Source organism: Strigops habroptila, chromosome 5, assembly GCF_004027225.2.
Source record: "Strigops habroptila isolate Jane chromosome 5, bStrHab1.2.pri, whole genome shotgun sequence".
Taxonomy (NCBI): domain Eukaryota; kingdom Metazoa; phylum Chordata; class Aves; order Psittaciformes; family Psittacidae; genus Strigops; species Strigops habroptila.
The window spans coordinates 13,863,180-13,921,332 of NC_044281.2; the positions used below are offsets into that span (position 1 = coordinate 13,863,180).

At 40.7% G+C, this 58,153-nt stretch overlaps 1 protein-coding gene across 1 annotated transcript; it reads left to right on the top strand.

Moving 5' to 3' along the window:
• Positions 1-7,660: 7,660 nt before the first annotated feature.
• INO80D (INO80 complex subunit D) lies at positions 7,661-52,485 on the top strand. The gene is made up of 13 exons (XM_030485466.1): positions 7,661-8,296; positions 9,672-9,741; positions 17,557-17,652; positions 17,760-18,006; positions 23,419-24,167; positions 27,295-27,403; positions 32,817-33,041; positions 35,083-35,192; positions 36,737-36,870; positions 38,318-38,535; positions 38,847-39,004; positions 39,973-41,165; positions 41,915-52,485. Exons 4-12 carry the CDS (start codon positions 17,789-17,791, stop codon positions 41,139-41,141), a joined length of 3,090 nt encoding a protein of 1,029 aa, XP_030341326.1. The 5' UTR covers positions 7,661-8,296; positions 9,672-9,741; positions 17,557-17,652; positions 17,760-17,788; the 3' UTR covers positions 41,142-41,165; positions 41,915-52,485.
• Positions 52,486-58,153: the final 5,668 nt, after the last annotated feature.

The window sequence follows — 58,153 nt, forward strand, 5'->3', positions numbered from 1 at the left end:
GATAAGTAGTACATGTGATGCTGTCTGTCCTGCTTCTACCCTTTTACCTACCTAGTTACTGAGTATAGAGCTTTCTTTTCAGCTGAACTGGGTAATAACAAGGCTGCCTACAAATTTGACTGTTGGAAACTAGATAGTAATGAGAAATCTCAAATAGCGTCCTTATCAACTGAGTTTACTGTGTAGACCTTTCCTTATCTCTTCTGTTTGCTCTGGTGGCTGGACAGTCAGTGTACATGTGGACTTTTGTCCAGCTACCAATAAAAGGATAGTAGGGGTCTGCAAAGGAAGTGAGATGGATAAAGTATTGGAGCAAAGTATTGGAGCAAAAGTTACAGAAACAGGGTTATTCATGCAACTTAGTTCCGTTTATTAAAAAGTTTACAGTTAGTGCTAGTACTTGCTGATTCTGAAGCTGCAACCTCAGATTAAAGCAGAGTATTATGAGAAGGTGGCAATAAAGCCGGGATGATGTGAGATGAATATGCTCAAGACATTCTTGACTGTTAAAGTAAGGGCTTATTAGCATTGCCTGAAGGGTCAGTTCTGCTGATGCAGCTAACCTCGCGATGCAGTGTTGGTGAGTGCATTTATCCAGACTGTTGGGGGTGGGCAGGAAGTTTACCTCACTTTATTTTAAAGCTAAACCCAGATCTGAAGGAGATCCAATTCCCCAAATGCAGTCCTAGTACCACCTGGTGGCCAACTGGCAGAATGTCTCTGGCTGCATCGCCCGTTATGGTTCAGTAACCTTCATCTCTGCTTCCTGTACACTTCTGCTTGCACAGACAGCATGACAAAGAACTGGTATATGTCCGGGAGAGAGATGGGTAGCTTTAGTCATTAAGTATCCTCTCAACAAAGCACTCTGTAAACATTGCTCTTTATATACAAGCAATTAACCCCAAACATGGTTTAGATTAAATGTTGCCTTTATGTAGCCTTGTCTTCTGCAGAAGGCTGTGCGAGTGGAAAAGGAAAAGGGTATGTTGATTCAAGGTAAAACCATACTATGCACTTAAATTTCCAAGCAAGTTTAGGGCAGGTTAACACCAGTAGTCAGATTAAAGAGAAACAAACTTTGTCAAAATATTGCAGGCAGGTTTAAGCATCTCAGTCTAAAGATATGATTTTAAAACAAAAATTTAAAACCCCTGTTCAACAGCCACCTTTCTGGAAGCACCAGCATCCCATGGGTACATCCCTGCAGTCCCAGAGGGAGGCTGCTTTAAATCCTGGCTGATTCAGTGAGCTGCTTCAATAAAAAGAAATAAAAAGAAGATGTGGTCCTAAATGGAAGTCAAGTCAAACTGGAGTATGTTCTCAGCAAGACTCAAGACAGCCAACAAAACTAGGCCATTCATTAAAAGTTATAACTGACATTTTTTTAAATGTATTTTGAAGCATAGCTCAAGGCAGAAAAGGAAGTGTCTGCAGGATTTCCCCAGGAAGTAGAAGATTTGGGATCAATGCCTCTTCTGAGGCTGTTAAAATCTTGCAAGACAGTGTCTGCTCTCTTCTTGGTTGGGGCATTGTTGTGTATTACTGTTGAAGCCTATAGAAAAGCAGCTCAGATTCACAGAGCTAAAGAAAAAGTAGAGTGGCAGCCTGGCATCAGCCTTAATCCAAAGAGAAAAGGTAATAAAACCTCATCTCCATCCCTGTCCCCACGAAACGCTCCAAACAATGGCTAAGCCAAAACATCCTCTCCCAAAACAAGACCGTCTCTTAATAATGATTTGTTGTGTTGTCCTTAGAATAATGCAATTAGATGAAGTCACCTCCATTAATGAAGGATTGAAAGACTGACTCTTTCAAGGCACTGACACGACATGAACAGAGAAAGTGCTAACAAGCAAACTGATAGAACAGGACCTGATTGTGACTACAATCATGGGAAAAAAATCAGCAATAAGTAAGCGTGGTATTATGGAGAGCAGCTAAAAGTTAATGATTTCACTGACAACTGAAGCAAGCTTTGTATCAGGAGTACAAGAACACGTTCTATGGGGTAAGTTCTCCCCGAGTTACCCAAAAAGTTGCCTTGCTTAAGAAGCAGTTTTTAAATTCCCATTAAAAAAAAACCCTAATATATGAACATGTATTATCATATAATTATTAATTATCGAATGGGCTCAGGTACCTTTGGCACTGAAGTTTAGAAAGTCACATGGAAAACTCTGTTAAACAAACACTGAATCCTTCACTGGGAGGGGAGGTCATACAAGTCAGAGTCCTGTCTGTTGTGTCTTCCTCCAAAAGCCACTTTACAATAACACATATTAGCTGACTGAATGATGTCAGCAATGTGTCCCAAAGTACCTGGGTATCCTCAGCAATCCACAGCTGAGCATCACAGAGAAATGGCACAGAGTTGTAAGCAATGTACACAAACCCCTGCAATTCAAACTCCATCATCAGCAAAGCCTGCTATACTAAACACTGTTAATGTTTCCCACCGGCTACAGGCAAGCATCAGTTCACAGTGTCTAATGCTGAAAAGCCTACTGAGATTTAGAGGCCTCTCTGTGTAGCAAGACATACTATTTAGTAGAGGCATCTCCTCCCCCTGGTGCTAATACTGAATTTTGAATATACTTAACTAATATTTCAAAGAAATAATTTTATTCCTTCTTGTCACCTTCTGTACACCTGTGACTATGTTTGAAATGGATCAGAGAGAAGAACCATGCATCAAAAAGAAATATACTAAAAGCAAAAAGCTTCATGTGTAACAAATAACGTCCAAAATCCCCTGGAATCTCATGACCCTCGACACTAATTAAGCCTTATGCTTTGATGTTAACTCAACACCAACCATTTTTGAAAAAGCCCTGTCCTGCATGCTTTTCATGTCTGAATTATCCATCACAGGATATTCCACACCTTCCTTGAAAGCATCTTATACTGGCTACTCTCAGAAGACTAAGGGATCGTTGATTTAGTCCACAGTGGGAATTCTCATCTTTCCAATTTGCAGTGATGACCAAGACCCACTATAACCTGAATGTAAATGAGTAACTGAACTAATAGCAGAAAGAAGGACTGGTGATGAAGTGTGCAGCTTCTTAACTGCTGCAATTACAGCTAATGAAATACCAATAGACAGAAGCAGATAGATAGTAAAACTACAGTAACATATTTGAATTAACAGCGGGTTTTCCAGTAAAATGGGACTGTATTAGAGTATTCTGCTGGGACAGTTTATTCCATTCGACTTCTAATTAAAGAAGTCTTCATCTACAGATGCCTTTCACATACCCTGGACAACCTTCCCACAAATAACAGTCTTACTATTTTGCTGAGCTTTAGGAAGACAATACCATTTATTTAATGTAGAGTAAAATACACATTGATGATTAACAGATTAGTAAGTCTTAGTTAATTACTATTTTCAGTACAGTTCCCTATCAGTTAATGACATTATCGTGCAATAGCTAGCATACGTCTGCTCCCAATTGGTTATTCAACTATTTAGTATATTTAGAACTATTTAGTTCTGCACTACACTCCTACTGAAATCCACAGCTGGTTATCAAATACATAGATTGAGATGTGCTAGAGACAACCACTGCAATAAAATGATCATATTAAAGAACTGTTGAAAAGTAAGAATAAGCATTTTTCAGTAATACTACTATGCTGGGCTTTACTGGTTAGCTTGACTCCAGAAATTACCACAACCAAACCAACCAATACCACATAAAAGCTGCTGCTCAAGACGCTGCTTAGAAGAACGTATCTATAATCTTGCTTTTTATTTGTCACCCTTTCAGTGTTTAAATACGACAAGATCTTCTATACAAATGTGTCTCTATGTATCAAAGTCTCTAATGAACATCTACACAGAGTTGGTTCCTCCCTTTCACAATATTCATCTGCATTTTAAATAAATTGCTGATCCCTTTCACAAGCATTTGAAGGCATTGGAACTGTTCCTCAGAATGTACGTGTCTTTCGAGGAATAATACCAAGATGCTGACGTTATAACACTATTTGCTGAAAACCCCAGACTCTTCATCACATGCAGAGTCTTAAGTCATGCTCCAGAAATTCCTGAGGTCTACACTTAGGGTGCATATGACCTTGGGAGAGAGTCAAGGTTCATTTCTTGATGCAGCTTCCTCCAGTAACTGGTATACAACCTAAAGCATCTCTTCCATTATTTTTATTAGACTCACGAAGCTTATTCATTATGTCACTGCCCTCTGTCTCACTATTAATACCGGTGAGACACACCAGCAAAGTATGCCTCATTGGCCAGAAACTAGTGATTTAGGGAACATCAATATTCTTTGACTACTCTGTGCTCGTGTGCAATATGTTTACTGGCTGGAGCAGTTGGTCCAGGGATGTGGCCGCTTTAAAGTCAAGGTAAACAGACAGAATTTCCAGAATACAATTCTCTGTGTTGTACAGGGAATGGTTCTTGCTTTGGTATTACATGCCATCCTTGTACAACAGGGGTCTCAGAGCCCAATTCGTTCTCCAGCGTTATTTCAGAGCACTGCTCTACTCTATCAAAATGATGCATCTCCCTATTTAAGAGTCTTGTCAATAAAGGTAAACAAACCTTTTCTTAAATCTTCTTTTAATTCTGCATTAATAAAACCAGCAGACTATGCTCCTGTAGGGTGTTACAGTGTAACATTTTATTGCCAGCAAAACAATTAAAGTAATATTTGCATTTTTTAGTGAATTACTGAAAAGCAAATCCTTTTAATCCTCAGGTAAATAAACAAAGTTTTGTTAAATAAACTCATCCATCTGTAACATACAGATTTTAATTTCTCTGTTGAATGATTACACAATAGTCCATGTAACTCAGATATAGTAATTTTTTTCTCTTTACTTTGTCCTCCTTAAAAAGTTGGGTTTTTTTAAAGACACTAAAAAATACCCCATTTCAGCTTTTCTATTCTATTTTCTATTCCAAAGTAGATTCAAAATGTTTCTCCTTTCCCTTAGCATTAAGCTTCTGGCTTTGCAATTAACATACATCAAATAGATCTCAGGATGTCACCAAAATGTGTAATGCTACTATGATGCATGTTTAAATTTAGGCATGCAAAGTAATCCGATTAAAGTCAGCATCTGCAAAGTCAAACACATAAGCCAGAGACAGGGTTTAATATTGTTTCTGTGTTCAGGTTCTCAAGTGCTTTCATTGCCATTTCTCTTAACGTGTTGGATCATCTACATCCCATTATGAAAAAAAAATAGAAATACTAAGATGCCCCTCAGTGCTGTACAGATATTCTCAAGAGTACCACAGAAAGATTCAGTATAGGCTCGTTGTTCATGGTATGCCTCTTTTCCCAAAACACTAAAAATACTGCAATAAAGAGAACTTGAATTATTGCCGAATTATACTGAGCTACAGTTAAAAGAAGCAATCCTGTTGTTTAGTGTAATGCCAGATACAAGAAATCACATAGCGTGGAAACTTGAACTTGGTGCTCTAGCAAAACCCTACCAACTTTGTAATAGTTTTACACAAGTATTGAGTGACTCTTCAAACACTTCTGAATTATTAATCAGGCCTGCAAGCAATTGCAAAACTGGGATCTGAGAATTTGGTCCTTTGTTAGAATAAACCAAAATGAAATATTAGTTTATGCTGCATTTGTTGAATTTCTAAATCAATTGAAATAATTTGAGTATTTCAAAAGTGTGTTTTTTAATCATCCCATATAAGACCAACATTTGTAATCCCTGTCATTCCTGTAATGAATTTTAGATATAGAATATAAAAGTATTTTTTGTTTAAATATCTTACAAAAAGAATCATTATACTTCATGCTCCAAAGCACACTGTAATGACTGGTAGGATTATGAAGTACCCTAATTATCACATTAGTTCTATACAAAACACAAAATCTTTTAAAATACAATCTAGAAACGACATATTTGATTATTTTTTGGTTTTCTAATGTCAGAGCGGAATAATGCATTTAATGGATTAATAATCTGATACAGAAAAACACCTGCTATGCAAGAATTTCACGGAATGCAGCACTCCAGAACATTAAAATGGGGTAGGTAGACTGACGATAATTTTAAAAAATTCCTGTTGAACAAAAACTCTGAAGAAAACACAATTATTTTAAAGAGTTTCCAGACTTGGAATACTTGGAAGTAAAGTGGTGAGGTTCTGCACATCTAGTTGTGTACCTACTGAACAGTTAAGTCAGGATGTTTGAGGGGAGGTATCCGTAGAAATCTGTTTAATTGTTGAAAGTCTTGGCCAAAGTTTAATGTGTAATTTATATATATTTTACTGATGGTGATCTTGCAATCTCACCCCTGCCCGTGGCAGGGGGGTTAGAAAGAGATGATCTTTAAGATCCCTTCCAATCCAAACCATTCTATGGTTCTACACAGTTTCACACAAAGACCAGCTGACTGGAATTCAAGTATAGTTAAAGCTCATTTATCTAAATGAAACCCCCACTATAAACACACAAACTACATCCACCATACCAGCTAGGCAAACCCAGAAAGAACGTTTTGAAAAGGAAATGTATCTAAATTCAGGGGGTTTATTTTTTGTTTAAAGATTACAGTAACTGAGCTAAACCAACATATTTCAGATTTGGCAGAAGAGGGGGAGAGGTTGATAACACACAGTAGTAATTCAATACCTTCATTCCTTCCACCTTAGCCTGACTGCAGTTCAATTAGTCTGTACAACCTGAACAATCTTTACAATGGAAAAAACTTAAAATACTTTCTTTTTTTAACGTGTATCTTATTTGTTCTCTAATTATTTCCTTTTCCTTCAGGACAAATAATCTTTGCAGTTCACCTCTGAGCAGGGCTGTGCATAATCTTATTGCAAGAAACATTATCACAGGGCTGCTGAATACAGTGATCAATGTCTTCACCTATAGATACACCACAGCATCTCACACTGTTGAGACAGCATTTCTTATACTCTTTACAGTCTAATAAAAACATCCACAACAAAGAAAAACACGACTATTTTATATTACAAGATATTGGAGTATAAATTTAGAGCATTTCTCAAATCTGTAAAGAAGTCAGGAATAATATTATTCATAAATACCAGGAACAAAGCGCCCAAATCAAAACAGTAACTTAAAAAGAACCAAAACTGATTTCAGAAGGCTGCAAAGCGCTTTGAAAGCATTAAAACCAAAACTCAACCAAATTTCTTGCTATGAGCTTTATTTTTTCACATTCCATCCTGAAGGACAGACAATGCTACATTTATTAGCAGGTTAGCAGAATTTCTCATCTAACATATCAAAGGTTCCACTCACATTAAATCCCCCATAGCTTCTCCACATGGCCTGTTCTAGGAATAACCCCCGCCCCCCAAAACCCACAAGTCAACAGAAACACCCAAACAACATTCCCCCCCCCCCCAAAAAAAACCCCAAAGTAAACCCCTGCTAGTTTTTTCCTACCAGTACATTCAGTTTCATTTACAATGCCTTAAGAGAAAGACATAATAGTACAGTTATGCGAAATTATCCCACGTCAATCTCAGCTGTTCTACTGAAAAGCCACCAAAAAAGTTACACTTTTACAATTACACATTAATTTTAAATCACACAACAAAGTTATCAACTTTCTGCATTACAGAAAAAAATACGAATTTTTAATTTTTAAAGAACAAAGTTACTAAAAATATATTTTTTACCGTACCTCCTTTAATTTTTTTGTTTTCCCCAGAAAGCTGATCTTAACAGGTTACAAAGAAAATTACTTCTTCAGCCACATACCTTTGTATTTATTTTTATTTAAAATAAAAAGCCACATAAATGATAAAAAAAAATTGGTTTTGGCCATTTGGCTCCCTCCCGCAAATTGACACTTTATAAAAACCTTCCGTACTTTTTTTCCCCCTCCCTCTCTCCCTCTTTACTACCTCCAAGATGGTAGGAAAGTTGTTGTTTTGGAGGGCAGAGGAGCCGCTCTCTGATGTTATGTCCTCTCAGTGCCTGTAGTGGTGCTGTAGGAGGCTGCTGGCTCTCTTCTTGAGCAGCCCCAGCAGCCCTGCCTTCTTTGCTGGAGAATATATTCAGGGATTCCCCTTAATAATCACCTACCCTCTGAGCACTTTGTAGTTTTAAAATAATAAAGAGCCCCCAAAGCTTCCTCCCCACAAAAAGCAGGATCTTCTCAGAGCCAGGGGGGCAGCAGCTCCTCAGCACAGAGCCCGAGCCCATTCCCAGTCCCTCTGCTGGGGAGGAAACTCTGATCTGTCAGCCCAACAGAGGGAAAGGGGGGAGAGGAGAGAGAGGAGAAAAAAAAAGCAGCTGGAAAGGTAAGCCAGGCCCGGCCTGCATCCCCGGGCTCGCGTAGCGCGGCAGGCGGTGCGAAGGGTGCAGGGCGGGCGGGGAGGCGGGCTACGCGAGGCCGGGGATCGGCCGGGGCGGTGTAGGCCGCAGCGGGGGGTGAGGGGAGCCGGGGGGAGTTTTGAGGCTTTCGGCCGCCGAGAGGAGTGCCGAATGGGGGTGAGACCGTCGCCGGAGCCCAGCGGGAGGGTCGGGGTGCGGCGGGGTGGCGCCTTTGCCCGGGAGGTGAAGGGCTGCGGGGGAGAACGGAGGCGGGGGGGCGCTAGGCCTCAGCGCAGCGCGGCGCGGCCCGGCAGCTCCGCTCCCCGCCCTGCCGGGCCCCCCGCGCCGGGCCCCGGGCCCAAAGCTGGCCGAGCCCTGCCGCCGCCGGAGCTCGGCGACTGGGGGGAGGCGGCGGGGGCGCTTCGGCCGGGGCCGCTTCCCCCCCCACCCCTCCGGCGCGGGGCGGCGGGGCGAGGGGCGCCGCGGGACGGGGGACGGGGGACGGGGCGGGGGGGGGCTGGGGGCGGCATTAATTTGCCGAAACGACTTTTAATGAGCGGCGGTGGCCGGAGGGGGGTGGGGGGGTGCACCCCTTCCCCCAGCCCGGCCCGGGGCCGCCGCGGCGGAGGCGGTGCCGGTCCCGCGGGGCGTGCGGGGCCGCGCCGGCCGCGGCCTGGAAAGTTTCGCGGCGTTTTTAGGGTGCTTCCCCCCGCCGCCGCCGGCCGCCCCGCGGCCGTGGGGACGGAGCCGGCGGAGCGGGGGCGCCCCGGGACGCGGCCGCGGCTGCCCCTCCAACCCCCCCGCCCGTCCCGTCCCGTCCGTGTCCGTCCCCCCCCATCCCTCCCCGTCGGTGAACCCCCTCGCCCAGGCCGGTGCCGGCCTGATTCACCTCACAACTTTTTGGGGAGGGGGTGGGGAGGTGGTTTTGGGGGTGTGGGGAGGCCGTCAGAGCGCCCCCCCCGCCCCGTAAGCTGCCGGCACATGGGGGCCCCGGACCAGCCCCCGTTAGCGAGGGGCTGCCTCGGCCTCGCCTTTGCGACCCGCCACGTGCGGGGCTGGCAGCCCCCTCGGCGCGGCCGGGGTCCCTGAGCCACCCGCGCCGCCCCGGGACCGGTTGGCATCAGCAGGACAGGGCCAACAGCCCGCTGGCCCCACAGCCACGGGAAGAGATCACCTCAGCGGCCCCTACACAGCAAAGGCTGTGTCTGGACTTGGGCCCTGGCCCCCTGTCATGCCCCCCGCTGGGGGACCCTAGCTGTGCCCGCAGGCCCGGGTCCCACTGGGGTGGGGGGGTCCCTGTGAGGTGCCACTGCCCCGCCAGGACTGAAAATGAAAGGATCCTGGTTTTTTGTTTATTTTCAGGGAAAAGAACGTCTGGTAGTTGTGAAGTGAGTCCACTGGAAAGCCCACCAACGCGCTTCACCCCGCACAGGTGAAATAGCTCCGGTTTATAGTGTGGGAGGTGTCTGCTTTTGGTCAAATGCTCTTTACTATGTCTTTTGGCTCAAAATGCTAATGGCTTTGTACAGGTAGCCTCTAGGGAGTTTTGGAAATTACAGTAACGCTTACCTTAAATCCTTGAATTATATCATCTGATTAAAATATGTAGATCTATAGTTTCTTCTAACTTTGTTACTTAACAACATACAGTAAAGGTTTATTTTAAGGCTGTTCTCAATCCTTGAGGACTGGTAGACTTAAAAGGAAGATTGGCAAATTTAGGGCAACGCATCAGTCCCCTGTAGTTGAGTGCCCTCCCCTATGGACACCCCTGTACTGGCAGTGTTTCACACTAGGGCTGTCCGTACCCAGCAGGTACCACTGCAGATGGCTGAAGCAGAGCACCTGTGTTCTGTGTTGTCACTTAACAACCTGGTAACATTTCCACAGCCATCTTCAGCCTTTTATGTGATTTGTTTGTGATATATACATATATCAGACAAGTTTTATTAATTGTAAATTATCTACAGCAAGCAACCCAAAATTTACTTGGTGGGAGTTATTTTGATGTTTCAATATTGTTACGATGAGTGAATTAATCTGTACGTAGGGCCTGGTCCCACAGAGTTGTGTGTACTGTGTTCTCGCAGGGTGGTAAATCCTCAGGAGGCACAAATTTATTGTAATACCATATTGAAACTTTGATAGCTTATAACTCTAAAAGGCTGCTTGGTGAGGAGCTCTGCTCCTTTATTTATTGAGTATTCCTACTGAAGCAAGAATGATATTCCTGTATTGTGTGAAAATGAACTTGTTTGTCTTCGCAATATTTGGTCTAAAAATAAGACTAAGGCATTTTATTTAACCTCATATGTAAGTGCAGATTGTCTGTTATTTGAATAAATAAAAGACTTGGACTTACAGCCTTTTTTTTGTTCAAGTACAGATGTAAAGTATGCTGTGGTATGTTTAGTCTCTGCTTTCTCTCAGGATCATGGTTTTGATACTTTGAGATAACGTTTTAAAGTGCATTTCTGCAATGTTGCAATGGCCTAAATGTTCTGTTTGTTGCTGTACCTGATTGAAGGCCACCTTTCTGCAGCCCCTCTCACCCTGGCAAAACCTGGGCCTGTTTATAGCCACACTGAAATAAGTGTGCTTCTGTGCAAGCACGAGAATCTGCCTGTGAGGATGTGATTGCAGGACCGGGGCCTGAGACCTTCTGCTCACATAGAGAAATCCTTGTTCGAAAGACTTCAAAGATATAGAGCCCGTCTTGAACCTTAGGTCAGGAATAGCCATGTATAGGAAATTATTTTATTGAAATCTATAGAAATTTGCTCTTAGCGACAGTTATGAATCTTCTTACTTAACATCTTTTCTCTTTAGAAATCCTTTGAATTTTCTAGAATTCCTAGAGTCTTAAATGGTGAATGGTTTTTTAGGCTTTGGGCTGTCGTTGTCATATTTTCTATAAGGTACCGTTCATCAGATGAGTGAATCAGCTGAAATTAAAATTCCTGCTTAAGTTTTGTGTAGGAAAACAAAGAAGAATCTGTTCATTTTTGGAACAAAAAGAGTTATTTTTCCCTCCTCTTGGTTATGTTTTCTAATGTTGATTGAAACTTGTTACAAGTCTGTAAGTTTTCTAGCCGTTACTGTTATTAGGATTAATACTTAAATTTAATTCTGTATTTATTGCATTGTATTCTGAAGTGTAATCTATGTTAGCAGTATTGCCTAAAATACACTGCTGCTTTTCTGTTAATATATCTGACATCCTTAAGCAATATAAACTGTGCCTTTTTGCACAGTTGAGGTAGTAAGTTTTCTAAAAAGGCAGAATGAGGACAACGTTGCTGCTTCTATCTTCCTAGGTAGATTTTAACATGTGAAAAGAAGTAGTCCAAAACATGATTCCAGGTAGTAACTAAGAATGTCTAGTAAGATCTTAACATGTTACAGTGCCCTGATATGTCAGGGCGCTTGCATGTGTGTGTGGTATCTTGACTTGTGTGAGGCTCTTCAGAGGTCTTCTTCAGTAACGATTGTGCTCTAGTTAATAAAAGTGTTCCCTACAGGAACTCTTGTAGTTGACTTCGGTTGCTTCCCAGTGTTTTCTGTCTCAATTTGGATGCTTTTACTAACAAAAAGACTCTCATTTCCAGAATTGTAGCAGGCTTGCTTTGGTAGCTTGGCATAGTAGAGAATTGACCTGTTAAATGACTTTGGCTTAAGCCAAAGTTATGGTTAGATCATAGAACAGGGACAAAAGTTACAACTTTGTGGTGTTGATGCCAACCACAATTCAATGTGGTACAGCTTCTCTTGATAGAACAGAGCACTTCACAGAGAGGTACTAGTCGCCTAAAGTCTCTTAGTATGAAATAGAAAAAAGGAATGTTTTTTCTCTCTCTCTCATAATACAGTTTTTACTAATACTGACAGAAAGGTTTTACTGTAAAGTAGCTTTAAATGCTTGTCTTTTTGCAATGATTTTTATGGTCTCTGTTCATCTCTGATGAGTGGATGAAATTCCATGTTGCCCAAACATCTTAAAATCTGTGTATTTACTGTTAATTTCAGCCAAAGGGTCAGAAAATTACAATGCAGGGAATTGTTCTTTCTTGGTCAAGTTGAGGAATTGACAAAACTGCTACTTATACTGTTCATGTTTGTGGAAAAGCTGAGGTTCTTGGAGATCCATGTTCCACTTCTGGCCCCAAGCTGATGGTTTTGGAAGCATATGTAGGTGATTGTACCTTGTCTGTGAGATGTCATGAAGACACCGCGCAATTTAACATGAAATTTGTGCTAGTATTAGCAAATGCAAAACAACACAGTAAGACTTCTGTAATCGTGGCTTTTGTTTGGATGCAATATGTGAAGCTCAGAGCTCAGTCCTCTTAATTATACATCTTTTAACCACCAACATATAATTGCCTTGCAATTTACAATGCATTTGGGGATTCCATTGCCTAAAAGGGTCTTGCGTACATTGAATGTCAAGTTCTGAGCATACATTTAAGAATGTATCCAACCCACGATTTAAAATGTTCTAATATTCTCAGCACAGTGTTTCCTCAAAATTACAGATTGAGTTTTGGGGCTGTAATACTTTGGGCTTTCTAATAGTGGCTAAGCCATTAACTTCTCTGTAGAGTACAGATAATGTCAGGTACCAGATTTCTGTATGACGTAATGCTGATACTCAGTATAGTTTAGCAAAGTTTGCCCCCCAGAGTTTGCTGCTGTGCTATTTTCCAGCCTCTCTGAAGGACTGTTTAACTGTTTTGGGAGAGGGTATGTGGAGTGCAGAGCTACAGCTTTGTTGTCTTGGAGCTGATGTGCGCTGCAAGGGAACTGATTATGCCTGCTTGCCAGTACTAAAAGCAGTTGGGAGCTGGCTTCTTCCTATGCCTGACAGCAGGTACAGACGGTAACGCAGGTGTGTACCTGTGTGTATTTAAGTCTTCCATTTCTCTTTTTACAGTCACTTTGCAAACCACCTTCTGTTGTCTTACGGACCACCACTGGCTGCGCTCAGCAAGACAAGTAGCTCTGCTCTAAGTGATGGTGTCACAGAGTGTGGCTTTGCTCTGTGTCCTGTCTGTCCTTGCTGTAAAGTCTTGCTGGGATGCTAAGTTTGTTGCTCTTCGCATGTCCAGATAGGACTTTCGCCGGAGAGATAAGATTTTCTTCCAGTCAGCTGCTTGGGAATAAATAATGGGAGAAGGGGAGAAATGAATGTGTTATAAAATTACAAATGTTAGTGGTAACCTCATAAGAACATAAGAAATACACTGCTGGGTCAGATCGGGTTGATCCAGCCTAGTGTTCTGTCTTGAGTAGTTGTAGTAAGTGATGCTATTTAGGAAGAGCATGAAGGCCCAGCCACTTTGTTTTCTTCTCCACCATCCATATTTGTTAAATTAGGCTAGCAGGTACATCACTTATGTTCCCATTGTCTATGAATTTTTCTACTGTCTTTTTGAACCTGTTGATACTTCTATAGCCTCTTGTGGCAGCAGGGCCTAGCAGTTCACTACCCGTAAGTGGTAAAAATGAAGTACTACTTTAATGTTTTGAGTCAATCTCTTTACTAGCTTTATGAAGTACCCGTAGTTCTAATATTGTGTGATATGGTATGCAGTTGTTCTATATTGACATTATCCCCTACCAGGATTTTTTAAACCTCAGTCATGTCTTACATGATTTGGCAATGGCACACATACATTTTTTGTTTCTCCTCTGTCCTTTGCCCTGTTGCTTCTGACCAGCTCAGAATCTTTTATTCAGAATCAGTTCTTTAAGGAAAACCGAGGTTCCTCAAGAAGCAGCCTTTGGTTTCTCATTCATGGGTTGTGGCTAAAGCTAGTTTGAGCACATGCAGGCATAAGTTATGTTTCTGTGCAGGCGTAAGTTATGTTTCTGTTGAACCTTTCTACAGCTTCAATGTAGAGTATAAATACAAAACCCAAAACAGCTTCCGGAAAGTTTTGTACCCTGATACTTTTGCAGTGAAGTACAGCTGCTTAAGCATTTGATTTTTCCAGGGGAAGTCCATGTTTCCGTCATCTCTTACTGAATCCTGTGGGACAAAAATAGTTTCTCCCCCACCCACTGTTTAGCTAAGTGTAGTTTCAGTTCTCTTCAGTTAAGCGACATGTGTCTATTCCATGCTTGTGCTACTTTTTTATGTAGCAGCAAAAAGCTCAGTTAAGAACTCCTATGTATTTTGTTCAAAATAAAATATGCCAGGAGATTAAATCAGAATCAGTAGAATTAAAAAATCTTTTTTATTTATATATAAAAATACATATATATAGCATATGCTATGGAATTAATAAATAAATAAAGCTATTCTTTTAGATTATGTACAACCTCAGTCTTTGATCCTGGCAGTGTATCCACATAGCACCGCTGTCTTTTGGGAAGTCTATGTAGGGATCTACCAATAAAGATATAATTGCAAGTTTGGGAGAGTTGCTGTAGGCTTTTTTAATATAACATTGGCTGCTAGGTGTATTAGCTTTCCTTTGTTTATTGCACTAATTGATTCCTATCAGGATTTTTAACATGGTTATATTTGCATGAGCTTCTCTTAGTGTATATATAGACCCAAAAATTGATGTTCAAGCTCATTGATTTCCCTGAGGATTATTGCCAGTATTTTTGCTTAAATGTTTCATATGGCATTGTACTTGCGCCCTGTATCTTTCAGACAAACAAGAACTAAAATACTATGCCTGCCTTGACACAGTCAAGTTAAATGCAAAAGTAAGACTTAATTATGAGTTAAATCCAAAAGTAAGACTGGGGGCACAAGAATAAATCCAGGATTATAGTGGCTGGGAAGCGTGGAGCAGTTTCTTTGCAGAAGCTTAACAGAGGCACATCAGGAATACGTTTCTTGCTGGTTGCTTTGGAATGTTCTGAGGTACTCTTTTTCTTTGGTCTGCTGCTTGATAACCTTCAGAAAAGAGACGTTGCTGGGTTGTGCAGAAGAGGAGAAGGTCATTGATCTGTCAAAAACTCTGCAAAGCATGGTAGTAGCTTAAAAGAAGGTGGTAAATAAAACAGAAATAGCAGCATGTGAGTCACTCCAACTGCAAGATGCACTTGTTCTGTCAAATTTTTCATCCTGTCCAGTATGCCACCAAATACAAGCTTCAGTTGTGTGTATGGGGTACAATTAAGACTAAGACAACCTTTTTGCTGCCATAGTAATGGAGGAGGCTGTGTCTCAAACATAGGGACCCAAACCCAGATCACAGCTCCTGTACTGAGCACATCACGATGGGATTTACGTTTTTCTTTCATGTTGTTGCTGAAGTGTATGTCAGTATCTGCCTTAACAAAGGTGTCTGAAAGGATTGTTTGGTTCCTAGCATGCCAAAGAAGAGAGTGTTCCCTCTTTCCATTCTGTCCATATGAAGAGCATGACCAACAGTGGACTTTATTGTTCTTAAGACTGATGTGTTGTGCTGGGTCATACTCCAGTGATTGATTTCAAATATATATAGTATGTGCTCCATACTTTCATGTACTTATAATGCTTGCACGCATTGAGGGAAGTTGGGGAAGGTGATTGGAACTGGATTGGATGTCCGTGCTTGTGTTGTGGCTATCCAGTGTAAACAAAGCGGGAGGCCTCTACCCCTGGGCGTGTGTGCTTGCATGTGTGCATGGAAAGGGAACTTTGTATATAGAGGAAACACGAAATGATCCTTATTATTGTCAAATGATTAATCAGGTCACTTGCAGTAGTTACGTTTTGTAGTGTGTCTCCATTCTGTGTGCTGTGCATGCTGCACATGTGCATATACAACTGTTTCAGTAATTTTAAGTGTGTTTTTAAATTTTTAGTAGTCTTCCGTTCTTCTGCTCCTACAGCTAGATACATGCTAATGAAAGGCCTGGTTTATACAGTTCACTGTTAAGAGGTGTGATAGGGTGTTTTGTTTTGCCCTGGTGACTTAAAGTAGCTTTTGTAGATCCTCCACTGCCATAGTACTTTTCATTTTCTCACGGTACATTTATACAGTGGAAAGTGAAGCCTTATACCTTCACAAGAGGAAACTGCATCTTTCCCGAAAAGTCTGTGTAGGTTCCCTCCTTGCACTCATGTCCTTGACATTTCAGGCCTTGGGAATAAGTACGTTGGTTAAGGTGGTAATCTGTACATTTGTCACATGCCTCTGATTTATAATGTATTTCCTGATTATCACTTCTATGTACGTTCATTTGCTTGGTATATGCCACGTGAAACTGAACTGAGTGATGAATATACCGTGTTTAAAAGAGTTTATTCCAGTGAATATACCATGTTTAAAAGAGTTTATTCCAGTGCTTTCAGGATGGCCTTTCTGAATAAGAGCTGCCTTTTGAAGGCTAAGCTGAGTGTAGCTGAGTAACTGCAGAATATGTGTACTGTTACTTTTATTTGAAGCTACTTTGGGTTTGTTTGTTTTCTTTGTTTGGCTTTTTGTTTGTTTGCTTGTTTGTTTGTTTTTTTTAAAGATGATTGCCAAAGACTCCATAGCATTGGGAAATGAAAAGTGCCTTATGATTGCATGGGTTTGCACCGTAGGAGTCTATTTTAGAGTGGGGAAAAAACCCCAGCCTCTTCCTTAAATATTTCAGCTTTCCTGGCATTGATGGGAGTACTTCCTCTGACATTATTAATGCTCACATTTACCTAAAATTAGTACAAAGAGGTAGGAGAAACTCTGAAGAGCCATGATGACCTCAGGAAAGACTGTGTATTGATGCTTGCAGAAGCTGTGGGCAACCGCAAAATCTGAAGACTGTTTATCAGTAATGGTCTTCATGGTAAAGAAAGCTTTAAAAAAAAAAAAAGCTTTCTTGCACTGCGTGATGAAATTAAAATTTCACAGAGTAGGGATAGTCACCAGCCTTTTTGTAAGCAGATACTTAAAGTAAAACCTCTGCATTGAAATGGGTTAATTATCATTCAACTTGACTCCTGAAAGCAAGTGATCTAATCTGACGCTTAACCTTTTTCAACTTGTAGCTTCCAGTCACTTTCTCGTAGATGAGTAGAGTTTTGTTTAACAGTTTTAAGTGCAGTGAAAGGAGCATTATCCCCCCCCGCCAATAATTTCATTTCATAGTTTCCAAAGATCTGTGACTACTGATTGAAAACTGTTGTGCTAGCGGATTTGGCTTATTGGGTGGTAGCTGAACCACAGGTTTAGTGACTGCACCTGGCCACTTAGTTATTAAGCAGTAATAATATCTATTTTATTCTGTCTGACTTTGACCTTTTTGGTATTTTCCTTAGACAATCTGCTTCATCTTGATTCATCATCATTCCAGGATAGAGGTGTCCTTGGGGCTCTCTCTTAACACTGATATGGTACAGAAGATTTAAAATCAGGTATTGGTTTGGGTCCCTCTTTCCCACCAAAATGAAACACACAATCTAGAAATGAATGCCTTTTTTTTTTCCTTATGTGATTTGTCTTAATATTTTGGTTCTTTCAGCTGATGTTCACAAGGAATAGAGTCACGTGATGTATGAAGGCAAACACATACACTTCTCTGAGGTTGACAATAAGCCCTTGTGCTCATATAGCCCCAAACTGTGCAAGCAGAGGCGACTTAACGGCTACGCCTTCTGTATCAGACACGTTCTGGAGGACAAGACTGCCCCCTTCAAGCAATGTGAATATGTGGCCAAGTATAACAGCCAACGCTGCACCAACCCCATCCCCAAATCTGAGGACCGTAGGTGAGTTGTGGTTACCGGTTATGAAGTGGTAAGTGGCTGAGAGATACATAGGCGTGAGCTTTCTTTTAAGATGCTGCCTGGTTTCAGAGTGAGGGAGGAACTGGCCTGGGTGGATTGAATTCCAGGATGGATGTTCCTTTGAGGGTTTTGTTTTAACACTAGTAAACTGTATTTTATTTTCTGTGGAAGCCAAGTACTCAGGAGACAGTAACGTGCTCCCAGGGAAGTTTATGGGAGTTTTTTGCTTTTCTCAAATTCACTGTAAACTGTGGATCAAACCTGCTATGCACTACCTGCTGTTCTAATTAATTTGCTCTGTCACTCACAGTATATGCTCTTAGAAAGGCCTGCTTGTTTGGCCAGCTGTGCCAAACGCACACTTCCATCTGCTTTTTCATGACAAACAGTTGAAAATGCATACCTTCTGGGCTTAGGGAGCAGTGACACATGGGGGCAAATTCAGAATTACAACTCGGTGTTTGTGATTAGGTATTGATATGTAGTGTTGTATTACTGGAATAAAATAAATATTTCTTGCTAACAGATGAACCAGCTGGGAAGGTGCTGTCCACTCTCATTTCTTCTTTGCTTCCCCCCTTCCTCTTCCCCTCTCTTTCCAAATACAGATGGCCAAGGTGCCCAGGTATTAAATGCCTTGCAAGAGATAGTACTTGCAGTTGTTGGAGAGCAGGGAATTCAAACCAAAGGTACTGAATTGCAGCCCATACTGTAACCACAAGAGCATTCTTCCTTGCTTTTTAAGATTTCATGAACACCAGTGTCATTGGTGTTGCTTGGGTTGAAATAGTAGAATTTGTCTTGTCTTGGCTGCCAGGTATATATGACCTCAATTTTTCAGAGTCATTGTTGCAGTCTTTGGCAGTAACACAGTATTTAATTAATATGTATGGTAACTATCTGAGGCTTGTTCTGTTAGAAACGATTTTTTAACCTAAAATATAAACAAAATACACCAAAAAAGAGTCAAGCACTATTCACTGACCTTTCACATTATGAGCTGCTATTCACTAACCTTTTGCATTATTAGCAGTGTTCCCACTGTGCCCTACATATAACTTCCTTCTCAGCTCACAGCTCCCTCTCTTGTCTGAAACAACAGTTGGACTGTGCTCTAAATTAACTTGCACTTCACCTGCCATTTCAGTTGAGGAGACTGATGAAGTGAGAAAAAAACATGAATGTTTGTCAAAAGCTGTAGGGCAAATGCTCAAATGGCACAAGATGAATAACTTTAAGCTGTAATTTGACAGTCGGTGACTGTTTCTTTGCTGTTGTACAATTGAGGCTCTTTGGAAATAAGCTTGCAGAAATGATCATGGAAATGTTAGCACAAATGGTATGCTGTAATTTCAGATGCAGGAGCTGACTGAAGCAGAGTTGCTGTTTACCAAGGGTCACACTTAAAAACAATAGAAATAATACTACTTAATGACACTTTTTTACGTCTCATATGTTGCCATGGAATTTGAGATTTTTCTTTACACCTTGAATTGAGTTCACACTTTGTTCTTTTTGATTTTTCTCAAGTTAAAGTGAAGTGTGGTCATGACATCTGGTGTATGTTATATTAGAATAATTCAATTGCATGTCGAGTGTCATATTACAGTACTTGAAGAGGACAGCAGGTGTCTGAAGGAGAAAATAAACTTTTAATTTCAAATGAGAGGATGTGATAGTTTGAAAGAATATTTTAGACAACTGCTTCTTAGGGCAGAGCTTCATTTTAACAATAAAATTTAATGAATGCTGGTGATAAGACTGTGCCTGCTCTAAATTTCTTTTTTTTTTGGCAGGCAAACCTGTATCTGTTTCTTAGGTGACTTTTTTCACGCTCCATTTGATATAAAGATCTTTGCTATGTCTGAGGTCTTCACTCGTAGCTTTTAATTTCTGTGTACAAAATTGCTGTCAGATGGTCATTTTGTCACAGTTTTAGACATGTAACTGTACATGATCAGAAGCAGGCTGTATGATGCTCTGACAGCTATCTTTTTGTATACTTTTAAAGATTATAAAAAGAAGAGTCTTAACAGGACACATGCATTATATGCCAAAAGCTTCTGTCCACAGATAATTAAAAAAAATTATCACTTGACCCCAGACAAATGAGACACTACCAGCCACAAAGATGTTTAATATGCTCCCATATTATTAGATTTCTTATTAACCATTAACATTCTGCAAATTAAATCTATTAATAGTGCATGACTTCGCTGCCTTATTTGAAGTCTAGTTTCTCTATTCACTCTCTTGCTTTTTTTAAACAATCTGTATGGGATGATACAGACATGGGTTCTGATCTGTATGCCCTCTGAATATGTTTCTTAATTCTTTCTTATCCAAATATATGCATAGATACTGAAGTTCAGCTTTACTTTTAAGTATAGGGTTATTACAATTTAGCTGGGTTAAATGCCATTTTATCTTTAATTCTCCTCTTTCAAGAGAATCTTTAAAATATTTTGTTAGTATGCAAGATGCTCTCCAGTTTATTTGGATCTTCCTTTAAATAAGGGGCAGAACTTGATACTAGTCTGGGATGTACTAGGAAGCAGAATGGAGTTGCGTGTGGAAAGCCATGCCCTGTGATGTACTGGGAAGCAGAATGGAGTTGTGTGTGGAAAGCCATGCCCTGGGATGTACTGGGGAGCAGAATGCAGTTGTACGTGGGAAACTGTCCAGCTGAAGCTTTCAGAGCCTGTTACCTTTTGTGTGCCTCATGTTATGATAGTTTTAATGGATATCGACCCACTGCTCTTACCATATATGCTGACTGCATTCAACCTCACCTGCACAGAATAAGTGCCTCTGTCACTGAGTAAGGAAGGGGTGGGAAAAACTATTAGATTTTCAATGTAATACTGTTAGTTGAGAATAACTCACAGGCAGGTCATAGAAGTGACAAATTGAGCCACTAAGACAGCCACATCAGAATTGGCTCTCAGAGGGCCAGCTCGACCATAGCAGGTTTCACACTCAGAGCTGCGTGAAAGGGCCTGTGCTAGTTACAGGTGCTATTCCAGTCTTCCCAGTAATCTGTCTTCCATGGCTGTGGTTTAAACCCAGCCAAAACACAGCGTCGTACCAGCTACATGGAAGAAAATTAACTCTATCCCAGCTGAAACCAGGAAAACTGCTAACGCCTTTTCTGGCATTACATCTGATCCAAAGAGTTTATTGCCTTAGGTCAGCTGGCTATAGACTGGTTCCAGCAGAGTCAGTTAATGTCTGCAGCACTGTGTAAAGTCGAAGCCTGTTTGGGCCAGGGCCAACTAAAAAGCCATCCTAGAACTTGAAGGATGGGGATGTGGCTGTGTGTGCCTGCCTGGCCTTGCATGGGACTAGCTAGAGCCTGACAAGGCCAGGGTTGGGTAGGTGCTAATAAATTATGTCTAGCCAAAACTGCCTGTGCATAGTCTTCTCTGACCAGAGAAAGACCTAAGCGGTCTTCCCAGTTTCTTCTTGCTTCTTTTACTCCAAGGTGTATCAGCCTCGGTTATGCTGAAAGGCAGGGAGATGATAGAGCCTAAAGCACAGAGCCAAGTCAATGTGTACTGGAGTCTGCAAGGTGCTTGTAATCTATATTTTCATTATGTTGTAGCCTGGCATCTATGAGTTTGTGTCCAGAGGTGTATCGTGTAAGATACAGTTGATGCAGTGATGCAGTATGGTCAGTTGTAAGAGCCAAAGCTTTATTCCGTGCCATATAAAAATGATTCTCTTGCAGTTAAATGAACAAGCAAAACCCTTACTATCCTAAAACTCAGAGAATGTTATCAAGCTTCTTACCTGTTTATTCACCTTTGCTATTATTTGCTTTCTCTTTGTTTTTCACAATGAAAACACACTAACTAGTTTTACCTTCTCACATTGGCACAAGCACGAGGTGGCAATATTTAAGTTCTGAACAATAGAAGGGAAGCATTCACATGGAGCAAGCCTCTTTTTGTTGGAATTGGAGAGGAAAAAAATTTCCTTGTGTTTGTTTTGTCTGTTTATTGTTTTTTCTTCTGTCATACTAAAAGTGCAGTTGCAACTGATCTCAGTAGTGTTCAAACAAAATACTGTAAAAGTGCTTAATTTTAATTATGGGAATAGTGCTGTTGACTTTAAGGAAAGCTTTGTTGAACCCTCATCATATAATTTTATTTTTAGAAGTGTTTATCTCACTATGAATTTACAGTATTCCAGTGTGTTCTAATAAGCACTCCACACATCACTGGCTTTCAGCTCGCCTCATCTAGATTTATTTATACTTAAAACTTAATTATTTAGACAATAATAAGTAGCTGTACTTTTCAGCCTTTTCTGATTTATGAGTCCGTATGGGTGTGGATCCCTTGAGAAGCTACATATATGGAGATTGTTAAGGAGCATATATGAATTTGCTTTTTCGTTTTTTACCTTTTATGGACCCTTTAGAAGCAATTCCCACATTGTTTCTTTAGGGGTGGTTCAACAAATTGGAAGTCACTAAACTGAAGTGTTAAACCTTGTGAGGGGGTTGGTTTGGGCTTTTCTGCCATTTGTTCTCCATGAAGACCAGGAATAATTTCATTTTAACCTATTTGTTCAAAAAAACCCCCATTACTTTTCTTGGATTTATACTGACTGGATTTTAAAGAATACCTTCCTGGGTATTTCCTTACCTTGTCCATAAATACATTGATGTAGATATCACTCTTTCCCCATATCTTTGTTTTCATCTATAAGCTGCATGTTACAGATGGGATCCTGCAAGGGCAGGAGTCTGATTGCTGGTGGCATTCTACAGAGGCAGGAGGGCCTGCCTGTGCGAAACAGGAAAAGGATCAGATCATGGTTTCTACATTTCTATTAACTGCTTGTTTTAATCAAACAAAGATTAATAAGAAACTGCTCCCTACTACAGTGGAATTCGTAATAATAATAATGTGTTTATTGATGAAAATATTAGCTACTTCCAGTGAAAGTACAGCCAAATGGAAGGAAGTAGTCTTCAATGTACTTTTTCTGGGGAGCTTTTCAAATGATCGGAGTTAATGGCTTGAGTTCTTGCTGGTTTATGTGTCAGACAGTCCATTTGTTTTGTTCACTTTGTTTTGTATTTATCCTATTAGAGAGTAAATATTTTGAATGGTTGTGTGGGAATTTCCTATAAGTAAGGAATGAAGACTTTTGTATCTTAAGATTACAAATTGTCACTTGTATAAGTTCTTGGGTTTTGTTACAGGTTGGGAACACCACAGTTATCTTTTGTATTAGAAGCAGTTATGTACACTTCTTATAAAACCTCTTGTGTTTCGATCTATATTTACATGAAATGGGGTGTTTCTGTTTAGTGATGTCTGTTTTCTTCAGATTTTACTTACAGAAGTTGAGTTAATCACTGATTGCTTTTACTTTTCAAAGGTACTGCAACAGCCACCTGCAGGTACTTGGCTTTATACCGAAAAAGGAGAGGAAGAAAAAGAATGATCCCATAGAGGACGTAAAGGTCAGGCATCAGATGGATGCTATGGCCTTCAGTCTGACAGTGCCCACCCTGGCCTTGAAGATGCCCAATGGACTGGATGGGATGTCCCTCTCCCCTCCAGGGGCTAGGCTTCCTCTCCACTACCTGGAGGCAGAATTAGAAGACCCCTTTGCTTTCAATGAGGAGGATGATGACCTAAAGAAAGGGGCAACGGTGAGGAAAAAGTTGCAGAGCAAGTTGGCTCAAAACCGGCAGCGCCAGAGAGAGACAGAGATTTTAAAAGTTCGCCAAGAGCACTTTAGCCCCCTTCCTGCACCTTTGCAGCAGCAGCCTCTGCAGCAGCAGCACTCCCATCTGCCACCTTCATCAGCTTCGTTAAAGCCGACAGGGCTACCGCAGGGCGTAGTCTGCAAGTCACCTCAACCTCCGAACACCAGCCTACCAATGCAGGGAGTGGCACCCACCACACACACTATAGCACAAGCCCGGCAGTTGTCCAACAAGAGACCTCTGCCTCTCCTGCCACCCGCTAGGGCTCCTGTCACGGACCCTCCAAGGACTGATCGGGTCCTCATGAAAGCCACAGCCTTCTCTCCGCACTCGTCCTGCATGAGCCGGCTACAGAGACTGGTGAAACTGTGCACTCGAAAACAGCAGCTGGACACTGATCTGTTTCCACATTTAGGTGGGTAGAGAATAGATGCACTGCTGCTTCATTTTTTTAACTTGAAACCAAAAGACAAAAGGGAGAGGTCTTCCTAGGTCTGTCCTGCGTTTGTGCGTTGCCCTGACAAATAACCCTGACTAGGTAATCTCTCGAAGTTTTCTTTAGCCCTAAAGTGCTCAGGGAATGCCTGGAGCCATCCAATATGGTTTACGGCATTTTGGTTGTTTCGTAATGTTCTGTTAACCATTTGGGAAATCAAACTGAAGTGTAGAATACATTGTTTGGATGATACAGACGTATAGAAGGTTTGCAACTCAAGTAGCAAAGCTGGTGCCAGCTGTACCTACACAAGTGAGCAAGGTTAGATTGAGTATTAGCTGTGTGACAAGTGCACATTACAAAATGAGTGAAAGTAAAAGTTTGGAGATTTGTCCATCGTTCTCTGCAGATCCAAATTTCCAGTTGACTGGGAAAATTGGAGCACAAGAGAATTTTTCTTGACTGGGCCTATTGGTGTACAGCATATGGGTGAACAAAAGCAAAGGGCTTTTGTACTGCAGGAGGGCAGCACCGTTACAGAATATAATTGGAGAGGTGGAGTCTTGTCCACATTCCAGAGCAGGAATAGTTTCCTTCTTATTGTTTAGAAATCATTACAACCATTTGCTGCTTGAGAAAATGTAAGTTAATATAACCAACTTGCTACTAGGGTAGTAGTGCTCTCTAAAGCTTTAAAAAGGCAGCTGATCTTGTGGCTTATTTGTCTGATTATGAATACAGACCTAGGTAGACCTAGCCAAACTTGTTTTCTCCCTCACCCTCCAAAGTCACCTTACTTTTCTGCTTAGTTTTAGATTGTACTTTTCCAACAAGTAAAATACTGATAGTGATAAGACGAACAGGAATCAGTGGGTGATCTTAAAGCAGGAATGCCATTTATGATGGGCTTTTCTTTAAAAAAAAAAAAACAAAACTTCAAATAAATCTGGACATTCTTCATACAACATCTTATTTAATTGCAAACATCTGTAATTTTTGCTATTTCAATTAACCTTTTTTAATTTGCTGTTAAGATCTGTCCTTTGGCACTCATGGGATAGCTTGGCTATTTGTTCAGAAGATAATTAGCATCCCATAGCATGTCTCCAAAGGAGGTTGTTCTTCAGAAAACTGCTTTGATAGTCCTATATATGATGCAGGTCTTTTGGGGAATGGCAACTCCGGAGGCACTTCTGAGTGTCACAGACCCCACTAGCTTAGAAAGTGACCCATGTTTTGAGAGACTGTAGAAACATCACTGTCTGTGTTTAATGTTTTACATTCTCAAGTGGTGAAGAGAATACATTTTCCTGAAAAAGAAGCATAGTACAAAAACTGATTAGACCTATAAACACATGCATCTGCATAACTGTATGTTTGCGCAATTAGAACATTTTATATTTGGCAAAGTAACAGAATTCACATATTAATTATGTGAGAGTGGAAAATACATTTCTTATTTATTCATGATATGCCTTAATATTAAGAACTTGGTTGTGCTGGTTCAGAGAATTTCAGGATTTCTTTTTTATGACAGAGTAGCACTAGAGATGACTGCACAGAATCTTTAAAAAGATGCAGGCAATTTTCTGTGTACCTACGTCAGAGCCAAGTAGTTGGATATTAACGTAGCTGCAGTCTTCAGTGTGAGTATAGCTGAATCTGGATTAGATTTTATTCCTTCATTTCTGCAGTGCCCATTAGAAACAAAACAGTGAAACCTCTGATTTTATTTTTGAACTTTGGGTAAATAATTGTGGACGTCTTTATCCAGTTATTAAGTTGTTTTATTCATTCCTTTATGGAAGGGGTAGGAGTTAAAAGAAACGGTTAAGTTGAAGGTATAATTCTGGCATTTTATTAAATGTCTTAATATATCTTAATTTAGTTCAAATTAGTATCTTGAAAATAGGAATGAAGAATAAAATTTTCAGGATGCTGAAGTTCCTGAAAAATACGGTTTGTGATACTGCTGGTTTATGTTAAAGTGTTGCTTCTAAATGATAAAGGTTCTCCTGATGATGAGTGGTATTCCAAGTGTGTGTGTCTAACTCTGAAAGTAGGTGACCAAGTACTGATGCATTTCCCAAATTCAAAGCATCTGGCTTCAGAATCATCTCAGATAGAGTTGTTTAGTTTATTTTTAGCAAAAATAAAGTGCTCCTTAACTCGATCCCAACTGCTGCTCCATTTTCAAGGAGCACCCAAAAAAGTCAAAACGTAATAATGCTGGTTTGTAAATGCAGTTATGAGATTTCGTCCCACCCGCTGCAAGGAATTGGCAAGAATTCCGCTGGTTGTGGGGGAGAGAGTAGGAAAAACTGCAAAAGATGAAGCTCCAGATAAACTGTTCCGCCTGAGAACTTGCTGGACTCTGTTTCTGGCTGTCCTGTTCAGTTCTGTTTAGCTTGACTAACTGAGGCTGCTGGTGCATACAATAAGTTGATCCTACTGCATCATCATTAAGCAAAAGCATGCTGCTTAGCAAAAGTGCAAGAGCATTTGCATCTCTCCCTTTAGCTCTCTTTTCATGCTAATGTATGCATTTGGCAGACAATTACAGAGGCTGAGCAGAGGAACATTCTGTGTAGCTTCGTGTCTATCTCTGTCCATGCTGTTCTGTTTTGCAGTTTTCCTATTCTCCCTCTATTCTGGCACAGAGCAGGGGTCAGAATATGAGCAGAAATGAAAGTGGCCTATTTAGATCATATAGTATTAAAAATTACCAAGCAGTCAGTTCTTCATGACAGGAACTTCTCTGTTATCTCGTTTCTAAAGATCCCATGTGCTTGGTATGAAAGCTGGAATATTTTTCTGTAGTTGAGGAAGCTGGTGATTTTGCTTCCACTGCTTATGGATAAAGAAGCCAATAAGGATTTTAAAAGGAAACTTCAAATTTGACAAAAATCAGTGCATGCTATTTGCACACTGTAGTGAGCTGTTACTGTAACTTTTCCCGTGTAATTGAGAATATTATATGACTTAATCAAACATAATTGTGCTTGTGACTATAGTACACATTCATCGTTTGTACCGTAGTTTGCTCAGAGACTTTTATGAGGTGGATGCACTTTTCATCCAGCTTTCATGTTCTCAATTCTCTTAGGGCTGGATTGGTCTGAAGACAGTGGAGAAGAGTTGGAGGATTCAGAGCAAACCTCCCCTTACCAGGTTGCATGGTCTATCCGAGAAACCCTCGGCTATGATAGACATGGGTGAGTACCAGTAATTCTTTAGTGTTCATGTTGGTACTGGTGGAATAAATCATGTAAATGTGAGCTTCACTTCAAGTGGAGTTAGTGGAACTTAAGCACTTATTCAAGTGCTTTGCTGAAACAAAGGATTGTTTGAACTCATTTGTTTGTAAGAGCTATGAAACAGCTTGTCACCTTCTGTCCCAGTTTCCACCTAACTTTAGAGACCTTTGTGCAGTCTGCTATCAGAAGGATGCATCAGGAAATAATTCAAGCTTATTTGCCTAAATTTAATTCAGTTTGGTTGGATTTATTCATTAACATGTGTGCCTTGCTGAGTAGAGGTAATTCCTGAATTAGAACCAAATGAAAGTAGTTGCTATTGGTTTCTTGTCTTTCCTACTCTGTGTGAATAACTTTGTTAGTAAACTTACTACATTTTACTCATTAATCTGTACAGTAATTGTGCAGGATGATGTTTTAATGTGTTTTTTTAAAGGGCAAGGCACTTTTCATAATTAAAGTGTTGAATAAACCTCTGTCAAATAGTTGGGAGCATTGAGAGGAAGTGATGTGATTGAAGGGATAAGCAGAGCTGGTGCAGAAAGACTTGTAGTGTTCTCCATATGCTGCTACGTCATAAATCTAAACTTATAGCAGAATATGATAACATATGTTTATTAATGTAAACATTTTAAGGTGCAAAGTTAACGCAAAGCATCCCAAGCATAGTATTTTAGCAGAACTGAAGCATGTTGATAAAAAAGGAAATTGGGGTCACAAAAAAATTTGATTATGCTTTTTGTAACATGATTCTCTTTCAGTATGAAACTGGACTTTTTAAGACTACAACTCGCTCCCCTTTATTTAATTTTTAAATATCACAGTTAGAGTAATGATGTTAATGAAATGTTATTTTGTTGTTACATGGAAATACTGAAACTTACCAGCACTTCTTACTATCTCTAAAGACTGTCCACAACGTGAACAACTTAGCTCTATCTCTCTCGTGAGGACAGACCCCAGGATGCTAGGTACAGAGAGCCTTCAGTGAATCAAAGCTGTATAGACTTCCCTTTTTTAAAGAGAAAGGGTTTTTTTCCTGTTATGAATGGCCATTGTTTTTTAGGGCATCAGCAGTCAGAGAGACAGCGAGCTTTCACAAACATTAATTTTAACTTAAAAGGCAACTTTTAAATGAACTGTTTTGGGAAAACATGAACAGACTTTCAGACTTTTAAATCATACATAATTTTCAAAGCAGATATATCTGTTAAATAACTTCACTTGCACTCATCTCTCTTTGACATTTGATCTGGTTTTCCCATAGATCCCTTTTTTTTTTTTTTTTGTAAATTTATAAAGGTCATCTCTATGTGTTCTGTCTTCTATTTGTCTTAACTTCCTTCAGATTCTTCCTACTCTTTTCACATACTGAGAGAAAATAATAGGTTGCCTTGACGTTTTCTGTTCCATTCTAGCATTTTATGCACCTCAGTTAAACACTCTAACACTGTCTTAACTAATCATGATGGATAATTTTTTGTTTGGTACTAGCTGGTTTTGTACTTCCCATTAGCCTGCCAGTGTTAGCTCTTTAACTACTTTCCTAATTTTGTTTATAGATAAACATTGATGCATTCACTTGATGTCAGCCGCCTTAAACTTTAATTCCTATTCTGCAAGCTTCTGTAGCAGCATCTATTACCTTTAGTGTTTCACTTTGACATTTTTGCAGTGTGGTCTGGCTGCTGCCAAAAATGAATTAGTTCAGGCTATTTCTTGGGTGATTTGATTTGTCAAAATGACTCTGTCTTGCTAATCTGGCATGGTGGCTCCTAATTTGGTAAGCCAATGACTTGTTATGACTCTGAATTTTGGAGGCTAATTTTACCAGAAAACCAATGGAGATTGTTTCCCAAAACCTTTAGATTCTGAAATCACATATTTAACTTAAGGGAGTTTACTTTCTGTTTTTCAGAGTAAAATGAAAGCTATTTTTTCCTCTCTTCATTTGTGTTTGAGCTCCTGGTCCCTGTGCGAGAGAGAGAGAATTCTCCTGCAGCTAACTCCATTCTGTCCTTTTCCATTTGACTTCATGGAACACAGTAGGAGTGATGCTTCTCAGAACAGATTAGTAAAAGAAAGCCAAAAATCAATTTCTTTGTTACTGGACAGCTTGTTCTCAGCATTTCTGGTTGCGTAATTGTTGGGGGGAATCTTCCAACTTTCTGTTGAACTTCTTGTGTGATACTCTAGCTGCTCTTAAGCTCTTAAAAATTCACCAGATTGCTTTAAAATTAATGTCTTAACAGTAATACATTTTTGAGTTCACCTGCATTCTGGCCTTTTAATCTGTAAAATTCATGTTGTTGCAATCATCTGTGTAAACACAGGGCAAACGTTTGCTTTTATTATTCTGTCCTTTAATTTTGAAAAATTGGGGTTCCTGTGTCACAGGATTCCAGGATGCAGTGCTTCAAGGCAAGCACAAGTGTTTTGAGTTCAAATAGTAGCACAGGAGTTGGCACTGAACACGGTGCAGGCAGGAATTCCTTGCAGGAGCTGTGATTTGGAGGGAAAGCAGGGGCTGTTCCCAGCCACAGATTAGTGAAGCTTCCCCCCAGATGATTCGGTTACTGGGTCTTGTAGCTTAGAAAGTGCTGGAAAACAGATGACTTTAAAACAAAGTAGTTTTTCACTTCTGACACTGAAATACAGATAAAGTGAGCATTTCAAGTAGCGAGTTTGAAAAGGGAGTGTGAGGATTGGAGTCCTGCCTCATACTAGCTCACTCAAAGGAGCAAATACCACCACTGTATTGTCAAAGTTTGATTTAGTAGCTGTCTGTAACTAGGAGAACTAAAAGGAGGAAGGGAAGGTTCTTCAAATCCCTCCTTACAGAGGGTTTTGAAGTACAGTTGTTGAGGTGTCTCAGAGTAGAGAGTGTGTTCTCCTGGTTCCCTGGTGGTGCCTGGCTGTTCCCTGCTACCCTTTTGCTCTTCTTTTCTGCTGCTTCATGCTGCCTTAATTTTCTTCATGAACACGCAGCGATAATTCCCCCGATGTTTACATATGACAATCTTAAAGGGAAGGGTTGGGAGGGAGCATTTTGGATTATCAAATGGTTTGCGTGCACTTTCAGAAATCTTTTAAAAATGAAATGCCACACATTAAGTTGAACTTCTGAAGTTTTGTCTGCAGCTTAAGAGAATAAACTGAATAGAAGTTGGTAAACTTGTTTATGAAAAGACAGCAATAAAAGTACCTTTCGGTTTCAGTACTTGCCTAATGAAGAAAAAAAAAAGGCAGTATTATTGTGATATTTTTAGGTTTCTTTGAACATATAAATATGTTTTGGTTAATCTTGCTGGCCTGGAAACAGAATTCTGAATAAGCTTTTAGAAACTGCCTCAAAATAAGCCTTTGCCCATTGCAGGCATGATTTCTTTCTATGTCTTGTATATACGTCTTCATCTGCTTTCTTAAAAATGATCTGGTAAACTGCAGTTCAAAATATTTTAACGTACAATGACTTTTTTCTGTCTGTTTCAACGGGAGGGAAGTAAAAAGCCTCAAATATATGGACACTTGCATTAAAAAAACATCTTTCCACCCAAAAGAAACACTAAGGAATATTCCTGTCTTTTAAAAAAGCTAATTTGAAACCGTATTTAAAATTAAATCAGTATGTCTGCAACTTTGTTTAAAAATCTTGGCCCAGAATCTGAGACCTTAAACCTACCTATATCTGATTGATCCCATCCATGTGTTCCTGTTTTCTATTAATATATTAGAATAATCTTTTCAATAGCACACCATTAGATTTTTCTCTAAACAGGTGGTTTTTCCCAGTGGGCATTCTTGCTATCGCAGATCTTTCCATTGACAATGTTAAACTATTTTAAACATTACGTATGTTAAATATTTTTTACAAGTTGTATTTGTTGCTAGGCATGTAACTGCAGAGGTTAATTACTTGTAATTTATGCTTTTATGAAATAATCTGTATTCTGTTTTAACAAACAAAATATGTAGTATGGTTGACTTTAGATAACATTTTATAAAAATGTATTTGTGTCAAGGCAGTGTTTGCTCCTATAGAGTCTTTGTGGGCAGCCTTAGTGGAGATGGATGCAGTCTCTTATATTTGGCCTGCATGTAAATAGAATAAGAGTTTCCAGAAAGGAAAGTAGGTCTTAGTCATACTGCCTTTCAGGGACAGCTATGCTGCCTCCATTTGTGGATCTTGCTTTATTTAGTAAATATCATGGCTGGTATTTTGCATCTCTTCTATCGTCAGCTGGTTGAGGTCCACTTTGCTGTGCACAGGTTTGGATGTCAGCTCATGCAGTCTCACTGGCCAAGCTCTGCAGTCTGAACCATGGGAGCTTTTAATCTGCTTCATTTGTTTGGACTCGGTTTTTTCTCCCTGCCATTCCTTTGTTTCACAGATAGGGAAGTTAGCAGAACGTTTCTCTGATCTGTAAGGAAAAACTTAAGGAAAAACTGAACAAAGTCTGCTTTGCTTAGATTCACTACATGGTCTTTGTTGCTCTATGAGCAAAATAGATCATTCTACAAACTAGTGCTTGTTGTGGAGGACTTCTGGGTATCTTCATGGGCCTTGTTGTTTTAACAAGTCCCAGTGATGATTTTATTGTTTCATGATTTTTACTTCATCTGCGTTGACATGGTTTGGTGGTCTGGTTGATATGTACCTGGACGTCAGAAAGCCAAGATAAATGGGAAAAGGCTTTCTTAAGCAAGGAAAGAATTGGATTGGTCCATCTGATTGTTGCTTAGCCATGCTCTGATTTTTTCCCTCAGTACCTTTGGGGTTATATGCGAGTTTCTTCTCCATGGCTGTATTGTAACTCAGCTGTAACTCTGCAGCAAGGGGAAAGCAGTATCAACTGCTAGGTGTGTTAAGTGTGTCTATTGGTTTAGAAAGGAATACACTACCTGGAGGAGTAAAAGGTTTGGTACTTGTTAATATTTGACCATGTTTTCCAGCATGACCTTTCTTCAATAAATTTCCACTACACAGTTCCCCACCCTTGTCCTCTCCATTAATTGCACTTTGATTTAAGAGTTTGTCTCATTTGCTGAGACATTTACAGTAAATAAAGGTTAACAGTATAGATTTTTTTTTGAACAGCAGGCTCCAGACATTTAAATGTGTCAGACTTCATGATGAATTGATGTAATCTCTAATAATGACATACTAAGAAGGGCAAGTACCTTTAGAATTCAAAAGGAATCCTGCTGTTACCATTTCTCAAGCATCCCTGCCTGATTGCAGCCTTTGGGTGTTTGTGGGGCTAGAAGATGGATGCCAACTTAACAATTCTATTAAAATGACAAATTAGTTTCCTTGGAAAAAAATTAAAAAGTACTTAAAGCCTATTTGTTTTTGTTTTCCCTTCTTTAGGTGCAGTGATGACAATGCAGATGACAGGAGTTCCAGGGTGACCAGACTTTGCACTTACTTTCAGCAGAAATACAAGCACCTCTGCCGCCTGGAGCGGGCAGAATCTCGTCAGAAGAAATGCCGGCACACACTCCGGAAAGCCTTGCTGCAGGCGGCCAGCAGAGAGCCGGAGCGTACTGGGCAACTGATACAAGAACTCCGAAGAGCTACGTGTGCTCATACCAGGTTAGACCTTCCCCTGTGACCGCAGTAACCTGGGGTCTGGTCAGGGTGGAGATGGGCAGAACATCCGGCAGCTGAAATGCTGAACTCTGAAACTGGTAGGCATGCGTAAGGCAGAAAAACCATGTAAATGTCTATCGCTGGAGTAAAATAAACATGGCATACAGTGTTTTCCATGAAGAGAGGCGTTCTTCAGCATTGTGTTTTAATATGTGGATTGTTTGTTCAGCAGTGTCAGGGTCCAAGTGGTTCAGTGTCACAAAAGAAATTAGTGACCTGCTAAAATTTATTCTTACGAATTAATCTGTGTATTTCAGCTGCCTTCAAATACGTGGTACTTCACTAATAAGCCCAGTTCTTTAGAGGGTGTGCAGTCTGGTTTGCAGTTCACTGCTTCAATTCAGATTTTGTTTTTCAGACAGCTTTTTCTGAAAAGTCTGTACCTCCTCTTAATTATCTTCCCAGCAAATCAAACTTAGGTTCATGCTTTTTGTTAGATTTAACTCAATCTAACATTAAATGAAACCTGGCAACAGAATAAATATCTTCTAACAACTCTGAAGGTTACCTTCTGTGGGAATTCTTTCTAAATAATGTCAACATCCCTCCAGCTCTCAGCATACTGAGAGTTGGTTGATTCATATTTGTGCAGAAACAGAGTAAGTCTGAACCCTGGCGTTATGTCTGGGGTATCAGTAGCATACTTTTGCTGTTGCGGTTTTGCTTTACAGGATGTGTGACTGTAGGGGTAGAAGAGCCTAACATGAGAGGCAGGCTGGAATAGGGTACTGAGAGTATATTCTGGTTATGGGATGCTTTTGTTCCTGGACAGCGGGCTGTAGTTCATGAAAGTTGGAGGGTTTATTGTTGGGGAGGCGGGATGATGTTGAAGAGTTGCTCAGAGGTGTAATATAGAGGTATATTGCTAGTTTACAAAGTTGTGTAAATGCCTTCAAACTTAAACTACAGCAAAACCTTGCCAGAACTGGCAAGCTCTTGCTGTTTGGTTTGGGTTTTTTGTGTGGGTTTTTTTTTTCCCCATTATTTTGCCTTTTGTTACACAAAAAGATGACGTTGTTTTGGTAGACTGACAAAGCCAGGTATGCCTGTCATCACTGCTCTGGTTATTCTGAGTAACCACAGTCTTTTCAGTTATGAAATTTTTCACAGGAGTAAAATTGCTAACTAAAACTTTGCTCAGTCAAAGTGCAGTTGATGACAGAAATGGCTGAAGGAAAACAGTCAGCTACAGACAGCTTTTTGTCAACCTAGAAAACAACGTGTACAGAGGTGAAAGTCAGCCCTGGAATCGCCAGCTTTATCTACATGAAGGTGACAAATGCCTTGAGAGCAGGCCAACACCAAGCAAGCTGTGTAACGCTTACAGTACTCATCCACACTGCTGTCTGGTCGCCTGCTTGCAGCTCAGGCTCAAAGCATTGAGGCTGTGCTGAGGAAGCACTCAGCTCTGGGCACCTGCTGGTGGATTGGGCTGTAGCACGTTGTTGAAGGAGAGCTTTTACCCATGTTGAGCACGCTCAGGCTCTACCGCTCCAGAGATCAGTCTAAGTTTGTCTGAGCACATGCTTGCATGTAAGCTCTGGGGATGCTCGGCATGTTTTGATTTATGAACAGGCTTGGAAGTACACTTGACTGCCCATCTAGGCATACCCAATACATGGTATTCTAGAGATTGACCTCATTTTAAGGGTCACCTGTGTTGACACTCACCTTTTGCTGTCCTTGGCTCTGCTGCAGGGTGTTGTACTATTTACATGGTAGTAGCACACAGCACTTCTCATTACAATTAAGGCCCTGTGAAATAAATAATAATCCTGTTACTGCAGTCACGCCTTCACCTGTCATTGACATCTGTCCCTGTGTAGAATCTGGTAATAGTGTGCACCCATCTGAATCATGACACACACACGTGTGTTACAATTTTTCATCCTTCTGTGCCACATTCAGTGCAATAGTTTTGCTAAGTAACCACCCAAGGCTGGGGTTTTGTCTCTAAACTCTTCTATATTTTTTTTCTTTCCAGCACAAGCCAAGTGAGGCAGAGAGATGCAGAACCAACAACCTGTAGTGGAACTTCGAAGGGAGAACAGTGCACTAACAAGGCCCTTCCATTTACCAGGCATTGTTTTCAGCGTATCCTCTTAACTCAATTTGGGAGTTGCATTCAGGCATGGGAGCTGTTCTGATTTAGGGTTTTCTGTTTGTTAGGTTTTTGCATTGCCAAACATGTTTTCACAAAGAAATACTTGTTTGTTAGTGTCTCGTCAGCTACTTCACTTTTAATTTGTCTCCTGATTTGGGTTTGTAGACAGTGGAGATAAGTAGTTTGCCAATGGCACCTATTATAGTCACATCATTTTACCTTTGTAACCTGTTTTTAGTGGGTGCACATTAGATGTGAGGCTTGATTCTGAAGACTATAAGCAGGCAGGCTTCTGACCTGGAATACTTAAGAGTTCTGCAGACTGTCTTTTTTGGTTTTAGCTGAAGAATTGTGCTTTTGTTGGAGTGACTTCTTTTGTTGGAGCTTTTAAGTGACTAGTGCTGATCTGTTCCAGTAGCTATCAGACTGCAGCACCTTTTCAACCTTTTTGATTTGCAGATGCCTTGTTTTTCTTGGTTGATTTTTGCAAGCCCCTTAGAAGTAGGCTGCAGGGCAGCTCAAAACCTCCCTATGAGAGAGCACCATGGTGTGCAGCTGTTTGGGATTTGCCTCCTGATTCTGATTTTTTTGGTTTGGTTTTTTGTGTTTGTTTAAGTGGCCTTGCTTGTTCGTGTGCATAAAGCAGAGAAGTCAGGACTAGTGATTTTGCATTTGTGCCGATATTTTTCCCATCTGCACTTTCTTCTCAATGGAAACTGTTTCTCCTAAAACAAACAGGCTCTTATTTCTGACCCATCAGTACAAGTCTGACATCTGGGCTGTTTTGCAGGGTTTTCATTTTCTTTGTCCTTTCTTTTGCATTTTAACATTTTATGAACATACAAAGTGACGTTGAGGTGTGAGAAATGTTCAAGATGGAAGGAGTGCTGCTAATGTTGTTTGAAAAAGCACAATGAAATATCTGTTTGATTTGCTGTAAGCCTGGAAACATTTTCACTCCTGCAAGGGATTGTTCTGAAGGAAATCTCAGCAAGCTTACATTTGGATTTACTTGACCTTTCTGTCTGATTGCACACATCTTTTTTTCAGAGAAGCAGGAAGGATCTTGAAACTTCTTTGTCTGTGCTCTAAAGAGAAATGCCAAAAATGTACCTTAAAAGATTGAATTAAGAAATACTCTTTCTTTAATGTTTCAGTATGGATTGTCATTAGTCTGTAAGGAAATAGTCCTGTTGACTACATTGTTCCAACTGCTTCTATTGATGTATTGATTAAGACTCCAGGAAAAGCCTTCTTTTTGCTAAGAACTCATTAGTGAAATGACTGCTTCTGTAAAACTATCTCAATATATAATAAAATCATTAGAGATTCTGCATTTATGCAGTTTCTCACTTTAAAAGTTGGGTTTGAGCTTTACCTAGCTTTGAACTTGCATAACAAAGTTAAGGTACTCATTAAAAATTGCATGTATGGACAGGTAGAGTTGAAGGCTCTGATCTTTATCAGATTGATAAATCAAAGGGCATTCCTCCATCGTTGCCTTCTGTGTTATTCCTGATTCAGAAATGTACAGATATCTTATTGAACCGTTCTCAGCAGCTCTTCTCAAGTTGCACAGCCAAGTTTGCAGATGGTCAACAGTGCTCTGTGCCAGTTTTTGACATTACACATCAGACACCTCTGTGCGAAGAACATGCCAAAAAAATGGTAAGTACAAAGCCAAAACTGTAATTTATATGTTTGTATATTGGGATGATCAGGAGTTTTAACCCCAGTCTGTGAACTCTTGCTTGACAACTAGCAAGTTTATCAACTTACAAGCTTGTTTCCTTTTATTTCTCCTAAGAGGGTAAAACATGCCAAACATTTCCTATTTAGTATAAAGTATGTTGTGAAAATCTTTCACATACTTTTGAGGATATAATAAAGCGTGCGTGAGAATATCCTTCACTGGAAGAAATCTTATTCCTCTCTTGAATTGAGAAATAGAAAATCATTGAGAGAGATCCTGTGGTCATTTTATTTGGTCTCACTCCTGACCACTGGATCTGAATATAGTATGAGTGTGGTATGGATAAGAACACTGCATCTCAAGCAGTCTCAGTAATGGGGCGCAAAATATTTTCTAGAGGAAGTGTAGACAGCAATTGCAAGCATACACATAAAGTTTGGCTACTTTATTTACCTATTGGTGACTATTAGAATTTATCTTTAACCTCCTTCAGGGATCTGTGGATCCCAGAGGAAAAGCAGTGGCCTACAAGAAGTTGAGAGAATGTGTAAATTAAGGTGATGTTCTCTGGACTCATTTTATGCCTCCCATTTTCCAGAACAAAACTTCTAGAATAACTCACAAACCCACTTCTGTGTAGCCCCTCCTGCAAGGCATTAGGCATAAAACTGTCCTTTTTTTTTTTTTTGTTCTGTTGTTGGGTTGTTATGGGGTTTTTGTTACTGTTTTTGTCCAGCCTCTCCAATACTTGTGAATTATGGAGTTTTCTGGATTAAAATGTGAGAGTCTGTGCTACACAGATTTATATAGGATTTTACCCCTCTCTGAGCCAATCTTCAGCGTGTCTTTCAAAGTTTACGTCTCTAGCATATACAGTCCTCTGCCATTACCAGTGTGATGGCGACTGAAGACTGTAGATAGTTTGATTTGTTTTTTCATTGGTTAATGATTGCTGTTCAAAAACAATGAAGCCTTAGTTGTTTACCCACATCCTTACCCTAGTCCTACAGTATTAATTCTGTTTGCTCAGTGCTGTCCCTCTTTATGGCAGTGGGCAATTGAGGATGCTGGCTTTAGCTGCTGCACACTCTCCCCATTATTGCCACCTCACAAGGGTGTTCTGTCTTCAGAACTTACAGGAATGCTGCCAAAGGTTACAGTTTTGCACTGATTTAGTTAGGGTTTGCTATGGTTATTTTTAAAGTGACGCTGCATGATCTCCTATTTAGCATAACCTCATAATTTGATCTATGATTTTTGCCATTGGGATCGATGAGAAAGGAAACAGCTTAATTTTTGTAACCATGCCTGGGTGTAAGCTAGCATTACACGTGAATGTCTGTGGAATGAGCAGGGGGAAAAAGCAAGGAAAGTAATACATGTTCTGGATATGCTCCCATTGTTACTGTTTTATTCCCAAAGGACAATTTCTTGAGAGGGGACAGCTCCCGTAAAGTTCAGCACCAGCAGCAGAGGAAACCCAGGAAAAAAACGAAGCCACCTGCACTTACCAAAAAACACAAGAAGAAGAGAAGGCGAGGCCCACGCCGGCCCCAGAAACCCATTCCTCCTGCAGTGCCCCAAGGGAACCTCACCATGCCTGCCAGTGTCTCACTGCCAGTAGAGATGCCACACATACGGTCAGTGGTAGCCCTGCCCCAGTTTCCCACTGCTAGCTTCAATGTTGTCAATGTTTCAGATTTAAGCAGTTGTTTGGTTTGTTGGATAAAATGTCTTGCTCTTGATGCTGCTTTCTATGTATTTAATCAATAGCCTGAGAAGCTTCCTAAAGAAACCTTCTAAAAGCATTTCTTTCCTAGAAAAAGGGGAAAACAAAACAAAACAAAAAGGTGTGAGGAAGCAGCCGTTATAGATGGATATGCATTCCTAGTAGTTGTTGTTTGGAGGAATCAGAATCGAACAATGGGGACTAACGTTACTTTCTGTCTAGGAGCCCCTCAACACCAGAGCTGAGTGCCGATGAGCTGCCTGATGACATCGCCAATGAAATCACAGACATTCCACATGACTTGGAATTGAATCAGGAGGACTTCTCTGATGTCCTGCCACGGCTGCCTGATGACTTGCAAGATTTTGATTTCTTTGAAGGTACTGTTTTATTTTGTTTTATGCTAACATGAACACAGTCAGTGAACAGAAGAAGGGAGTGTTTCTAAAATGCATTTTGAGGGGTTGCTTGCTTTCCTACAGAGGTTATAAATTCTAGACAAGGAAGTGTGCATTTGCTTTATTGTTTGTTTGTGAGCTCTGAAGTAAAGCCAACATTAAGAAGGCTGGTGTGTGCAGTTCTTGCTTGCTCTTAGAACTACTGCTCTGAAAATCCTAATTGGTTTAGGATTTTAATAATTCATTTTACATTTTTGCTGCCTGTCAGTGTTGCAGTTTAATCAAGAGTATTCTCCGTAATGGCATCTTTCTGCCATCGAGTGGGGCTGGAATCACAGTCAATGTTGGCCTTTGATAAAGGGAGAAGAGAGTGAGAATAAAATCTTTAAATACATTTTTTGAAAGTAGCTTTTGATCAGAACTGTACTTGAATTTATGTATTCTAAAGCTTAGTATCTATCACATACAACAAAGAAATTAGAACAACCCAGTGTTAGGGTATGTGATTTCTTTGGTCATTTTCTGATATGAGGTGACATCAGACTGTGTTTGAGTTGAAATTAACCTAAATTATACTGACTGTGTGACTTTCAGGTCCAGTCTGTAATGTGGTAAGTAGACTATTTGTGTTATTGCAGCATTGAAGAAAATCTTATTCAAGTGCTTTCACATTAGGTCTAGTATGTTTGGGAGGCATCTTGTATTGTATTGAAAGAGGAAGGTGGAGAGAGGGAGTTCCGTTGAAAAGGAAGGTGTAATTTCTCATTTTTTACTTTGCTTATCTAGTTGACACTAGTGAATGAAATTTCCTGTGTACCACAAGCCACTCTGGAAGGTTATCATACTCTGCTGCTCTGTACTGAACTGTCTGTACATCTGCAGCCTCAGAGTGCCAGTGCTGGGCTCACCTGAGAGGAGCGTGCTAACTTCTGGTGTCCCTGTTTCTGCAGGTAAAAACGGAGATCTCCTTCCAACCACAGAAGAGGCAGAGGAACTGGAACGGGCCCTACAGGCTGTAACTTCTCTTGAGTGCCTGAGTACCATTGGAGTACTTACACAGACAGATGGTGTGCCAGTTCAGGAGCTGTCAGATAGAGGGATAGGGGTGTTCTCTACAGGTGCTGGAGCTCCAGGAATGCAGTCCTTGAGTCGAGAGGTTAACACGGATCTGGGGGAGCTGTTGAATGGGCGTATAGTACATGATAATTTCTCTGGTCTGGAGCTGGATGAGAACTTGCTCCGTTCTGCTACCTTGTCCAACCCACCTACGCCCCTGGCAGGGCAGATCCAGGGGCAATTCTCAGCCCCAGCCAACGTTGGCCTTACTTCTGCCACTCTGATAAGCCAGAGTGGCCTTGGGGAGAGAGCCTTCCCAGGACAGTTTCATGGACTTCATGATGGCAGCCATGCCTCCCAGAGGCCCCACCCTGCCCAGCTGCTGAGCAAGGCAGATGACCTGATCACCTCACGACAGCAATACAGCAGTGACCATTCACACTCCTCACCCCATGGAAGCCATTATGATAGTGAGCATGTGCCGTCTCCCTACAGTGACCATATCACATCCCCTCACACCACATCCTTTTCTGGTGATAACCTGGCAGCTACCTTCTCAGCAGAGATGCCCATGATGGCACAGCACTTGCTCCCAACTCAGCTGGATGTGCCACTTAGTGGGGTGGTCAACCCCAGAACTCACTGGGGAAATCTTCCTGTCAATCTTGGGGACCCCTCTCCGTTTAGCAACCTTCTTGGTGCAGATGGACACCTCCTGTCCACCTCCCTGTCCACACCACCTACCACCTCGCACTCAGAGACCACACAGCCTGCCTTCGCCACTGTGACCCCCAACAGCTCCAGTGTGCTTCCGGGGTTACCGCAGACCAGTTTTAGTGGCATGGGTCCTGCCTCCGCTGAACTCATGGCCTCCACCTCCCCTAAACAACAGCTCCCTCAGTTCAGCGCAGCCTTTGGGCACCAGCTGAGCTCCCACAGTGGCATCCCCAAGGACCTGCAGCCCAGCCACAGCTCCATAGCTCCTCCCACGGGCTTCGCAGTGACCGGTGCCACCGCTACCAGTACCAATAACGCATCTGCGCCCTTCACCACCTCCAACTGAGCTTGTCTGCCTGGCTCTGTGCAGGTAGATGGGGGACCTGTGTTTTCTATATTTCCTTTTTTTTCCTTTTTTTTTTTTTTTTCTGTCCTCCCTTCCTTTTTGTTTTTTAAGAGGGGGTTGAGAAGAAAACCCCTGCTTCAGTACTGACCAGGGTTAGCCCTCTGTGAACCTTGCTGTAGCGTTCACATGTGCTTGTTATGCACCGGTGCTCATTTATTGCAGGCAGGTTCACCGTTCCCAAAAATTCCTTAAGGATACAGCACAGTTACTGGATGCAATTGATCTTAGCAGTAAGACCTAGAAATGGAAAGATACCTCAGATTACCGATGCATGTTACTGTTCCCTAGGGTTTGGATCAGTGCTTGCCATCCCTTTAGCATCTGGTAGAAAGTTTTCCAGTGGGCAGAAGTTTCTTTTATTTTTTTGGTTTTAATTTACCCTTTTCCAAAGGTAGCATCTGGCATGGAAAACTTGGCTGCACGCATTGATTTGAGAATGCTGCACTGAAGTCCTAAATCAAGGTCATGGTTCAAGATGAGTTTGGCAGTTTCTTAAAATAGTCTCTTGACCTCCTCTGTGTGCGTGTGTGTGTTTGGGGTGCAGGGAGCAGCAGTTCCTATTCTTCCTTTGGTGAAGAAGTGGGAGTTGTCCCCTTCCGGAACTGGTCACTGTTCTTGCATGCTGATTTTTGTTGGTTTGGGGGGGGGAGGGGGGGTGTTTTGTTTTTTGTTTTGTTTTGTTTTATTGTGATTATTTTTAATTCATTGAGCAGCAAGAGGAGCAGTTGACTGGTTGCCCAGAAATCTGAAGGCTGTTACAAAGTTAGCCCAGGGGAAAAAAAGAAACTAAACCAGAAGGATTGAAACAGATCATGAGTGAAGATTAGTGAAGATTCCTGTGCAGAAATTCCCACCTTTGCTGAATTACTGTGGCCTTGTAGCATTGATAATTTGCCTTCTCAAGTGTGGCTTTGTCCAAGAACTCCTTGCCTGACAGGCTGACAGGTATTTCCCAGCTGAAACTGGAAGAATTTGGTTGGTGTTCTGCCCATCCACACAAGTCTAGGTCAGACGCTTGGTAAGTTTCAGATGGATGCATTTCTGAAGTTATATCTAGCTACTGAAACTTTGTTGGATAGTTTTCCTCCCACTGGGAGCCATATAATTTTTCCAATGCTTGTAGGATTTGATGCTCTGTATGGGAAGCTGAATGTATGTAAGGAACTAGCAAGTACCTATCAGCGGTCATGGCTAACCAAAAGAGAAATCACTAAAGCAAAATAGAGAGATAAGAACCCCTTCTGTCTGCAGCACAGTTTTGCCTTTACTGCCCACCTGCTAAAGGTAGTATTCAGACTCTTTGGTAGTAGCTTCAGTTCTTAAAAAAAGCAGTCCAGTAGCTTTTAGATTTTTATTTTATTTTATGTTTTTTAATCCAAGAGATAACAGCAGCAGAAATTTGTAGGTGTGTTTAATTGCATCTCTTTATTCGGGAAGGGGAACTTGCTTGTGACTTTATAGGGCTCAAACTTGCTACTGTACTCTGACTTTGACTGTAAAAGTAGCTCCTACTTAATATAACAAGTCTCTACTCTTCTTTGTTTGTTTCTGAGATGCAGATGAGAGAGAATGGAAAATCCCACATTTCAGTCTTTTACTGACAGATTTCATTCTACCTTACAGTAGAACATCCTACCTGCATGTATTCTAAGTCTAATTCAGGAAATTAAGAGATACCAAGCACATGTAACAGAGAGGCCTAATAAATCATTTGAGCAAGGGATCATCGAACGACGTTTAGTTGCTATAGAAATTCATTTTGTTAGCAGTCAGGCCCACACCAGAATCTCTAACCCAAACCTCTCCTTCCATCTTGCTAAGGAACAGAATTTAAATGGGATAGGTCTTGTGTCTTCTTACTATCATAGCAATCATTCTGTCCCTCTTTTCTTGAAAGATTTGTCCTACTTAAATACAAAGGAGTATGGATGATGCATATGTTCTTTCTGAAATTGCAAGTGTTATGTGGGTGGAGGAAACAAAAATGATTTTCATGCTTCTGTTGTTATGAAGTCCTTATTTCATACTTGGTAAAATAGATCTTAATAATATAAGCTGAATATTTTTAAGTGGTGATTTAAATATGTTTGTAACATTTAAATGTTTTTAAATCATGTAAAAAGTTGAATTGAAGCCTATGAAATCCTGCTTGTGATTGTCCTGCTGATTGAGGAATGCCCAGTGGTATTGTGAAATGAGGCAAATCTGACAAGGCATTTATTTATTTTTGTATTATGTTCCCCATACTTTGTTGAGGAGACAATTGTTTGATTTGCAAATGAATTTTGTTGTGTCCGTATACCTTCTTACATGTGTTTTGATGACTGGCTGAAAAAGAGTGGAGAATTAGTATACCAAATGGTTAATTCTTTAATCTGCCTCTGTATTCATGTCATTTTAGAGGATGTTAATTTCTGTAAATTGGTTTCAGGACTTTGGTCTTGAAATCATTCTTGTGCCCACCAAACTTTAATGAAGCTGCAGCTAGTGCAGAGTATATTTACCCCACATCACATTTCTCTTTCTTAGCAAATGCAGGGGGTGAGGGGAAGGGAAGAGAGGAACAGAGTCTAGTTCTGCTTGGTCGCATTGGTATAAGTTATGGAGGAGCTCTTTGGTCTAAGGTCATCGTGAGGTTGTACTGGTCTAACTGGGAACAGAACCCAGCTCCTAATCTGAGCATTGGTTTAGACAGCGAATTTCAAAATCTGCAAAAGCTCTGCAGGTCTGTAATTCCCATTTGAAATCAATAGCTGTTACGTACCTGCATTCCTTTAAGGCAGCCTAGGATATCAACTCTCTTCACCCACTTAGACTTCAATTTTTGTATAATCTTGATGACTCTTCCCTGAAAAGTGACTACGTAACATTTTTCAATGAGCAAACTAAGTTTGCAATAAAGCTGCACTTTTAAAAATAGACTTTGGGTTGTATACATTTGAAATAGGAATCCCTCTCTCCTGTCTGACACAGAGTTCTGAAATGGGCCACCACTCTTGCCTTTTCCTGGTTCACCTCCTGTTTTTTCACTGCCGCTGATTTCATGGTTACAGCCTTTTAAGCAGTTACGGGTCTTGATCTTAGCTTTACATGGTGGATCATTCCAGGTGGGCTTCTGCACCCACACAACCTGTTGATTTCAGTGAATCAGTGTCTTATTGTTGGATGTGAGAGATCCAGTCTAAAAGGTAATGTGCAGCCAGAGATGTTTCACGCCTCTTCCTCTAGGAAATACTGCAGCTCTGGTTAAGGTGGTCCTTGAGGCCGTTATTTATGTGGTTCCTGAGTAGAATCCATGCTCTCTCGCAAAGGTTTCTGAGTATCATCTCATATAGCAATTAGCACTCTAATCACCCTTTCACCAAAGAGCCAGTGTAGCAATTTCAGTCCATTGATTTGAAATGGTCAATGCCTGTCGTGCCCTTTATGTGTTAACAAATGGAATAAAGGTAGTTTAACCTAAAAGTTAATTTCTTGACATAAAATTTGAGTTTTAAAGAACTGGAGAAAGAAAAAAAGATAGATTTATAATAAAACACCAGTAACATCATTTTTTGTAATAATAGCACCTCAATTAGTCTTTGTACAAAAGTGCTTAACACAGGATGAACTTTGACAATGTATAGGAACAGCCTCATGCTCTTCTGGTGTTTAAGGCATTGTGTAAGAGACACTTTCATGTTTCCTTTCACTTAGGAAGACTGTATGCCAAGTTTGAGGGGAGCCGTATGCGCTTAGGTACCTCAAAGTTGATTTGTTCTTTAGCCTCGTAGTTACTATGATACAAGAAGATGTATGTCTGATGCAAGAAGATGGAAAAGATGCATCATTTTGTCTCTTCCTGCCTTCTAGTTCCTCCAGGCTTTTGCTTAATTCCCTTCTTGTTAGTAGCATTCTTCTCTCTATGGTTGGCATAAAGCTTTAAATTGATAATGCTGAGAGGTAGCATAGTTAGGTCTATAGGTAGCAGGTCTGCCTCTGGCACTGTGGAGAAGATGGCAACAGCTAGATTGCCCATTTCATTCAGCAGGTTAGTGAAATGAGGATTTGCAGTTCTCATTCAGAAGGCATTGGAAGACCCCGAGAAGCTTATCGCCAGCTAGGCAAAGTGCAGAGATGGTATTGGAAGTACAAATGTAAGGGAAAAAATACCAGAGGAGAGTCATCCATAATAGCAAAGAGAAGCCAAGCGAAGAAAAGCCATAGGCTTTTTTTGGTTTTGTCCTCCTAGCAGGAGATGGGTATTGAATAATTGGGAAGTTTTGTTGTGAGTTGTTAGGCACAGTGTGATGCTACTGGCTTCAGGGGCATGGCCAGGGCAAAGGGCCTAGGACTGAACCCGCAAACCAGTTGCCAAATTCAGTTTGAAGGTTTATTTTGCCGTGTACAGTACAGCAAAGTACAGTTTGGGATTGAATCTGCTTGCCAGGAAAGAAGTCTCGTGAAGGAGTGTAATCAACAGTGGACAGATGTCTTTACTGAGAACATGGCCCTGATGGTTACGTACATGTGGTTTTGGTCAGCTTCTGAACTCTAGCTCCTCCGTGAGCTGCTGCAGCATCATGGCTGCTGTGTTTCCCTGTAGGCATCAGCAGGGCTCCAGGGGTGTTTCTCGCTGTGCTGCAGCAAACTGGTGAGTTCTCCAACAGGATGAGCCTTGGGGCAGGGAGGAGAGAAGAATTCTTAGAGCCAGCTATCTGCAGTTGAATCTTTCAGGACTTGTAGGTCATATGTTTGGTGGCAGGAGGTGTTTTCAGCAGACAAACAGTAGAAAGTGTACGTGCACTGATCTACAGTGAGGCGCTGGTGTGGGTGTCTGGGCAGCTTCCCTGGTAGGATGTTTAGTTTTGGTTTTGTATTTTTACCATTTCCTGTGAAGGCTTCTTAGTGCAGGCCTGTTGCAAGGTCCAGTGGTGGTGGCAATATTAACTGAAGGAATAGTCTTGGGCTAATGTGCTGGCCAGATCTTTAGGTCTTTCTGATCTTTTGGGCAACATTTAGTGATGGGGTGTTGTGGGATTCTTGTACTTCCTTTGTTTCGTTTCCCTCTACATTCTTCATCATTCTTTTATTCTCCCATTCTGAGATAGTTCTCCAATCTAAGTAATGCCGACTGGTACGTCTTCTGTGGTCCTGAGCAAATCTGGCTGTAAAATGAAAAGGAGAGATTCATAACATACATTTCAGATGCTAGAAAGACAGTGCAATGGATCAAAGTATTTCTCAAATCAATGAGTAAGATGATGCTTCACAGCACACTAATATGTCATGCACTAGATGCTGTGGGTACAACATTGTTTATGGGAGTGCACATGCTAGCAGTGAACGTGCAAGTATTTTTAGCAAGAGTTTACCTTCTCACAAGTTCCTCTTCTTTTGAGAAGTGCATCGGTAGAAAGTCAAGAGGAAAAATGTAAATTATTCTTCTTAATACGCACAAGCCCAAATAAAAGTAAGGAGAGTTGGTGGAAAAATCTACATTTCTGTTTATTAAACTTAGACTTTAGGAGGAGAGGCCTGCTCATGAGAGACCTTTAGCTCTATCAGGTGAAGTTTTGCTTTTGTCTTTAAAACTAAACTAGACAAAAACACTGTTGTTGGGAAAGAAGAGTTTGGTGGAGGAGAAGGAGTTACGAAAGACATGTCTTTTAACAGTTTTGTTACTCATGTTTTCAGCCCTTTTTTAAAAAAGGAAAAAAAAAACCCACATTAGTGACTGTTCTGGGAGCTTTTCCCTTGCTGTTCTGCTACTTCTCATGGTTGTTGGGTTCTTTGCTTTCTCCTGTTGTGTTTTGCTTTTGCATACTCATTCTCTGGCTACTATGGAATAAGGTAACATACTGGAAGCATGAAAGGAGAAAGTGTGCTTGGCTGTAGATCGATAGCAAGAGTTGGAGAAGGCTTTCTTTTTCTGTCTCCTTGAAGTAAGTGTAGGCATCTTTCAGTCTACTCTGGCTCATAGAATTCGGTTTGGAAGTGAACAGGAGGAAACTTGGGCTTTTGACCTTAAAACTGTACTTACTTGATGTAGAAAAATGCATTCTTCCTACTCCTTCTCCCTGCTAGTCCCCCAAACACACACACAGTGAGATGCCCAGAGTACCCGTGTATCGACCACATACGTGTGTTGACCTTGGTCGAGTAATGCTAATGTTTTACCTGCTTTCTGTCGCCGTCAGCCGGTGCCCACAGAGGTGAACTCTGGATAGGTAACTCTCCCAGATATCCTCTGGAAAACTTTAACTTTGGTGCAGATTGCTCTGATGTAGCTAACTGCGATGGCATTGGCTTCTGCCTTGGAGTGGACTGATTTACCCTGAAATGACTCTCTAACCTGCGTCTTAAACAGTGTGGTTGGTTCCCGTGCAAATAGATTCATTCTGAAGTGATGGACAGTTCGATTCTCATGCAAAATAGCTACATCCTACCAGAAGGGGTTGAACCAGTTTATCTGAACAGTGATGACCTTCACTGTACAGTTTTGGGTATGTCTCAGGGATTCCTTGTAGAAATAAGGGCAGTTAACAAAAAACAAAACAAAACAGAAAAAAAAAAAAAAAAAGGAAAAAGAAAAAAAAAGTAAATAGTTTTAAAAGTAAATAATAATTTAAGGTAGAGCGTCACCTAAGTGAGAGCGCAAGAAGGAGAAATCTTTGTTCAGTTTCATAGTCCACAGTGTCTGGCTTAGGGACTCTTTCTCTTCTCGGGGCTCTCATCTCAAGTTCAACATACAGAATCGTTTTCATCACGCTCAGCTTTAAACTTTTTATTTAAAGATACCCTTCCCCAATGAGCTTTCAGAATACTTATTGTAGATTTTAAGAGAAATGGTATATTAATTTATGCTATTAACATCACCTCATAAATTATAAGTTTTATACTAAAGCTGTATTGAGTGTAATGAATTATGTTGCATATGTGTTTTTAATAGCTATAAAATTATATACAAGCTTTTTTGGAAAAACAAACTAGTGAAGCACCTTTTTACACTGGATCTTTGCCGTGTCAAGGTGTACAGCTATTCTTTGCTACCTTGCAGATATCTATATCTATATATAGATATATATATAAATGAAATAAAATGGTATCCTGTATCAACAAGCATAGAACTCTTTTTAACCCTTATATTACTGTTCCTATAACTCTTTTTAAATTTTAAGTGTTACATTCTGCAATAATTTATCTGTGGTTTGTACCTATGATTAGAAATTTAGTTACAGGGTAAATAGATCAAATTAAAAAAATCCAACTACTGTAGCTGGAAGTTGTGAACCAAGTTTGTAAGACCTTTTCTTTCTTTCTTTCTTTTTTTTTTTTAATGTATTTATTTCCAGTTAGCTCTGTGAGTTGGAATTTGAAAAGTCAGAACATTAGGAATCTACAGTGTCTTATTCAGGAATTTTTCCCCTCCTTTCCTCACAAAGGAATTCCCACTGTGACTTATAAATAGAATTAGACTGCTTGTGTGCATGTATGTATTATATATACACACAAAAAATATGCATTGGGGGGGGATGTATGTGCGATACGAATGTGTATATTGTATGTAGGTCATAGTTTTGTAAAGAGAAAAGTAGTCAAGAGGTGATGGAATGTATTGTAGAAATGTGATTATTTAGTAGGGGGTTGTTATGTCCTCACTGTTGTATAAATAACTGAAACTCTCTACTACATAATCTTCTGTTATAAGGCTAACTCTGATATCATGTCAATTTTACTGTTTTTTAAATGAGTTGCATTGAGCCCTATTTAAAATGCCATGAAAATACCAAGCTCCCAAAGACAGCCTTGAAATAAAACTAATGGGGGAGGAGGAGAGATGGGAGAAATGAGTGATGTTTGTCAGGAGAAATTGAAATGGGAAGGTTTGCATTCGGTGGATGGGGAGGCATGGGAATTGCTGTATCTTTGCAAATTAATACCCAAATCTCCTGTGGTCTGACTTGGAAAATGTTGTCAATCGGTGTGCTTGTGTTTTCAAATTAGGTTGTAAGGGGCACTGTTTGTGTTCTGTAAAAGGATCTCGTCTTCAAAGTAGATTATTTTCTTTCGCGAGGGTTTTTGTGGATATTAATTTTGTCCCAAAATTGCTGTTGTGGCATTGCAGAACAAAATACTTTCAATCCAGCGAGTTTCACTTGTGCTGTGAAATTCTGAATTTAATTATGGCCATTTAACTTTTCCCTCCTCTCCCTCCCCCCTGTAATTGGAGAAGGAAGATTTCTTTATGGAGAGTTCTCACTTGCAATTGTGAGAAGTCAGAAACATTCTTACAGATTGGCTTATTCTTCATACTGTTCTATTTAGGCTGGAGAAAGCAACCTAATTGTTATTTATTCATACAGTATCACTTTTAATGATGATGATCCTGGTGACTTTAGAAATCTGTTTAGAAAAACAGAGCTTCCAGTATTGCACAGACACTTGAATTTTTTGAAGGCATTTTTTAAGCAGTTGCAAATCAAATCATAATTTTCAATTTTTATTTTTTTTTTTTTAATATCCCCCTCCCTATCAGTATGTTGACACCCCCTCAGGCATCCCTCCCCCTTTCCTCTTCCCCACAATTTGTTTCTGGCACATACACATACAAGTGAAAGGGCAGGGAGGTGGAAGTTGTCAGAGGCCTTTCCTTCTGCTTATTTGGTGGTAATGGGCGTTACGAGCATAAATCTTTATGCCTTTATGGAGAAGAATATACCCATTTTTGTGTATACCTGTACAGAGAGATCTATCTGTATATGAGATGTTGGTAGCACTTTGCTGAATGTGGACTTGCCCTCATGATGTACAATAAATACGTATGAATGCAATCAATCTAAATCTATATATACGTGCATACAGATGTATAGATGGGGTATATGCTGTATCACACACACGTGCATTAGTTGTAACATGAGTGAGTGTGTGAGCTAAAGAGAGAGACTGTCCACGTAACATGTGTAACAGGTAAGCACTTGTGCCAAACAAGATTGTTTTAATTCTTCTGAGGGATTTGGATGACATCAGTGACTGATCTGAGCTTGGTTACCATTGATTTGTGTTACCTCAGCCCTCACAGTGGAGTTGCCTTGGTACGTTTCTGCTTTCATTTATTCTATATTAGTACTCAACTGAGGCCTCTTGCAATGCTGACCTCTTCTGCTTCTCTGCTCCATTGCCTCCATTCCAGCTCCTCCTTGTCCCTGCATCCCTACTGTTTCCCTTGCAAGCAGCAATCAGGTTTAATGGCCCAATCCAGCTCTGCTTATGCATTAGGAAAATTCTCTTGGTGACTGTAGTGGAAGCTGAATTGGGCCCTAAGCACTTGCTTGAACTTATGCAGAATTTTCCAGCTATTCAGTTGTGCTTGAGTATGACTGTGATTTGCGAATGAACACAAACTTTTCTTAGAACCTGATGCAAAGCTTCCTAGCATACTAAAAGGTTAACCTGGCATTGTATTTTAGAGGTAAATGCTCAAAATTAGAACAATGCACCCACCAAAAATTATCTTCAATTTTCAGCTCCAGGGAGAAAAAGAGAGTTTGGATTGTGTTTCCCATAGTGCAGGCAGTAAGCACAAGGCAGCGCTGTGCTCTGTTCTGAGCAGTGGGGTTGTCATCAAGCATATCAAGAGAAACACAGCTTGTTATATTTTACCATTGAACAGATTTTGAAATGAGTTGCAGAGTTGACCATTAACGTGCTAGCACTTTGCATCCAATTGTGTATTGAATGATCTTGCTTATGTAAGTGCATTGTGGTTTTAAGTATTTTATTTTCTGTTTCCTGGCTAAGTGGAGCTTCTATATCCTTTTAGCAGAAAGCAGCTGTCAGAACCTGCTCAGTCACATTTAAGCACTGTTGAAACTCCTGGCTAACTTAGGCTTCAGTTTCAATGGAGAATGCTGCTCCAGTTCTGTCATCGAGTCGTACTGCATTCCACGTTTTCCGTATGGATATGGCACGATTTTTTCTTGGCCACAATTCAGCCATGGAGTTTTGTCTTCTTTGCATTTCTATTAGAAAAAGGTAATTGATGTGCTGTTCCACCTGAGCTTTCATGCAATCATACGCGACGATTTCTATAATACATATGTTGGGGCGTGTGTATGGGTATGTCTGTACTGTGTGCGTATAATACGTATTTATACACACACGTATATTACGCTATTTCAGTTTATGTATGTGGAGAACGTACCTGTTGGTTCTCTCCTGATATATACTCATGCATACGTATATTAAATATGTATATAGAGTGTAGATGTCCTGCATATACATGTGTATATGTTATGAACCTCGGTTGGCAATTTTTTTCCCCACTCTTTGCAAATTGCTCTCCCTTAACGACATATTCTCACTGAAGCTGCATTATATAGAAGAAATGGAGAAATGTGTTATCAAAGTTTTATTTTAAAAAGGAGACTCTTATTAATTATCTAAAGCCATCTAATTGTCTTTTGAATTTTTACTAGAAGGGTTGTTATTTAAAAAAAAAAGTGAAAAAAAAAGGTAAAAAAAAAAAGGAAAACAAAAAAACAAAAGCAAGCAGACAAGCCCTTACTCCCACCATCGCTTCTATGGACATAAGAAAGAAATGGAAACAAAAGTTTCTATGTATTTATTTCCTTCAGAGGTTTCTGAGGCATACTGTAATTGCATTCTGCCCCATCCCCCTTTTGTCCAATTATAATTAATGATTCATGGTTTCTTTTACAGAGCTTTTTCCCTCATTACTTTACTTTTGTAAATCATTGTTCACCTCCTACGTTCGGTAGTACTGATAGCACTAAGGAGGTTTCATGTCCTTCTGTCCTTTTTGGGAGAAATACCAGAGCATCACTATTGTGTTACATTTTAACATACTTTGTGGAGGATGGATGTTCTTATTGAAGATGTCTGTAACAAGTCTTTAACTTATTTAATGTGAGAAGCCTTCATTGGAATCTATAGTTCGTTTGTTTCCAATGAGTTTCTGCAACTGTTTTTTCATCAAGATATTAAGTAGTTCCCTTCTTATTTGATTCCTGAGGTTTTAGGGTTTGGGTTTATTGTTGTGGGTTTGGGTTTTGTTGTTGGGTTTTTTCCCTCCAATTCTACAAAATGTTTTTCTGCAAGTGCAGCAAAACAGATGTCAGGATCTCAACCAATATCCTTCTTGCAGTTAAGGGTAAATATCTTTATCCCAGATTTAATAAAAGAGAAGGTGGCAAATGGACAATCCAAAGCGCTTAGAGGGAATGCTCACTCTTTTTAAGGCTGTCTCAGAGAAGTTTGTGTTTGGTGTCATTTTAAAGGTAGCTTGATCACATTTTGATATCAGAAACAGCCTTGTAACAAAGAGCCTCATACAGTTGTTTGGCCACTAGAGTTTAAAAAGTAAACAAGTTGCAGTGGGAAAGCAAAGGTGAGGCAGTGTATTTTGAACCAGTGAACTGTAGCTTGCAAACGTACCTGATTTTGAAGTAACTGCATGGTAGCAAGGATTAGCAGTCTCTTACACCCCTTCCTTCTTCCCTCTCATCCCCGACACGTGTTCAGCATACCGTACATTGGGAAAAATAAACAACTTACTCCAGCAAAGCTAAATCCACTTAATGACTGCTTAAAGGGAACATACAAACTTGCATTGCTGCATCCCGTCTCATGGTATTAGCTGGAAGACTAGCTAATACTCACAAAAAGCCCAGTCCAGGTTTCTTCTGTGGATGTATCGCTTTTGGAGAGTGTGGTGCATGAGGAGGATGCCCGAGAAGAAGGGTCCCTTCCTGCGGGTGCCCGGCAGCGATACCAACTCACACTACTGCTTCTAGTGCTGGAGGCTCACGGACAGCATTCCAGGGGCGGGTAGGGAAGCTCGCGTTTGTACTTTCCCTTTAAATAGGAAAGGTTGGCTCTCATGTTCCTCATACTTCTCAATGAATGTACTGTATTACCATTTTAAAAAAAGAAAAAAAAAATCAATGAAATGATAATAGATTGGTCTCCTTTTGTTATCTGGTCCTTGTTTAATTTGTTTAAGGGTTTTTGTATACAAAAGTTTACATTTTTATGTATATTTTTCTTGTGTAAAAACTGATGTAATATGTGTATAAAACACTGTATGTATTATCTGTATATAGTGTGACAAAATGATTTTCTTTCTTTCTTTTGGATGTATTAATAAATCTTGCTGTGAAGTAGCTGTGTTTACTATATTGAAACCCTCTTCCTCAAGCCATTTTGCCAAGTCTGAGATGTATGAATATTGCCCAGGCTGAAATCTAATCCATAAAGTGATTTCTTTTTTCTTTTAAAAGATATCCTAAGTACAGTTATTAAACCATCCTTTACTTAGATAGCTGTAGAGTCTCATTCTACTCTTGCTTATTGCTTTCTAATGACATTAGCTAATTAGTTCTGCAAACCAACTAGTGTCTTCAGTCTCAGTCCTGATTCTAATTATAGTGCTTTCTAGCTCTGGATCACTGGCCTGAAGACCAGATCCTCCTCATCTTATTTTCTGGTTTGGGTTTGCGGAACTGTGCTTGAAATAATACAATTTAAGGGGTATGGAATAGCATTTTTTTCTTATATGTTGTTACGTTTTCTGAGATCTAAAAAATGCACACCTGCTTCATCACCGAAACTGGTAAGTCGGAGTTTGGCATTATTTTGAGGATTGGTGTATGGATGAGAAATGACGGTTGCTGTGTAGTTCTGGTCAGGTCTTTGGCAGGATTGCAAGGCCAGGGTGTGCATGTGGTGACTACCTGGATCGTCCAGATGTTGGGAATCTCCACTGCCTTGCTTGGACACGGACAGCTGCGCACTGGGGTAAAGCTGCTGTTCTGCCACCTTGCTGTGGCTGGTGCAAACTAGAGTGCTTTGGCTGGCGCTAACCTTACAGTGCTAGGTTTGCTCTCCGAGAGCAGCTTTTCCACCTCTCTTCAGGCAGAACTATGCCTTGGATGCTTTGCGGTGAGTAAATGGCTGCTGCATCTTCCTCTCACCATTCGTTTTGTGAAGTTTTCCCCTTTGCTTTCTGTTATCAAGGGTATGTGCTTCAGCTGATCCTTGCTTTGCTAGTCTCCCATCTCCAATATGTTTGAGGTTGTGGCTTGCAAGGGAAAAGCAGTCATGTCCTAGGTGAGACCATCTTCCAGGTTCTGTGTTTCATAAACAGTCTCACTTAATGCTGACCTGATCATCAGAAGAACTGTGAACAGAGATTGATGAGATTCAGTAATCTGGCTTCTCTTTTTAATGAACAGTGGATCAGCCATTCTACACAGCGTAATTAGAGCAGCATTTCACAGTGCTTGGTTGTAATTCAGGCTGAGGGGTAAGCGGTGTCAGTGAATGATGCAGTCTTACATGCTAACACATGCTGCAAAGATTTTGTGGCAAAGGACAAAACTGGATTGTGCTTTAATGCCTTGCCTTCCTGAGAGATGGGAGTACACTGAAAGTGCTGAATCCAGGCATTTGTCAGGACAGAGTGGTCACAGAAAAAATGAGACAAAGTAAACAAAAGGAGAGTGCAGCAGCATAAGCTCAATGCAGTATGGCTGGAGAAAATCTACTCCAAGCTTCTCCATTCTAGGGAATTTTCAAGGTTGTGGGCCTGAGACATTTGGACACTATAGGGGTTATAGTGATGAGCTGTTCTGGGCTGTTACTGATGCAATTCTGACTCTCTCTGTGGATGTTGCAAAGTTTATCCTTCAGAGTGCTCATATCTCAAGTAGTCCTCAAAGTCAAAATGGTGAGAGGTGGGAGAGTGGTGAAAATAGTTGATCTAGTTGAAGATGTCCCTGTTCATTGCAGTGGGGTTGGACCAGATGACCTTCGAAGGTCCTTTCCAACCCAAACTGTTCTATGATTCTATGATAGTTGTTAAAAACCAGCTTTTAACAAAACAGCAAAAGTAAGTTGCTATTTCATGTAAGATTTGAGGCCACAGTGAAGAGTAAGAAGGTGGAAGTTATGAAAATGGGGGTTCTTCCCTAGAGTTGGGCTGAGACTCTTCTGCTGACTAAGATAGAAACCAGCTGAATCACCTGGGTTTCTTTCCAGCATTTCCATGAAGAACAAAGAAATGCTGCTCTTAGAAAATGATTGCGTGGCTCTCAGCCTGAAACTTTACAAAAACAACCGGCCATTGTTCTAGTGCCACATTTCGAAACACAAATAGGCTTTGTTTGGAGTATCAGTTCAGGAAGAATGTGGTTTATCTTTCTCTGTATTTTAACAGTTCTCTCGAGCTCCAACAGTAGTCTTTTAATAGTTGGCAATTATTTTCTCAGGAAAGCTCCTTTAGTTTGTACTGGAAAAGCAGGTGACATTTTGTTACAAGAGCAAGTATTGCTCTTGTATGCGGTGAAGCAATAGAAAGGATAAACCTTTATTAAATTTGGGAGGTGGCGTCCTGCAGAGGTGAAGACAACTTCAAGGGGACTTGTCCCCTCTGCAGGAAACAATAGGGGATATCTTCCACACTCCCCCCTGGAGCCTACACCCCAAAGCGCAGGGTTGGTACTCTGCAGATGTTGGGTGTGAATTGGAGATACAGGATGCTTTTCTTCAGGGGCTAAAAGTTGATTGTCGTGTTTACTGGTGTGAGGTTCAGCCCAGGAATGGCTGCCTTGGTTTACTGCTATTGCTAATTTATGACTAGTGGAAGGTGCCAGTGAAGAGTTTTGGTACCGCTGAATCTAGTTAGAAAACTGAAGTGTTGTGCTAAAAATGTCCCTGAAAGCAAAGTAGCTTTGATATTCAGATGCATTCTTGCGTTTCTATAGGGGAACAGCAGTACCAACTTTCTATGCCCACATCCAGTAAATCCCACGGCAGTTGTCCTTAGGACCAAGAGGTTTGTGTGTCCTGTTCACCCCTTGCACCTTGCTTGTGATGGCTGTCATAGTGACTGGTGTGGAGAGTCCTGTATTGTGAACTCAGTCTGGCTCTGATGCCTGTTTCTGCTCAGCTTGTGCACCAGCTTCAGCTTCTTGCCTGTTTAAATTTAAAATGTAAAGCCTTTGCTTTCACACTGTGCGGTTCTTGGTGGAAGAAACCCTCTGTAACCAGCCAGCAACCATCCCAAGGGCTCTTGCAAACCTGATCTGTGGGGTCCTCTACTGTGATGCCTACCAGGTAGCTGATGCTGGTTAGGCTGCTGATACAGATGTAAATGCTGTCACACTGACCAGTATTTTCTCAACAGGTACCTTGTGTTCCATGGACTTCAGCCACTTCTAGCTTCCCCATTGTAGCCATGTTGGATGCAGCGGTGGCCCTTTGCAGCAGGAGAGAAAATGCTGTGGTGAGAGAGAGGAGAGAGGGTCTTCCCAGCTGCAGGCTGGTGCTGTGAGCCTGTGCTGTGACCCCAGGGAGGGCAGTAAGGCTTGTGAGGAGCACAGCTGGCATCTGGTGCAGCACCTTCCCGGTCTGTATAGTCCTTCGTTAGAGAGCTGTGTGGTACGTAATACGGCTCATCCTGAAAAGAGCTTCACAGATGGAAAAAAACCCCTTGGTTTCTCTTGGGGTTTGTGTGTGTTGCAGCATTTCTCTTCAAGCTGTGGCTTTCTTGCACAGGGGCTGAGAGGGGCAGCACTCGTAAAGAAATGCACTGAGCCCAAACTCCATCTGAAGGGGTAGCAGCAACCCTGCCTCACCCAGCTAGTGCCAAAGCATCAGCAAGTGTAGAGAGGCTGATTTATGTCAAATTTGGGCTTGTACTCTGCCAAAGTTTTATTTCGAGCTGTGAGTCTCAGTTACAATACTGCCACATCAGCACTGGTCCACATTTGTGCCAGTGGAATTTGTGCAGAACTGGGCCCTGGAAGTGTTCATAGGTATTTCCCAAAGTCACCATTTTCTACATGGGGCACAGCTTCCCTGTGTCTGTCTGTGGTGGTGCTGATCCCTTCCAGTGCTGGGAGAGCTGCCCAAGTCTAGGGGCCTTAAAGTTCTTACAATCAGTTCTGGGCAGGTCTTCAAAACAATGCCTTTGTTGGGTTTTATTTTCCATTTGCTAATGAAAAATGTTCTTTGCCATCACCCCATTAGGATGAACCCAACTGGGATGGGGGGAGAGGTTTAAGGAGTGATTAAGTGCCTAGAAGCATACAGATGGGTTAAATCCAAGATACATGAGGCATCTGGGGTTCTCTGCACATTCCTGCTGCCTGTTGGTGCAGACATTTAAACTTGCTGCCTGAATCAAGAGGCATGGATTATCATCAGCAGAGGATGCCTCTCTAAGTGTGTAGTCTTCTCTCATTTGTGCTTTCAGCAGTTTGCATGTATTTGCTATGGCTGCTTTGGTAAAGAGCTTTTCCAGCCTAGCTGAGTGTTCAAAGTAAAGCCACTTGACTTATATATGAGAGCACTTGGTTGTTGGTTGTTTTTTGCTGTGGGTTTTTTTTCCCCTCAACCAGTTTAATGCCTTGTTTAATCCTGCAGAATTTAATTTTTCAGTTAGCCAGCATTTGCTCAGTGGAGCCAGCCAGTTTTCTCTATTACTAATCTCATCTTTGCTGCTCTCCCTTGGGTCCTACTGTTTAATATAGCTTTTGTTTGTTGGGTTTTGGGGTTTTTTCCCCCCTCCTTTTTTGCCCAGTGTTTTGCCCATTCCAGACAATGTTTTTGTTGTTTTTTTCCTTCTCCATCTCCTTTCCCCTCAGACTGCAACTAAAATTGTTGCTGAAGTGATTGTGGTAAGCAAAATTAGATTTTTAGAACTCAGAATTGTTCCTTGTCAGACCTTATCCTCTTCACTTGGCTCCTTTATCTCTACCAGCTCTGCCCAGGTACAAGGCCTTGCTTGGCAGAACTACTCCTAATACCCCTAATAAATTAGAATCAGTCAAGGTCTCGTACAGACATACACGTTGTCTGAGGTAGGCCCTTTGAAAGATGATGGAGATGAGGATCTTGACAAATAACATCTCTTAGAAAAATTCAGCAAAGCTGCTGTGATGAGTCTG

Coding starts and splice junctions, on each gene's coding strand:
- INO80D (XM_030485466.1), top strand. CDS start 17,789: ATGTATGAAGGCAAACACATACACTTCTCTGAGGTTGACAATAAGCCC. Junction 24,168..27,294: donor TGATCTGTTTCCACATTTAG/GTGGGTAGAGAA, acceptor CAATTCTCTTAG/GGCTGGATTGGTCTGAAGAC. Junction 39,005..39,972: donor AGATTTTGATTTCTTTGAAG/GTACTGTTTTAT, acceptor CTGTTTCTGCAG/GTAAAAACGGAGATCTCCTT.